Consider the following 70,777-nt stretch of genomic DNA (forward strand, 5'->3'; position numbering starts at 1 on the left):
TGGGGCTGTTGGAAGCTTTCCCTACCCTGAGTATGAAGGATTATTCCCATCTCTCACCCCCCGGGGGCTGGTGTGGTGAAGATGCTATACCCTCACTGCTATGCTCGCAGTACAGTGTGAAAGGAACTCTCCGACTTCTGTGCAAAGACTTCATTGCCAGGATAAATGTATTTATTTTAAGAAGTGATGAGACTTCCACGTCTTCACTAATTTCTGAGTATTCTTACACGGTTTGATCCTCGCCGCTGTGCGCTCTGCTGGGGGCATGCAGGTCAGACCCATCTTGCAGCAGTGCCAGGCTCGGGGGTGTGCGGCACCGGTGGCCCCGCCCCCGCTGACGGCGAGGAAAGCGGCGCTGCCCAATCAGCGCTGCTGGGCCGTGCGCGCGGGGTGCCGGGGGCGGGGCCTGCAGGGTCGGGATGGCGGCAGCGATGGCGAGCCAGGGGGAGCGGGCGGTGCTGGTGAGTCGAGCGGGAGCTCGGCGGGGCCAGGGCGAGTGGCAGCGGCCTCTCCCTGTGCATGACAGCACTGCTGGGCCTCTGCAGGCTCTTTCTGTCTGGTCAGTCTCGGGCGGGGAGCCGCGGGATGGTGGCAAGGCCCTCCCGTGCGCCCGGGTCCGGACCGAGCGTTGTGCGGGGGCTGCCCAGGCCGAGCCCTAGAACAGATGCCGTGACTGTAGGCTCTTCCCAAGTTCCGGCTGTCCTGTCGGCCCGGGCTTTCGGGCTGGTGCCTGGGCTCCGTCGCCGCGTGGCTCGGAGGCCGCGGCCTCCTTCCGCCTCGCCCACCAGCGGCGCCTGGGTCTCTGCCACCGGCGCCGCTCCTCCGATGGGCCGGGTGGGGGTGGGGTGGTAAGGCCGGGGCCGCCCTGCTCCTGGCACGCTGTGAATGTGCCCTTTGGCCTTGGTGTCCCGCTGAACCGCCCCGCACGTGGCGGGTGCCCGAGCCGCCCTAATGTTATAAATGAGAGACAAAAGTCTCGATATTCAGCAAAATTTAGATTGCTTTATTTGATATAGACAGAGCAAGCAGCGCGCTGGGGAACGTGAGGGGTCACCGCCCACTCTACGCTTCACTGAACCCCGGCCCATAGCCTGTTCTTATACTATGGTTTCTCTCCGTAATCAATAATTTTTGGTTCTTTAGCTGTCACAATTTTGACAGGTAAGCTGTGGTGGTCAATAAACATCCTTATCTCAATTTACAAAATCTCCAGCGATAGTCAGTTTCACAGATAACCATCTAGTCTTTGTAGATAACTACCAGCAAAATTCTGGAAGTCTGGTCCTTGAGATAGGCAGCATTGATCAGACAGAGGCAGAAAAGGCTATCGGAAAGTCTGATTTTGCAAGCTGGTAGTAGATGCAACTTATTTGGAAAACATAACATAATATAACAAGGTGATTTTAAACAGAATTCTATCTATAGTCCATGCTTCGCTTCAGAGCTTAGTATTCTGCTTTATACAAACCCCAGTGCTTTTGTGATTAACATGAATCTTTTATCAATTATCACACTAGTGGTCTGGTAGCAGTGGGGACAGGGTGGAGCCGTTGTCATTGCTGCCTCCCCAGGACAGGATCTCCGAGGAGGAATGAAATCTCCTGTCTGGAGAAGGGGTTCAGAGATCCATCGGTCTGGGTGGAAAGCCACATAGGAAAACGGATTTTTCTAATGCCGTATGTTTTAGAGGAGTATGACCAGCATTCTCCAAAAATACAACTGTGCAGTGCACAGATATGCATGAACTTGACTTAGTCCAAAATTAATGGGCAGAGGAAGGGAGATTTCTTTCTGTAATTAAAGGGAAGAAAGACACCAATGGGCATTTTGAATAGCAACAACTGCATGGTGCTGGTTGGTGTTGGAGGTACTAAAGACATCTGCTGCACCCATGGGATCACTGTTCCTTTGGTAACCTGGAGGAGGGCAAACATTACAGAGTGAAAGAACTGCAGATCCATCTTCTCTCTGGTGATCAGTGACAGGATCTGAGGGAGCAGCATGGAGCTCTGTCAGGGGAGGTTTAGGCTTGATATTTGAAAAAGTTTCTTCACCCAGAGGGTGGCCAGGCACTGGAATAGGCTCTCCAGGGCAGTGGTCACAACATCCTGCCTGACAAATTTCAGGAGGGTTTTGACAACACTCTCAAGCTCATGGTAGAATTCTTGGGGCTGTCCTGTGCAGAGCCCACACTTGGACTTCATGATCCATGTGGGTCCCTTCCAATTAAGAACATTCTGTGATCAGTATAATTCCCAGAAACCCAAAATAGTGGTAAAGGGTTGAATTCAGTGGTCTTGCACCCAAACTGCTTTGAAGGATAACTGGGAGTTCTGCCTGGCTTTGTTGTGTGTACCTGCCTTGGATAAATGTTTGCTGAAACAAACTTGACTTTGTCCTACTCGTTGGGATAACTCTTGCATAAGGTGATGACACATCAGTGGGGGGTTGTGTTTTCATGGTGAACAGGAACCATCTAGCAGAGGAACCGCAAGCTTAAAGTTCTGAGTTGACCATAGCTTGCCTATTTTTCTGTGGGCAACCTGCTCAGAACTCTCCCTACGGAAAATTTTTCTTACAGGACAACAATCGGCAATCTTTGTCCCATGCTTGCTTCTGTTCCCCACTTCTTTGATGATCTGCATGGGCATTTATGGTTTAACAGGGACATTAGATGTGCTTTGAGGGTCTGTTTTATACAGGCCTCTCTGTGGCAGCAGCCAATGGAGGCTCAAGGCACTGAGTCATCAGATCCAAACTTGTTCATTACTGAATTCGCCCCAATGATTGGAAGTCCCCAGCCCGTGTCCCCCTTCACCCCTTTTTCAGTTTAATTTGTTTTGGTTTTGGACTGCTATTGCTTGGGGAAATGCTGGGTATGGGGGTAGGGAATGCTCATTTTAGTTTTTGTCTTTGTTTCTGACCACCTGATTCGCAACAAATTTGTCTGCAAGTTGATTCAGTTTTGCCTGTACCAGGAGTTGGTAGTGAATCTCTCTAGCTTTACCTTGGCCCATGATCTTATTTCCTCCCATGACTCACTGAGGAAGGCACAGTGAGGGAGGCTGGGTATATGTCTGGCAGCCAGGCGAATCCATCCCAACAGCTTAAAAAGATGCCCCAGCTTTTGAAGCAGTAGCATTTTTACTTTGTTCTGAAAGTTGCATTCAGTTGTAGGTTTTTTGGTACAGTGATTGGTGTGAATGTTGCTTTCTTAAACAAAGTCAGGGCAAGAATGAGGATAGTTCATTGGACTGGGGTGGAGAAGTGGAGATGTAGAGACTGAAGTGTTTCAACAAATCAGGAAGAAATCTTTTGTTCTCCTTTATTTAAACATTATGGAAACAGCAGTACACTTAGAACTTACATAGTTTTCCCACGTGTCTGAGAGATTTGCTTCCAGTGTTTGATGTCTAATGATTCCACTGCTATCTTTCCATGACATAGGAAGAAGAATTTAAATGGCTTTTACAAGAAGAGGTCCATGCTGTTTTGAAACAGCTGCAGGACATTTTGAAGGTAGGTTACTTTTGTCTGAGTTTTGTGTTGTTGCTTTGTTTGACATTCTGTGTAAGGAATGGTGATAGGTTTCCCTTGCAGGAAAAATCTTGGTAGAGGCTGCGCAGAAAGGTCATCCATGCACGTCCAGTTCTGTCCCTAGTGCTTGCTTGCCCTCTGCTCCTGAGGACTCACAGTAAAGCTGATTTCCCCAAGATTGCTCTGGTCTTGACTCTGCTGGGAGCTGCCTTGAAAAGGCACATGGAGGCAGCCAGACCTATCTGCCAGACATTTGCCTGAGATATCAATATTATCTGGAACAGAGAATCTGGATCTGCCTGTTGCTCTGACATGTGTTGTGCAAGCAACATGGCCTTTAGCTGACAGCTGCTACTTGTGCAGTAATTACTAGCATGCACTCACCTTCTTCAAAACCGTCCTTTCCTCAACATGCCCATTCCTCTGCTGGTACCTGCCCCTTTCAGAGGCCTGACGGGTTCAGCTAAAGCAGATGGGCAGCATTTTTCTCACCTTTCTCCAGCCTGAGCATGCACTGCGGGGCCGAATCTTTCCAACCAGCCATGGTGAACAGGCCAAAGGGACTTGTGTGCACTGAGACTGCACCGTGTGTCTGCTGGGTCAGTGTTCAACAGGCCCAGCCCCTTAACACTCTCTGGTTTTTGGAGGTTATGGAGTGATGGAAGAGCAGGGCCAAAAATGTGGAGGTGAGGGGCAAGTGGCAGAGCAGGTGTGAGTGCCATAGTGCTTACTCAAAACCCCAGGACTGGAGTCAGTAGTAGGTGACAGTAGACTGCAATACCTGTATATATGCTACCCATTTTGAAGAATTTACTATAGTTTTGAGGGTGAAGTGTGTAAAGGGCATCACCAGCCAGTGTAACCAGGTGGAGGGCTAGGGAGGGTTAATTTTCTCTCCAGACTTCCTTCATGTGTAAAGACCAGCTGTGATAAGACACCATGGTGCCTGAGGGTGTGCAGAGCTGAGCTTTTGAGTGCTGCTTCTTCTGTGGGCAGCTTGGGGATCCTGCTGGCACTGCCCAGCTCTGGAGTGTGGGATTTCCAAATGCCTTTCGCTATGGGTTGCATGCACTGAGCCTTCTCCTGGGCTTCACCAGTCCTGCAGTAGGATGAAATCCAAGTGCTCTGCTTGGTGGACTTCAGGAGGCTGGCAGAGGTGACTGCTACATATTCAGCCACTTGCTGGTGTCCACATTATCTTTGTTCCTGGCTCATGGTGTGCTGTGCCTAGGCAGATGCTCCAGCACTCACTGTGTTTTCTCTTGGGCAGGAGGCCTCCCACCGCTTTGCCTTGCCCACCAGTGGCTCAGGAGGAGCTGTCAAGCAGGAGAACTTTGTACTAAGCACATCAGGGTAAGTGGTGGTGGTCAGCAGGTCACCTTCCTCTTCAGCGAAGGGTGCAGATCCTGGAGGATCTGTGGTGAAGGGCTTTGCAGAAGCCCTGGAGCAATGGGTTTTCTTTAATAGATTTTGCCTTAAGGAAAACAAACTCTCATGGCAGGTGAAGGTAACAGTCTGTAGCTGTGCTCTAGGGCTGCCTGAGCCAGCCTTGTGTCATTTCCTGCTGACACCCAGAAGGTAGTCACTGATTCCTGACCACATGCTTGTGTGTTGCCTCAGTGCTGTGTGCAGTTTGCCAAAGGGCATTTTTCTGGTTATGATACAGGGAGTTGCAGTTACAAGATCCGAATTCTGGTCTTGGCTCAGTTTCTGACCCTGACTATAAAGAAATCTTAACCTTTGTTGTCATCTCCCTAAAATAGCAATAGTAAATCTCCTTCCCACAAAGCAAACTGAGGCTTGTGCAAAAGATGCTATAGCTGTGCAGTTCTTCTGAAATTGATATCCATTTTTTGTTCCTCACTGTAGCCCTTGGTCCCAGTAGATGCTCTGGCAGAGTTCACAAGCTTGTCACAAAACAGTTAACCGTAGTCATTAGGAATGTTAGAGCATTGCAAGGAGTCATGCAGTAATTCTGTACTAAATTTGAAGGTTGTCTTCTTCAGATCTTAGTTAAACTTCATTTAGTTTTCATTTGTTGTTGTTGTTGTATGGTGGATCTTGCAGTGTTGATCTGAGGAATCTCTCATATTGTGAAATGTAAAGTATGGCCCAACCAGGTGTTTCAGTCTTCTCCTCACACTGTTCGTTGTAGGTGTGAGTCATCTTGCAGGACCTTTCAAAGGGTTTGGGGCGTGGGTTTTTTATTTATTTAAGATTGTGGGGTATTACTTATTTAGGGTCTTTTTTATTGGAATGGGGTGTGGTTTGTAGCTTTCAACTCCTGTAAGAATCACCTAACACTCCAATGTCAGTAATTAATTTACTGTCTTGTGCTTGTGCCTGCTAGAGCTGTTTGTAACAGCAACCAAATTGTTGACAGATGATAAATGGAATAAGAATGGGATCAGAAATTAAGGTAATATTTTAGACAGAGCAGTTAGGGTGAAGTGGCCCGTAAGGAATATGACAGGAGTTTACCACAGGCCAGGAACTGGGGACTTGAAAGTGTGTATGGTGGTCAGCTACTGGGTAGGAGTAGTGTTCAGACCCTGGGCAGGAGGAGCCATGCTGGCTACACAGGACAAGGAGTGGAGGTGTTAGGCTGGCAGTCGATAGGTGCCTCTTGTGACACGTGTTACCCAGATGTTTCCTCTCATTCCAGCACAGACCAGGTGAAAGGTGTGATGACACTGCAGGGAGATGCACTGTGTCAAGCTGTGAGTACTTGCCACGCTTCTTGCTTTGTACTACAAGGGGTGTATCACCCTTTGATCACTTCAGGGAGGGAGGGAGGGAGGTCACCCTGGTTATATTACCAGTGATCAGTGTTCTTTGTCAGTTCTCCCTAATTGGCCTAGATGTTTCAGCAAGCGTTGAAATTTGTCAAGATCCAGCATCTGGCATCCCCTTCTACCACCACCATGTGGTGATGAATGCTGTAGTCAACTTCTATGGGGATTCCTTGCCTTTATCACCCTTTTTGTATAATAACAAGTTTCCTTGGGGAGCTTCTGGGCTGAGGTCACGATTCACTCAATGCCTTTCAACCTATTCTTTGTATTAATATCATCCTGTGGAAGCACTGAGGTTCTGGCTGTGCCGGGACTGCAGAAGGCAGTTTGCTAGGATGGTCTGGAAGAAGGGAATGCGACTGCCAGCCCCCATCTTCTGCATACAGGCATTTCTTGCTCTCATGTGTTTGTTTCTTTTTTCAAGGATGTTAATCTGAAAATGCCCAGAAACAATCAGCTTCTGCATTTTGCATTCCGGGAAGACAAGCAGTGGAAATTGCAGCAGGTACCTGTTAGCTCTAGATGCCCATCTGTCCTTAACCTCAGTGCTCTCTGAACAGTAACTTTTGTCTTTCCAGAGAGACTGTTATGTCCATTCCACATGAGCTATGGTGGTAAAAGCTAAGGGAGGAAGCGGGTGCAATTAAAACAGTTAAATTCAGTTGTGGTGCCTGGATGGGCTTATTCCAGACACACTAGTTGGTCTGAAGGCTGTCTGCATGGCAGTCATGCCTTTAAAGAAGTGCCTGAGGTGCCTGTTCAGGACTGTCCCATGTCACCCCAGGCTAGCAGGGCAAAGAGCAGCTTCAGGGGCCTTGAGTAGCTTGCTCTCATTCTCTTACAGATGCATTTGTTTACGCTGAGAACAAATTATTGTGTTCCAGTAGCATGTCTGAGTTCCCTCAGGTAAGGAGTTAAAAGAATGCAGCTATCCAGAACCAGAATCTCTTTTCCATCATTTTGCTGGGACATACATGATTTCAGGACCTGACCTAGTGTCTGAAGATATGGTTTTCCTCAATTACTTTGTCAGAGCTGAGTAGGTTGGAGGAATATTGATTCAATGTGCTTCCTTCTGCCAGAAAAAACTCAGGTTTTTCTAGGTGATGAGTGCATTTGGCATTGAGTGCAGTTCCCAATGTCTGCTTTAGCAGTGAAAGCTCTACCTAGTAACTTCATAGAAATCTAGAAAATTGTTTACGTGGGATGTTAATACCAAACTTGGTTGAGTTTGTTTATGCCTTGCAACAAAACAAGGAAGTTTTTGTGACAACAGTCAGCAGTGCCTCCTCTTTTGTTGCTCTTTTGTACTGCTGCCTGGTTGATAGTTTTCTACCAGTTTTTATGGAAAACAGCTTCCTTTATGTACTTAAACTATGTGTTCTAACGTTGTTCAGGTACGGAGTGGAGTGCCTAAAGGACTGGGTTCAGAAGCATTTGTAGTGGTTGTATGGTGATCTTTGGTCTGTCTGAATTAAAAATTAGTATCTCAAAGGAGTGTCTTCCTTTAATGGGTGATGTCAGTTGGAGTTTTGTTTCTCTGTACAAAGTAAAGTCATAGGTAAGAAGTTGTAGTGTAGGCACGTTTTTGAGGAACCCAAGTGTGGGTCCCTAAATTTTGAGGAAGTTGATTAGAAAACAAAGCAAAATCAAGGGGGAATATGAATGAAGTAAATCATAACAACAGGGTTTGCATTGCTTGGTTGGATAGTGCTTCTAGGAACAGTTTAGCTTGCTCAGAAGCCTCTGGGCTTCTGTAAAGGCTGGAGGTGGTGATATTTAAGATGCCCAAGTACCTGCAGTCTCGCAGTCTGACAGTGGACTTACTTTTCTCACTTTTTTCTCTCCAGTGGAGAGCTGGAGAGTGCAAGAGCCTCCAGTGCAAGAGCTTTCTAAGAGCAGGGCTGTTCTGTGTTCCCTGAGTTCTGCATTAGAAGGAGCCAGAGCCAGGTCTATGCCAGGGAGGCTTCTACAAGGATGCAGAGCTGGGAGCTGCGACTGCTGGAGGGCATTGTATATATATCCAATTACAAATACCCAAGTTATGTTGCCCATCTCCCAACAGACACTTAAGTTTCTCTGCTTAGCTGTTTCATTTGCACCCTCTAATTTACTCCTTGGGCTTGTTTTCCAATTTTCATGCTGCTGCCTGAAATAGAGCACAAGTCAGCTTCTCCCAGGGCCATTGTCTTCCTCTGGTTTGTCCTTGCTTCCATGAAAGCAAGGATACACCTATCAATTTTGCTTTTATAACTATGTTCCTCTTACTTGAGAAGAACTTGAGCCAGTTGTGTCCTGAGTCTGGTCCAGTCCCACACAATGGCATAGCTTCTTGATGCTGGAGATAACTCTCAATCCCAACAATTTTACTTTAGAAAGACTCTGGGATACTGTCAGAGACACTGTATTAGAAATCAGTGCTTGCTGCTCATTGATGTCGTTTGTTTTAGCTCTGATAGGACGAAATCATTGTTCATGGTGCTAGAGCTGACTGTTGTATGCCATTAGCAGTGAGAATTCCCACCAAGCGGTTGTGGTCAGAGTGCTCCCAGGATGAGTGCCTGATGTCACTTCAGGACAGGAGCAATATCTGTACTGACAATCCAGGATGTCAGACTGTTCTGCATCTCCAGTTAGTGAGCAGAGAACCCAGTAATGCTTCTGGGCAGCAGTGGTAGATTTGTGTTAGAGAGTGTCTGATGTTTAGACATGGCATTACATTTGAGAAGACACCATTCTTAAGGTCAGTGAGATAACTGGGGAAAACTTTACTTCCCAGCCTGTGTTCCTATGGAGTGTTTCTTTCATAAGGCTGCATGTACCTTTCATAAGGCTGTACCTTTGCAGATCCAGGATGCTAGAAACCATGTGAACCAAGCCATTTACCTGCTTATGAACAGAGATGTGAATTACCAGTTCAGAACAGGCTTGGAGGTGCTCAAGGTGAGGAGAAAGCCCCTACTGCTTGGGTAGGAACATTCATTTTTCTTCTTTCCATTTTTTGTTTTAAACACAGTTAATGCATATTACTCTCTGTGTCTCTTAGTGAAAACAGACTTCACAGTTTTACCCATATGTACCCATGTCAAGAATTGTCCATGTGACCTCATATTTTATATGAATCTGTACTAGTTTAGCATTAGTAAGAGGGCTGTACATCCTGGTGAACAGTAATTTGAGTAGTCAGTGCCCTGTTACGCACCAGCGATAATCTGGGAGGATATTCCTTGATCTTCTGTGGATGCTGTTACCTAACATACACTCTTTATTGGTCAGTGCTGCTATGAGAGCAGCAGTGAGGTAGCCATCAGTAAACAGAAGATGACAGTACTTGTGATTTACTGAAAATCTGAAAGTGACCTCTCTTGCCAGTAGTATTTTCTGGGATCTAATACAGAGCAGCTGCTGCATGACAGTGAAGCCCAACCTGCTGCTTGGAAATGCTCTCTGAAGGCAGCAGAATTTCGGCTTGCTTATTAGAATCCATCACATCAAACGTAAGAAAACTAAACCTTTTTAGTTTCCATATGGGCAAAGGCTGCTCATAGGAAAAAGCTAACTATTTCCTTTTACTTTCAAGTGGAAGTAAGGGGAAGTATTAGTCATAATACAAAGTGCCTTCATCTTAGCAGTCATGAGCTCTATAACAGACATGTTGCTTCCCCCTTTTTTTCTGGAAGAGGAAGTCTGCCTGAATAGAGCCTTTGAAGTGTGTTTTCTGGCAGGATTGGCCTCACAATGAGCTGGTTCTTTATTCTACTGCGTCACTCATAGCTGGTTATTAACAGAGGGAGCCCATGCAGCAGTTGTACCTGTGATGTGGGAATGGGGAGACCGAGAATGCAGCTTGTTTTTTCCTTAATGCCTCTTCTTCTGAAGAGCTGATGATGAGTTTGTTGATGCCTCTGTGGCATCAGTAATTGGTCTTATGTTGCCTTGGTATTCTTACCATGAATACCTGTTCTCTCATCAGTTGCTGGTACTGAACACTACTGACCTGTCTCATAAGTCTCTGACGGTGGTAACAGTTAAACTGCATTTATGTGGGAGCCACCCCTTCCCAATAAGTTCCTGAATTCCTGGAAGGGTGAGGGGTAGTGGCAGTTGTTTTAACACTTGCAGAAGGCTGTAGGATTCTGCAGCACACTGTCCAGAGCTGTCCAGGAATAACACTCAGCAGTGATTCTGTATGTTATCTTGTAGCTTATGGATGCTGTGATGTTGCAGCTCTCCAGAGCCCGAAATCGGCTGACCACTCCTGCCACTCTGACGCTACCAGAAATTGCCTCCAGTGGTCTCACAGTAAGTGTGTGGTGGTCTAGATCTCTATACAGGTCTGGCAGCATTGCAATAGTGTGGATACCGGGGTGCATCCTGGTGGAAGTGGGTTCCTGAGGCAGAACTGAAGCAAGTGCAAATTCTGAGTGGTTTTGGATGCTCTGTAGCTTCCTGTGGGAATGCATTAGGACATTAGGGCATTAGGACTCTTGTTCTCTGAAAATAAGTTGTGTTCTCTGCCCAAGAGTCTTGTCGAGGGATGATTTGCCCTTGTGAACACTGCTCCTTTCTCTCTTGTCACTCTCATGCACATCCGATTTGATCAAGGGTAGCGAGAGCAGCAATGGTTGCCTGCCTCAGTCTTTGTTTCTCTCCTAATGATTTTTTTGCCATGGGGCAGTTGTAGCTTGGGAAAAGGGAATAATTTCCCAGCATTAGAAATCATGATCTTTTCACTGACAAAGAAACTCATTTTCTTGCCAGAAAATGTTCACCCCTGCGCTGCCTCCAGACATCCTTGTGAATTTCTATATTAACTTGAACAAGCTGTGCCTCACTGTCTACCAGCTCCACGTGATGCAGCCCAGCACAACCAAGGTGATGCTTGCTATCTTGTGAGCCTTGTTTAGTTTCCTCTTTTTGCGTTCCACTGTGAGGAGGAGATCATACTGCTACCTGGTGCAATGTTATGTTCATAAGATAGTGCAGAAGTTAGTTCAGCTGGTGCTAAATGTCTGTGTTTAGGTCTGCTGCACACAGAACACTGGCTCTAAATCTAGTTTGGGGCATGGCTGCTGAGCCCAGAAGAACATACCAGTGATCTGGAGTAAGCCATTTTTTACCAAATACTTAAAATATAGATTGATAATTTTGTGTAATTTTGGGAGGGCATAGTTATATTAATCCAGTTTACATTAGAGTAGCATCTTGGGTTTCCTAATGGAGTTTTGATGGATACTTTTCTGCTTTACCTGTTATGTAGGTCAACTTGATGTCCTGTAAAAACAGCGTGTCCTGGTTTGAAAGACAGGTGTCTGCTAAGGAAGGCAGGAGCCTCTCTTGAAATGGAAAATATAAACCCCTTCTGTCTTGGTTTGAAAGACAGATATTTGCTAAGAAAAGGCAAGAGCCCCTTCCCTGAGAGGGAGAATGCAACCCCCTCCCTTCCAATTATTATAATTTTGGAATCAGAGGCTTTCAGGCAAAAGATATTGGAGGTAGGAATAACAGTTCTTTACTAATATATCTAACAAGGCAAACAAAAGAAACAACAGCTATAAAAATTGTCAACAAAACAGAACAGTATAGCTCAGTTCCAGTCCCTTTTGGCCACAGGCCATCTCCCTGCGCTCAGTTACCGGTGCTGGGGGCAGGGCAGGTCCCGCGCAGTTGAAGAGGGCTGGGTGATGGCGGCAGCGGCCCAGGGGTGAGAGGGATGGGGGAGTGACTCCCCCCTCACGGTGTTGGTCGTGGTGCTTGACGGAGTGTCCAGAGATAATAGGATGAAGTGGGAAAGCAGCAGAGCAATGTCTGATGACAGGGAACGTGACTCCTGGTGCTGGGATGGTGGGGAGGGTGGTAGGTAGCAGCATCAGCCATCTTCCTCCGACTCCACAAGCGAGCAAGAGACCGAGCCAGACAGCTGCCCCCCCTCTCCTTTTGCGGTGTTCCCTCTCTCCACTCCCCTGCAAGAGAAACTGTTGCCCTAGCTACCTGAGTTAGGGTCTAGCCCCAAATCCTTAGCATAACAATGGGAAAAATTCCACAGAAAGAAAAGAAAACTTCAACCCTCCAAATGATTATAATTTTGAAATTAAGAGGGCTCTCAGGCAAAGATATAGGAATAGGAATAGCAGTCCTTTACTAGGAAAATTAAAATAGAAATACAGTATTACAGAGAACAAACCCAAAAACACTGACACAGTCAGAATATAACCTGACAGGTCAGCCAAGGTGTTGGTAGCAGTCCAATTAAATGGTGGCTGCAGTCCTCCTGGATGACAGATGTGGTTCACTTGAAGCAGTGGTCCTGTACCAAGGGTGCAGTTTTCCTCCAAAGGTTCAGTGATGAAATGGAAAAGTCTGTTTTTTCTGTGGAATCCAGTGGAAAAAGGCTGCTCTGATGTTACAAATCTCAGATTTTATCTAGGTAGGAAATGCTTGGCTCCTCCCCCTGGCTGGAGCATCTCCTAATGGGATGATGAAATTTTATCAGTCATTCAGTGGGACCCAATGGGATGATGTAATTTTATTAGTCATGTAGTGGGACTCAATGGCCCATTAACAGACGATATCTTCCTGGAGGAAGGATGGGTTGTGGAAAAGAGAAAGAACACTGCCCCACCTGTTTTTTAACAGATGGCCCATTAGCAGAGGGTATCCCCCACAGAGATAAGGAACACTGCCCCACCTGGTTTCAGCAGATGGTGATAGAATACACACCCCTGGTCACATCCTGTATTGCAACTCAAGACACAGCGTTAAACTCTTAAGCTTTATGAAATGCATTCCTTCCATAAGGAAGATTTTCCTAAAAATCTGTATTTTGTTTTTCTTCTGGATCTGATAATTTCTGTAGTGATAAAATTTGTAGCTACATTGAGCTCAGCCAATGTGTAGAATTTCTTTCATGAAGGAGCAGGAAGAGTTCTAACAGAAGAGATTCCATATTGATGGAGTGTCCAGGCAAATAGAGCATGGGTGTTTCTTGATGTCAGGCTACTGAAAGCATAAACCTTAAACGTCTTTCTTCTAAGTGGTTTGTTTACCACATCAAAATCCTAATGACCTTTTCCTTCTCTAGAACTTCAAGCCTGCTGGAGGGTCTGTTTTGCACAACGCTGGGGCCATGTTGTAAGTATAGTCACTACAAGGGTAGTGTACCTGGATAACAGGTGTTGGTATACCTTGAGGGTGAAATCCAAATAGCTGTGTAGTTTTCATTGTAGCATCTCTGAAGTGGAGAAGCTGGATTGAGTCACTTGCTGTGCCTGTGAATGCTCGGTTGTGTCTCTTACCTAGACAGTGTCACGAGTTTATGTAGAGATGAGAGTTTACAATGAAAATGAGTGTTTGGTCATTGGCACTGCCATCTGCATTCCCTCTGTGCGTGTCTGGAATGAAGTTCCTACCTTCACCTTTTAGCTTAACTATAAATCTGGTCAGAGATGGACTTGAGTGTTTGCATTCTCTAACTTTGCCAGATGCTGATTTAAATGTGATAGAACTCATCATCATCTCTCCTATGGAAATGTTGAGTTGAGTTCTATGCTGTTGTGTGTGAAGCTGTGCTCTTTCCCCCCCTCTAGTGAGTTTGGCAGCCAGCGATATGAAGTCAGCCATGTGCATAAAGTGGAATGTGTTGTCCCGTGGTTAAATGATGCCCTTGTGTTCTTCACAGTTTCACTGCAGCTTTGCCAGCAACTGAAGGACAAGGTAATGGCCTTGAAAAAGGGGCTTTGTTTTTAACTGTGGATTTTGAGAGGACCTCATATCTGAAGTGATGTTATTCTGTTCAGCTTGCTGAAAATAAGGGATGCGTCAGTGTTCTGGAGCCAGGGTGTTGGCTGGTACTGCCTAGCAAACACAGCCATAGGATAAGTATAGTGGTGTGGCAGATGTCTGTTGAGCTGGTGACTAGATGGAAAGGAGCAAGCAGACATTTCTGTGTTCTCAGTCAGAAGGTGGATGAGAGGAAACAAGCAACCTAGATTCCAGTAGATCAGTGCTCAGTTCCAGTTCTGCAACTGCCACCTTGAGCAAGTAACTTTCTACTCCTTCAGTGACAGCAGCAGCAAACCTGCCCTTCAGTAGTGTGCTCAAGTGTGTAATGCTGTGAAGCTAAGTCCTCCCTCACACATTATGTGCTCTTTTTTTTTGTGGTACAAGGGGTATAGAAACTTACCTGCTTTTGTTCTTGCTTTCCAGATCTCCGTTTTCTCCAGTTACTGGAACTACAGGCCATATTAATTCTCTGTGGGATGGTCTAAGCCTGTACAGTACTTCAGTGTCTCTCTCTGTTTTCTCATGCCAGCTGAGTCCAGGTCAGCCTGAGGAGTGCTGGAGTTCACTGCCAGATGCCCTGGACAGGGCAGGGTCAGTGTACCCAGAGACACAGCTTTAGTAGCTTAGTCTGGGATTGCTGCATAAGCAGGGCACCAAGTAGTGCTGGGTGGTTGGCAGGAGCTTCCATTGGTCCCTCTTGTGCATTGTGTGGCTCACATTTTCCAAGCCCCTTATGAGTTACACAGGTCTGTTAAAACAGATAGGTGCTCTGGACCACCCCCACCAACAAGATCTGTGCATTATGCTGTAACTAACTCCTTGAATGTGAAGTGGCTGGGAAGGGGGGAAACAGACTAACTTAACACACCTCTTAAAAGGTAGGGCATGTTGCTCCATGTAGTGAAGTAAGTTTCTCTTATCTGATCAAGCTGTGCTTATAATTAACCCTGAGTGGCTCCTTCCCCTGCCTATTCTGCCCATCCCCATGTTACCAATTCCTCTTTGGGGATGCTCTTGCTGCTGTTTGAATTCTTTTCCCCCTTATCCAGCATCAGTGTGATAATTATTTTTTCCTAAGCCCTAGGTGGGCCAACTGGTCTTTTCCAGGTTTAATATCTTGTTTTCACTGCCAGCCTTTGGAGTTGCCTTGGTGTACCTTGTGCAGTCTTTCATCTTGTCATTAAATGCAAAGTGAGTACCACATTGCTACTATGATTTGCTGCATATGGATGCTACAATGTGTAACTAATCCCTTTAGCCACTGCTAACTGTGAAATAAAGACCCTCATACCTGCAGTGCTCATGTGGGCTGTGAAAGAGTGAGTATCTGAGATTCTGTGCTCTCTCACAAGTGAGTGACTGTTCTTGGTTATGTTATCATGTTGGTTTGTCTTTTGCTTAACTGGGGAGGACAGTAGTGGAGGCACTACTAGCTGGGCAAGTCTTCAAAGGCTGAGCCTGTTTGCATAGCCTCAGCCCAGTGCTATCTGATACCTGAATACTACCTGAAGTATTTTTCCAAACATGGCATGTTTGGAAGAGGCTGTAGGCACTCAGACTGGGGTGGGTTGGCTCATATAGTCATTCAGAACATCTCTGGCAGAGTGGGAAGTCTCCAGGTCCCTGTTCAGGATCTTCTCAGGAAGCTGCCACCTACCCACATAACTGTTGCCCGTGGAAGTCTTTTGCAACCTTCTCTACACCTTTTTGTGAACAGTTGTTTGTAAATGCTCCCGGAGTTTGATTTGGTTCTGAATAGCCTCGTGAAACAGTGAAAGAGACAGCGGCTCTGACAGATGTATGATGGAGAGCATTGCTCATTTTATTACAAGACAAATCAATACAGAGTCTCAAGGCAGATTAAAATACAGTGACAAAATAAAGCTAAAAATAAAAAAGCCATCAAAAAACATAAAAAATGAGATAAAACCAAATTATGATAAAACATTTAGGAATATAAAACTCATTATTATGCAACATAGAGAATCGGCTTGTCAATGAGATATCACGTACTCAAAATAGGGTTGTTAAGAACCAAAGAAATAAAATGTTGTTGGAAGCAATTATAAGGAAATTTAGTGGACTTGAAAATGTACATGCATAATGAAATGTAATCAAATATGTAAAATTCTCTCAGCTGATGAAGAGAAGATTTCTTTTTCTTTTCTCATTTAAATCAGAAGCCTCTCCATTAGCAAACAGGGAAACAGAACAGTTGCTTCTTCACATTCCACAAATAAATGGCTCACACAATATCAAGTCTGCCACCTTTCTAACACAGTAGTTATCACAACGGATTTACTTACAGAGGACGGCCACAGCTCCAGACTCAGGCATGAGACATTCTTCTCTGTTCTTGGTTTCCATGATCACACTGAAGGAAAGTGGGTCCAGCTTGCGACAGACACTGTATGCTTTTCTGAAAGCCATTTTGCCTACATCACAGGCAGCTCTGTCCAACACAAGATGATGTTAGTGAAACCTCCCTGTGCTTCCAGACACCTCATGGCAAGTGGGTTTGACAAAAGTCCTTTCCTAGGGATTTTACATGTCTGACAAAAACAACAAAACACCCTACTCCCTCGTTCTACCTCATGAGACTTAGCTTATCTGTATTCCCAATCAAATACAGGGATTATCTAAAGATGACATAACAATGTTTCAAAACCAGAACTACCCAGAGAAACGCCTTTCAAAATGCAGATTTTTTTAAAAAAGCTTCTTGGAGACAAGTAGGATTTTACAAAATCCCAGACTGGTTTGTGTTGAAAGGGACCTTAAAATTCATCGCGTTCCACCCCCTGCCATGGGCTGGGACACCTTCCGCTATTCCATGTTACTCCAAGCCTTGTCCAGCCTGGCCTTGGACACTTCCAGGGGTCCAGGGGCAGCCACATCTTCTCTGGGCACTTGTACCAGGGCCTCATCACCTTCTCAGGGAACAGATCTAAATCTAATCCTACTCTCTTTTAGTTTAAAGCAGTTTATTTCCCAATAGCTTAATTAGTAGGATTTCTTCTTAGGGAAAAAAGAAAAGAAAGTTTTCCAGCTACCAGTAACATGGAAGAGTAGCAGCCACTTCAATCGTAAACTAGTGCCAAAAGCACAGAAGCAGCCTTCAATTTTTAGATCCATTATACTGATTCTTACCTTGTACAAAAGCGACAGTATATTTTAAACACTGAAGCCGTTAAGATATTTTAAAGGATCGTACAAAAATGTCAACCTATTTTTGGTTCCCCCCTCCCCCCTTTTTTAAAATGAAAGCAGCTGTCCTGTGGCTGCTGAAACATCTGAGCGTTGTACCGGTGACGCTGCCGGCCAGCCACACACGAGTGAGATCTTTAAAAAGCCCCACAAAACCCTCACACTGCAACAAACCATAAACAAGTGCGAGAGCAACCAAGTTTTTCGTGCTGAGGCTCGGGAACACGCAGCGAAGGAGGACTGCTCCGGAGCGGGGCTTTCCGTGCTCCTTTCCCGGCAGCTCCCCCAGCTCCGGTGCAGAGCCGGCACTGCCCGCCCCCTCCGCGCCCGGGCGGGCTCAAAGTACGGCCAAGCCGCGAGGCCGCCGCCGCCGCCACATTCCTGTACAGCTCAGCGGGACCCGCCCGGCAGCGCCCGCCCTGCCCCGAGCCCGTCCGAGCCGCCCGGGCTCCGGCCTGACCCCGCGGGACTGCCGCGCTCACCGTCCGCCGCCGCGGAGCCCGCGGCAGCCGCCGGGATCCACCTCCTCCCGGCCCCGCATCCTTCCGCACTGCCCTGCCCGCCCCGGAAGGGAAGGCAAGGAGGGGGCGGGTGCTGGAGCCGCGGCGAGACGGAGTTGTGCTTTAAACGAACCGAGCCGTGTGTTGAACACAGCCAGCCCCAAGCCCCGCTGCGGGATTATTACGAGGGGCAAAACCCAAGGGACAGGCTCGAGAACAGACGTGTGGACCGAGCCACCTCTGAGTCACCGCGCTGGGCGAAGGGCTGCGATACTCACAGAGCCTCGGGTCGACTGGGAGCCGGCTAAAGCCGGCGTCTTCCCCACAGCAGCCGCGGAATAGAATCGTGCAATATTCTGAGCTGGAAGTGACCCACAAGGATCATCGGGTCCGACTCTTGGTCCTCCACGAATACCCCAATAATCCCGCCCCATGCATCCCTGGCAGCGCTTTCCAAACACTCCTGGAACTCTGGCAGCCTCGGGGCCGTGTTCATTCCCTGGGGAGCCTGGGCAGTGCCCAGCACCCTCTGGGGAAGAACTTTTCCCTGATATCCGACCTAAACCGCCCCTGGCACAGCTCCAGCCATTCCCTTGGGTCCTATCACTGGTCACAGAGAGCAGAGATCAGAGCTGCCCCTCGAGAGGAAGCTGCAGACACCTCAAGAGTTCTCAGCTCAATCTCTTCTCCAGCTGAACAAGCCCAGTACCCTCAGCCGCTCGTGTGGCTCAACGCGGTCTTTGCCTCCGGAACTCCGTGCTCTTCACTGACTCCACAGCTGCCCGAGCCAAGCGGATTTTCCCCGTCCCTGGCGCAGGTACCGCTGGTACAGCAGGAGCAGGGCGGCCGAAGGAGAACGACCCCCGCGTTCTGCGCTGCGGGGCGCGCTCAGGAACCGCAGCCCCCGGAGCCGCGCCTGTCCCGGGCCCCGCCCCTGCGGTACCACCCGCAGCTCCCGCTCCATCATCCCCACAGCTGTTAAAAGTATTAATTGACAAGAAATTCCTATTTTCCATTATTTTCCTGTTTAAATGGAAGGGGGAAACCTTGACGATGCTTTTTAATGGGTTTTAATTAAAGATAACTCCCTCCTTTTCCTCACTCTAAGGCTTAAATTGGGAAGGAAGCCCAGTTGTCCCACCTTCTTAAGGGTTTGAACAGAGGGAAAAATCCCCACTTTTCCATCACTGGAGAGATTTAAAGTGAGGAAAACCCCTATTTTCCCAATATTTTAGGGGATTGAATTATAGGTGAGAAGGCATTTATTTACCATTATATCGGTTTAAGTGGAAGTATCTGTCCCATTTCCTCATTCTAAGGTGTTCAGTTGAAGGAAGCTCTGTCTTTTTCAGCGTTTTAAGACTTTAAAATTGCATTTTGGGGTACTTCTACCTGTGCCCCAGTACCTCAGACAGGAGCACACATATATAACCCCACCACCACCCAGGAACATATTCTTTTTCTTATTTATTTATGATGTAGAGAGCCCAAGTTAGAGGTCCTAATGAGACTTAAATCATTCTTCTCCACTGTGCTTAGACACATGTGGAGTACTACATAGTAGTCACAAAGGAATAATTACATAAGTCAACAATAAGTTATCCAATTTATCTAGCTATGCTGCTGTGTTGGTTTGAAAGTAAAACCAGTGCGAGACTCCAAGTCAGTAATACAATTTAATAGGAGAAAAGAGAAAAAATAAAATACATGCAATAATATAAAAGAAACAACCACCAACACAGTCAGAAATACAACCTGACACCCTGTCAGTCAGGGTGTTGGTAGCAGTCCCTATAAATAGTGGCTGCAGTCCTCCTAGATGACGGATGTGGTTCTGTTGAAGCAGTGCTCCTGTAGAAGGTGCAGTTTTCCTCCGAAGATCCAGCAATGATGTGGAAAAGGTCCGACTTTCCTCTGGGATCCAGTAGAAAGGTCTGCCCTCGGGTCCCAAACCCCAGTTTTTTATCTAGGTAGGAAAGGCTTGGCTCCTGCCCCTGGTTGGGGCATCTCCAATGGGATGATGTAATCTTATCAGTCACACAATAGGACTTAATGGCCCATTAACAGAATATATCTTCTGGAGGAAGGATGGGTTGTGAAAAGATAACGATGATCATCCCTCGATCTTATCAGATGGCACATCAGGAGAGGATATCTCCCACAGAGATAAGGATCACCATCCCTCCTGCATTTTAACAGATGGTGATAGAATACACATTTTTGCATTGTACCCCAGCTGCTGAAATACAAAGTCTTATTTCTTACCAGCTTTCTACTCTGTTGCTCAAAATAGTTGTAGCACAAAATAAAGTGTTGTCATTTCCCTGAAGAGTTTTCTTCTGGAGCTTTTTACTCACCTCGAATTTGAGTCAAGAGTAGCCAAACAGCTGCAGCTCCTCTGAGGGCTTTTATACGTCATGGGATTTGCCTCCTCCCTTTTCCCAAGCACCTGGGAATGAGAGGTGGGCCCGAACAGGGGTATATTAACCCCAGCCTTTGCTGAGGGGCTTAATTCCTTGTCTGGCATCAACTGGGGTAAAAGCTTGCTTCTCATTTCAGTAGCGAGTATATTCATCTTGTCTCATCTTGTTTTTAAGCAGGGTACTTTTGGGCATCTAAAGCAACAGAAGCTTTGAAAACAGCATGAATAAAATAGCGTTGAACACAGGGGGTATTTAAGTTCACGATTTTAAGTTGTGTGCTAAGGTGCTTTTGTAATTTCTGGTTTTGTTCTTGTTTTTTTTTCTTAGGAGGAGTACAGCTTCCTGAAATTCCAGGTTGTGTTGAATATGATCTTTCAGACCTAATGAGTTGCAGTGAGTTGGCAATGCTGGAAGAAGGAGTGAGGGTCCTCTCAAGTTTTATCAATGTTATCAATGCCTTGTCTCCTCGTAACCCAGGTGTATCCTGTGATGATGGCATTGGCCTCTGAGCGTGAGTCCCAGCTACAGGCCCCTGGATATGAACAGAGAGTCTTTTCCATGAGAAACAAATCTCGCCATCCCAGTTTCCTGATGTCAATTTAGAGGAGGCCTTTGGCAAAGCAAAGGCAGCCACGGTCCTAGGAGCTGATAGCTTTGGTCTGGGACAAATCCTGTGCCGTATGGAATTTTACCAGGTAAAAACCTACTCTCTACCATAGGCCCTTGGATACAAATGGTGGCTCTTTTCTACAGGAAACAAAAATCAACATCCTAGGTTCCAGATGTTAGTTAGTAGGAGGCATTTGGTGCACCAAAAGCAGCCATGGTTCTAGGAGGTGGCACCTTTGGTCTGGGAGAAATCCTGAGCCATATGGAATTTCAGCAGGCAGAAGCCCAGTCCCAGCTACAGCATGTGGTGATCTTTCTCATCAGAGCCCCCATGTCAGACTGCCCTGCTCTAGCAGCACAGACCTCGCACTGTGGGACCCTGAATACATCCCTGGGGTACTGGAGACTGGCTCAGCTGCATCTGGGGAGCAGGGATGTGGCATGGCAGAACATAGCATAGAGTGCTATTATCTTGGCTGTCTTGCAAGCAGTGTAAGAAAGAAACTGGCTGAACTCCAGATAAAATATATTTTTTTCCTATTTCTGCGCCTTTATCTGCACACCAGAACAATGGCATTTCTTACCCGAAAGGCAAAAAAAGGCATTAGTGTAGCCTCAGGAATGGCAACTGCCTAGGCATTGAGAGGAATGTTGAATTTGTCTTTACAAATGAGCTGTGGATCTGCTTGTAGATAAGGCTAGCACTGAGAGATAAAAGAAACAATGGGATGGATTCCACTGATTGATGAATAGAAAAAGATACATGCTTTTACAAACAAACTGTAGGGCTGCTGAAAAATTAAACTGGATACTAAAAGATGAAAGAAGCAACGGGGAAAATTATGAATTCTATAAGAATTAAAAATTAAAAGGGAGGGTTATAGATTAGAGGGGAATTTCAGGTGTCAGGCCTTCCAGGAAGTCTGTGCCACTCAAGTATCTCAGCCAATGGGGAAAGGGAGAGGGAAATGCGGCCGGGAAAACAGGATAAAAAGGAGGATGTGTCCTCCAAAAATGTGAGCGATCCCAGGGGAATGTCCCATGGCCTCTCCCTTTATTCGAATAAAGCAAAAAGGACATCTGTCTCCTTTTTGGACACAAATCTCTGGTGTTTGTGGATTAATTTTCCTGACAACTTCAGGGGCTTGTCCAGGATGTTTCTACCGTCCGGGGAGGCAGGCAGCGAGTGGAGCTGAAGGCGCCTCACCCAGTTTGGGTGATCAGCTCCCCTTGCTGCTGGCCAGTACCGGGCGATTGATTGGGTTCCCGAGACTGTCCAGAAGAGAGACCAGTGGCAGACCAGGGGGGTCCATGAGGAGTCCGCAGGGAAGGACCACTGAAAATCTCACAGGAATAACAGGGAAAATGAAACTAAGGAAGGAAATCAATCTCAGCTAATCATTTCAGAAGCTAACAAGTTGTCATTGCAATGATGCATAAAGTGAGAAATTATAAATATGTCTGCGCCAAAATCTGAATTATGAACTTTATTGCATTCTGTCTTTCACGGAATCATACAACAGTCTGTGATTAAAGATCACCTAGTCCAACTTCCTTGCCAGGTCGATCTTACAGTAGATCAAATTGCTCAAGACTAGCCAAACTGATAAGGAGCACTCTCAATGATGGGGCATCCACAACTTCTCTGGAACAGCCGTTTGAGTGTCTCACCAGCTTCATTGTAGAAAAGCTTTTCCTTTTAGCCAATCTAAACCTAGTCTCAGTTTGAAAGCATGTCCCCTTGTCCTTTCTCTGCAAACCTTCCTAAAAAGTCTTTCTCCATTTGTCTTATACCCTCTTTACATATTCAAAGGCCACAATACTGTCTCTCCAGAAACCTCTCTTCTCCAGGCTAAAAGATCCTATTTTTCACAAGAACCAGGTCATAAACTGAGTTGGAAGACATCTCAGGAGATCAGATCATCCAAGAGCTCAGCGTAAGAGTAGCTCTGAAGTCAGATCAACTAGCTTAGGGCTGTGTCTGTTTGAATTTTGAAAATTAGCAGGACTTGAAATGCTTCAAGGAAGAGAACTCGGGGTGGCTCCAGAAACAGCCTGAGAAACTCGAGCAAACTCGAAACCTCAGAAACTACCACTGCTTTCTCTCCCTCAGCCCAAGCAGTCCCAAAGAAGAAGTGTTCCCAGCAGGCTGGGATAGCACGCATATACACTACATATACATGACAGGCATCGCCAGCAGCCACATCCTGCTCCTTTCTGTGGCTGGCAAGAGTGAGACTGGATGTTTACATGTGGGCAACCTGGGTCCCTCCAGCACCTCAGACACTCAGCCTGCCCAGTGACCCCACTGAATTCCAGTATTCGCAGTGTGCCAAGGCCACAGCACTACTCCGCTTGCTGGCACAGACCATCACACGCCTCCTAAATCAGTCAGGACTCCCCTGGTCCCACAGCCAGCACCCCACTTGCTCTCCCCCAGGCCACTGCCATTGTTCACCAACTTCTCCACTTTGATCTTTGCTGGTGCTCTCAACACTGGCACACCCAGATGTTCTGCAGCTGTTGTCTCCTGGTGGAAAGGACTTGTAAAGCCGTGTTTCCACACAGGACTTCCACAACCTTTCAAAGCAACCTTTTCTGGGGTATGAACAATCTCATTCAAATGTCAACATTTCTTTTCCCGTATGTGAAATCAGAATTTCCTTCTTCCGGGCATGCCCAAAACAAGGCACAAACTACATTGTGCCTTCTGTTTCACATGCTGAGTCGTTTGTAAACAATGCTAGGAGAATACCTGTTTTGATCCAAGCTAATCTCTGGCCCTTATAGTGCTTTCGGTAGTTAGTTTTGCTTTGCTATTTACTTGATGTCCCATTGAATTGTTGAATCATAAACAGACTATCTGTCTGTATAGCAGCATAGCAGTGATGAATAAATGCAAGAGAAGGAGCAAGGTGATTGTTTGCTAGACTCTTCCTAGAAACTGAGAAATCTGTTACTTAATACTGACCACAGCAGATGGAGGAAGCATCCTCCATGATGTCAAAGAAATGAAGCTGTAATCACTTTTATGATTACAGTCAAGGCATTGCTTTTGCCACCATAAGTGGAGTGCAGGGAATCTTAAAAGACGACACTCTAACTGTTGTCCATGCTCACTGAGAAAATAATGCTTTTACAGCAGAGCAGGTCTCACCGCAGCTAAATCATGGCTTCAACTGTACACCGCCTTCAAAAAAGCCCACAAAAACACAAATGAAAGGATTTGGAACCCAAGGGAATATCGGATTGTGACATCAGCTCACTTTGGATTCTTTCCAAATTCTCAATTCCATTTTCTTCCGAGCCAATTATCCCACCTAACCTGAGATGTAATTTATGGATATCCACCACATCTAGTTACCTTAGAATTAGATTGCCACTAGGCAAAAAGACAGAAACAAGCAGTTAAGTTCAGACTGAAACCAAGGGTGTTTAGAAGAGCAATACTTGGACGTAACTATTCTTGATAAAACAAAAACTTTTAGGACTTACCCATGTATTTTTGGAGGTGGAAAAAGTCCCTAGGGAGCTCACACTCAGTGCCTGGAGAGGCGCTCTCGCTGGTCTTTCAAGGACCGATTCCTCAGAGCAGAGGCAGCAGAGGACAAGATGGCCGACGAGAAGGGGCAGTGTAGAATTCTCTGTCTGTCTCTGTCTCCACTCAGTGTAGAACGTCCCTGTCCTGGCACATTTTCGTGTGCGCTATGTCCCTCCGGGTCTTCGGTCCTTGTGAAGCTCTACGTACTGCGAGCGCTGCTACTTGCACCTGAGAAGGACCGCGGAGCTATCAGCGATTTCGGAGAGCCCTAAGCACGAAGTCAAGAAGCGAGACGTGTCCCTGCAATGCGATGCTAAGAGCAGCTTCCTCGCGGCGGGGGCGAGCTCCGGCCACAAGACGTTCTCGTCCTGGCAACGGATCTCTGTGAAGGGCGTAGGCGAAAAGCTTTCGTTTTCCATTCGAAGTGCGAGAGAGGCAGACTGTTACACGGAGCTCTGAGAACAAAGGTGCATGCCCTAGGCGGGCTTGGGCAGAAGCAGCGTTCTCGAGCTCTTGGCTGCCGGCACACTGCTGGCTATGTGGCGCCTCTGCAGCGGCTTCTGGCCGCCTGCAAGTGAAAGCGGAGCCAGGCGTGGGCGAGGGCGAGGGCGGTGAACGAAGCGGCACAAGTGCCGTGCTTGTGTGCACCACGTTAGAGGCTACTAGGAGAGGAAGGTGGTTGACGGTCGCTTGCCTTCCCAAGTGCCCTTAGCAGTCGGAAGGAGCAAGCTGAAGCACTGCTGCTGGTGCTGCTCCTTGGTTCCCTTGCAGCCCGCTGGGAAAGCATTGGCGGTCACTTCTAGGCGCCGAGTTGCACACACATAGCACCACGCTAAGTGCCGCGGAGAAGGGAAATCCGGAGTGCAGCGAGGAGCTGGATGTGGCTTACGTGCAGTAAGGAGAAGGTGAACCTAAGCACTGCCTCTTCAATCTGGCCGCCTCTGCTCTTGTAGCAACTTTTGCGATTCGGCAAAGGGAGCCGCGAGTATGTAGAACGGAGGGCAGCGAGACGCCGTGTGTTATGCGCCCTTTCAGGGCTGCTGACAGGGGGCTACTTTAAGAACGCCTTCTTCTTCCTCGCGTCCTTCTCGCTTCGCTCTAGCTGCATGGAGTACAGCACAGCGAAGGAGTGAGGACGGGCACTGCCCCAGCATTTGTCCTGGCGCGCAACGGCTCTGTGCTGCTTTTCCAAGCAGCAAGAGCACTGAGAAGTGCAAGCGATTGTGAAGGAGCTCTTTGGCTGCTCGTGTGCTCTTCGCTGCACTGCGCCGCTCGCCAGCAGCTTCGTTCTTCGGCGGCTGCCGTCCGGAGAGAGCTGAACTCCAGCGGTCAGTTTCAGCTCTGCCCAACAGCGTGCTCTCAGTTCTGCGGACAAGCACGCCCTGTTGCCTTGGCTCCGAGTGCAAAGTCCCTAGCGGGCACTCACTCAGTGCAATGCACCCAGAAAGACGTTCTCGCTCGTCTTTCAAGGAGCGATTCCTAACAGCAGAAGCAGCAGAGGCACAAACTGGATGACGAGAAGGGACAATGTAGAACCCGTCTCTGTCCTGGCACATTGTCGTGTGCGATATGTCCCTCCGGGTCTTCGGTCCTTGCGAAGCTCTATGTACTGCGAGCGCTGCTACTTGCAGCTAAGAAGGACCGCGGAGCTATCAGCGATTTCGGAGAGCGCTAAGCACTAAGTCAAGAAGCGAGACGTGTCCCTGCAATGCGATGCTAAGAGCAGCTTCCTCGCGGCGGGGGCGAGCTCCGGCCACAAGACGTTCTCGTCCTGGCAACGGATCTCTGTGAAGGGCGTAGGCGAAAAGCTTTCGTTTTCCATTCGAAGTGCGAGAGAGGCAGACTGTTGCACGGAGCTCTGAGAACAAAGGTGCACGCCCTAGGCGGGCTTGGGCAGAAGCAGCGTTCTCGAGCTCTTGGCTGCCGGCACACTGCTGGCTATGTGGCGCCTCTGCAGCGGCTTCTGGCCGCCGGCAAGTGAAAGCGGAGCCAGGCGTGGGCGAGGGCGAGGGCGGTGAACGAAGCGGCACAAGCGCCGTGCTTGTGTGCACCACGTTACAGGCTACTAGGAGAGGAAGGTGGTTGACGGTCGCTTGCCTTCCCAAGTGCCCTTAGCAGTCGGAAGGAGCAAGCTGAAGCACTTCTGCTGGTGCTGCTCCTTGGTTCCCTTGCAGCCCGCTGTGAAAGCATTGGCGGTCCCTTCTAGGCGCCGAGTTGCACACACACAGCACCACGGTAAGTGCCGTGGAGAAGGGAAATCCAGAGTGCATCGAGGAGCTGGATGTGGCTTACGTGCAGTAAGGAGAAGGTGAACCTAGGCACTGCCTCTTCAATCTGGCCCCCTCTGCTCTGGTAGCAACCTTTGCGAGTCGGCAAAGGGAGCCGCGAGTATGTAGAACGGAGGGCAGCGAGACGCCGTCTGTTATGCGCCCTTTCAGGGCTGCTGACAGGGAGCTACTTTAAGAACGCTTTTTTCTTCCTCGCGTCCTTCTCGCTTCGGTCTAGCTGCATGGAGTACAGCACAGCGAAGGAGTTTGGAGGGGCGCTGCACCAGCTTTTGCCCTGGCGTGCAACGGCTGTGTACTGCTTTTCCAAGCAGCAAGAGCACTGAGAAGTGAAAGCGATTGTGAAGGAGCCGCTTTACAGTCTACTAGGAGAGGAAGGTATTTGTCCCATTCTTGCATTCACAAGAGCCCTTTGCATTCGGAAGGAGGTGAACTCCGGCGGTCAGTTTCAGCTCTGCCCAACAGCGTGCTCTAAGTTCTGCGGACAAGCGCGCCCTGTTGCCTTGGCTCCGAGTGCAAAGTCCCTAGCGAGCACTCACTCAGTGCAATGCACCCAGAAAGACGCTCTCGCTCGTCTTTCAAGGAGCGATTCCTAACAGCAGAAGCAGCAGAGGCACAAACTGGATGACGAGAAGGGACAATGTAGAACACGTCTCTATCCTGGCACATTATCGTGTGCGATACGTCCCTCCGGGTCTTCGGTCCTTGCGAAGCTCTATGTACTGTGAGCGCTGCTACTTGCAGCTGAGAAGCACCGTGGAGCTAGCAGCCAATTCGGAGAGCGCTAAGCACGAAGTCAAGAAGCGAGACATGTCCCTGCAATGCGGTGCAAAGAGCAGCTTCCTCGCGGCGAAGCCGTGCTCCGGCCACGAGACATACTCGTCCTGGCAACGCATCTCTGTGAAGGGCGTAGGCGAAAAGCTTTCGTTTTCCATTCGAAGTGCGAGAGAGGCAGACTGTTACACGGAGCTCTGAGAACAAAGGTGCACGCCCTAGGCGGGCTTGGGCAGAAGCAGCGTTCTCGAGCTCTTGGCTGCCGGCACACTGCTGGCTATGTGGCGCCTCTGCAGCGGCTTCTGGCCGCCGGCAAGAGAAAGCGGAGCCAGTCGTGGGCGAGGGCGAGGGCGGTGAACGAAGCGGCACAAGCGCCGTGCTTGTGTGCACCACGTTAGAGGCTACTAGGAGAGGAAGGTGGTTGACTCTCGCTTGCCATCCCAAGTGCCCTTAGCAGTCGGAAGGAGCAAGCTGAAGCACTGCTGCTGGTGCTGCTCCTTGGTTCCCTTGCAGCCCGCTGGGAAAGCATTGGCGGTCCCTTCTAGGCGTCGAGTTGCACACACATAGCACCACGGGAAGTGCCGCGGAGAAGGGAAATCCAGAGTGCAGCGAGGAGCTGGACGTGGCTTACGTGCAGTAAGTAGAAGGTGAACCAAGGTGCTGCCTCTTCAATCTGCCCGCCTCTGCACTGGTAGCAACTTCTGCAACCCGGCAAAGGGAGCCGCGAGTATGTAGAACGGAGGGCAGCGAGACGCCGTGTGTTATGCGCCCTTTCAGGGCTGCTGACAGGGGGCTACTTTAAGAACGCTTTCTTCTTCCTCGCGTCCTTATCGCTTCGTTCTAGCTGCATGGAGTACAGCACAGCGAAGGAGTGAGGACGGGCGCTGCACCAGCTTTGGCCCTGGCGTGTACCGGCTGTGTGCTGCTTTTCCAAGCAGCAAGAGCACTGAGAAGTGAAAGCGATTGTGAAGGAGCCGCTTTACAGTCTACTAGGAGAGGAAGGTATTTGTCCCATTCTTACCTTCACAAGAGCCCTTTGCACTCGGAAGGAGGTGAACTCCAGAGGTCAGTTTCAGCTCTGCCCAACAGCGTGCTCTAAGTTCTGCGGACAAGTGCGCCCTGTTGCCTTGGCTCCGAGTGCAAAGTCCCTAGCGAGCACTCACTCAGTGCAATGCACCCAGAAAGACGCTCTCGCTCGTCTTTCAAGGAGCGATTCCTAACAGCAGAAGCAGCAGAGGCACAAACTGGATGACGAGAAGGGACAATGTAGAACACGTCTCTGTCCTGGCACATTGTCGTGTACGATACGTCCCTCCGGGTCTTCGGTCCTTGCGAAGCTCTATGTACTGCGAGCGCAGCAACCTGCAGCTGAGAAGGACCGTGGAACTAGCAGCCAATTCGGAGAGCCCTAAGCACGAAGTCAAGAAGCGAGACGTGTCCCTGCAATGCGGTGTTTAGAGCAGCTTCCTCGCAGCGAAGCCGTGCTCCGGCCACGAGACATACTCGTCCTGGCAACGGATCTCTGTGAAGGGCGTAGGCGAAAAGCTTTCGTTTTCCATTCGAAGTGCGAGAGAGGCAGACTGTTACACGGAGCTCTGAGAACAAAGGTGCACGCCCTAGGCGGGCTTGGGCAGAAGCAGCGTTCTCGAGCTCTTGGCTGCCGGCACACTGCTTGCTATGTGGCGCCTCTGCAGCGGCTTCTGGCCGCCGGCAAGTGAAAGCGGAGCCAGTCGTGGGCGAGGGCGAGGGCGGTGAACGAAGCGGCACAAGCGCCGTGCTTGTGTGCACCACGTTAGAGGCTACTAGGAGAGGAAGGTGGTTGACGGTCGCTTGCCTTCCCAAGTGCCCTTAGCAGTCGGAAGGAGCAAGATGAAGCACTGCTGCTGGTGCTGCTCCTTGGTTCCCTTGCAGCCCGCTGGGAAAGCATTGGCGGTCACTTCTAGGCGCCGAGTTGCACACACACAGCACCACGGTGAGTGCCTCGGAGAAGGGAAATCCAGAGTGCATCGAGGAGCTGGATGTGGCTTTCGTGCAGTAAGGAGAAGGTGAACCTAGGCACTGCCTCTTCAATCTGGCCCCCTCTGCTCTGGTAGCAACTTTTGCGAGTCGGCAGAGGGAGCCGCGAGTATGTAGAACGGAGGGCAGCGAGACGCCGAGTGTTATGCGCCGTTTCAGGGCTGCTGACAGGGAGCTACTTGAAGAACGCTTTCTTCTTCCTCGCGTCCTTCTCGCTTCGCTCTAGCTGCATGGAGTACAGCACAGCGAAGGAGTTTGGAGGGGCGCTGCACCAGCTTTTGCCCTGGCGTGCAACGGCTGTGTGCTGCTTTTCCAAGCAGCAAGAGCACTGAGAAGTGAAAGCGATTGTGAAGGAGCCGCTTTACAGTCTACTAGGAGAGGAAGGTATTTGTCCCATTCTTGCCTTCACAAGAGCCCTTTGCACTTGGAAGGAGGAGAACTCCAGAGGTCAGTTTCAGCTCTGCCCAACAGCGTGCTCTAAGTTCTGCGGACAAGCGCGCCCTGTTGCCTTGGCTCCGAGTGCAAAGTCCCTAGCGAGCACTCACTCAGTGCAATGCACCCAGAAAGACGCTCTCGCTCGTCTTTCAAGGAGCGATTCCTAACAGCAGAAGCAGCAGAGGCACAAACTGGATGACGAGAAGGCAAAACGTAGAACACGTCTCTGTCCTTGCACATTGTCGTGTACGATACGTCCCTCCGGGTCTTCGGTCCTTGCGAAGCTCTATGTACTGCGAGCGCAGCAACTTGCAGCTGAGAAGGACCGTGGAGCTAGCAGCCAATTCGGAGAGCCCTAAGCACGAAGTCAAGAAGCGAGACGTGTCCCTGCAATGCTGTGCTAAGAGCAGCTTCATCGCGGGGAAGGAGTGCTCCGGCCACAAGACATACTCGTCCTGGCAACGGATCTCTGTGAAGGGCGTAGGCGAAAAGCTTTCGTTTTCCATTCGAACTGCGAGAGAGGCAGACTGTTGCACGGAGCTCTGTGAACAAAGGTGCACGCCCTAGGCGGGCTTGGGCAGAAGCAGCGTTCTCGAGCTCTTGGCTACCGGCACACTGCTGGCTATGTGGCGCCCCTGCAGCGGCTTCTGGCCGCCGGCAAGTGAAAGAGGAGCCAGTCGTGGGCGAGGGCGAGGGCGGTGAACGAAGCGGCACAAGCGCCGTGCTTGTGTGCACCACGTTAGAGGCTACTAGGAGAGGAAGGTGGTTGACTCTCGCTTGCCATCCCACGTGCCCTTAGCATTCGGAAGGAGCAAGCTGAAGCACTGCTGCTGGTGCTGCTCCTTGGTTCCCTTGCAGCTCGCTGGGAAAGCATTGGCGGTCACTTCTAGGCGCCGAGTTGCACACACATAGCACCACGGGAAGTGCCGCGGAGAAGGGAAATCCGGAGTGCAGCGAGGAGCTGGATGTGGCTTACGTGCAGTAAGTAGAAGGTGAACCAAGGTGCTGCCTCTTCAATCTGCCCGCCTCTGCACTGGTAGCAACTTCTGCAACCCGGCAAAGGGAGCCGCGAGTATGTAGAACGGAGGGCAGCGAGACGCCGAGTGTTATGCGCCCTTTCAGGGCTGCTGACAGGGGGCTACTTTAAGAACGCTTTCTTCTTCCTCGCGTCCTTCTCGCTTCGTTCTAGCTGCATGGAGTACAGCACAGCGAAGGAGTGAGGACGGGCGCTGCACCAGCTTTGGCCCTGGCGTGTAATGGCTGTGTGCTGCTTTTCCAAGCAGCAAGAGCACTGAGAAGTGAAAGCGATTCTGAAGGACCTCTTTGGCTGCTCGTGTGCTCTTCGCTGCACTGCGCCGCTCGCAAGCGGCTTCGTTCTTCGGCGTCTGCCGTCCGGAGAAAGCTGAACTCCAGCGGTCAGTTGCAGCTCTGCCCAACAGCGTGCTCTCAGTTCTGCGGACAAGCACGCCCTCTTGCCTTGGCTCCGAGTGCAAAGTCCCTAGCGAGCACTCACTCATTGCAATGCACCCAGAAAGACGCTCTCACTCGTCTTTCAAGGAGCGATTCCTAACAGCAGAAGCAGCAGAGGCACAAACTGGATGACGAGAAAGGACAATGTAGAACACGTCTCTATCCTGGCACATTGTTGTGTGCGATATGTCCCTCCGGGTCTTCGGTCCTTGCGAAGCTCTATGTACTGCGAGCGCTGCTACATTCAGCTGAGAAGGACCGTGGACCTAGCAGCCAATTCGGAGATCCCTAGGCACGAAGTCAGAAAGCGAGACGTGTCCCTGCAATGCGGTGCTAAGAGCAGATTCCTCGCGGCCGGGGGGAGCTCGGAACAAAAGACATTCTCGTCCTGGCAACGGATCTCTGTGAAGGGCGTAAGCGAAAAGCTTTCGTTTTCCATTCGAAGTGCGAGAGAGGCAGACTGTTGCACGGAGCTCTGAGAACAAAGGTGCACGCCCTAGGAGGGCTTGGGCAGAAGCAGCGTTCTCGAGTTCTTGGCTGCCGGCACACTGCTGGCTATGTGGCGCCCCTGCAGCGGATTCTGGCCGCCTGCAAGTGATAGCGGCTCCAGTCTTGGGCGAGGACGTTGAACGAAGCGGCACTAGTCCCGTGCTTGTGTGCACCACATTAGAGGCTACTAGGAGAGGAAGGTGGTTGATTCTCGCTTGCCTTCCCAAGTGCCCTTAGCATTCGGAAGGAGCAAGCTGAAGCCCTGCTGCTTGTGCTGCTCCTTGGTTCCCTTGCAGCCCGCTGTGGAAGCATTGGCGGTCACTTCTAGGCGCCGAGTTGCACACAGCACCACGGGAAGTGCCGCGGAGAAGGGAAATCCAGAGTGCAGCGTGGAGCTGGACGTGGCTTACGTGCAGAAAGGACAAGGTGAACCAAGGCGCTGCCTCTTCAATCTGCCCGCCTCTGCTTTGGTAGTAACTTTTGTGAGTCGGCAGAGGGAGCCGCGAGTATGTAGAAGGGAGGGCAGCGAGACGCCATGTGTTATGCGGCCTTTCAGGGCTGCTGCCAGGGGGCTACTTTAAGAACGCCTTCTTCTTCTTCCTCGCGTCCTTCTCGCTTCGCTCTAGCTGCATGGAGTACAGCACAGCCAAGGTGTGAGGAAGGGCACTGCCCCAGCATTTTCCCAGGCTTGCCTGTGCTGCGCCTTTAGCTGCACACCAGAACAATGGCATTTCTTACCCGCAAGGTAACAAAGGCTTTAGCGTAGCCTTAGGATTGGTAAGTGCCTTAGCATGAAGTTGAGCGACCACGTATGAAGGAGTCTTTAGAGGTTTCCTCCCCCATGGCGCAGGGTGTATTCTCATTCTCGTGCTGAACTGAAAAGTCCGTGCATGGCAAGTTTGGCCTGCCTTGTGCAGAGACGAACACAAATGTGGGGCTATGATCCTCTGTGTTTGGAGCTCTGCTTCCGGGTGTGTGGGCCGCCATGAGCCCGCAGCAGCCGCCGAGGACAGTGTGGATTGTGGATGAGGCTGGGCTGGCCCCCCGCCCCCTGTTGGTCTGACAGCGGCAGGAGTGGCGTCGGAGCAGCATCGCCTGAGGACCCCATGGGGGGCGGGGAGAGAGCCGGGAGTGACTCCGAGCGACACCGGAAGCGATATCCGTAGGGCCCGGAAGGCCAGCGTTGCCATCGAGTTTGGCCGGTAGGAGGCTTCTAAGGTGCTTTGAAAGGTGGAGCTTCTTTGCTCTAAGACAGTCTGGGAGAGCTGAGGGTGTCCAATCTGGAGAACAGAAGGCTCCAGGGAGACCTTCGAGCCCCTTGCAGTGCCTGCTGGGGCTCCAAGATAGCTGGGGGGGGACTTTGGAAAAGGGTCTGGACTCGCAGGACAAGGGGGAATAGCTTCAAACTGCCATAGGGCTGGGGTAGCTGGGATATTGGAAAGGAATTCTCCTTGTGTGGTTGCTGAGGCCTGGCACATGTTGCTCAAAGAGGCTGTGTGGGAGCCCTATGGCAGGAAGTGTCCAGGATCAGGCTGGAGCGGACATGGAGCAACCTGGACTAGTGGAAAAGTGTCCCTGCCCATGTCAGGATGTGGGAAGAAGAGAATCTGTCTCTAAGGTCGCTTCCAGTCCAAACCATTCTGGGATTCTAGGATTCATGGAAGGCCCTTTTCCAAGTGAAGTGTTGTATCTCTTGACTCCCAGCTTGTAGTTGCCAGTTCTTCTGGAAGCAGGCGTGGCGAAGCAGCTGTGATGAGCCATGGGTTCTCAATAGGACGAGTGTGATATATTTGCAGAGAGGAAGGCTGCAGACAGATCTTCAAGGCCCAGGTAAAACAAGCAAAGGATTGAATAAAAGCCAAAGGTTGGTTGTGTTAGTCAGTTTGCTGGATATTGAAGTGGCCCCAGGTCATTTTCAACATTTCTAATTTCGATTTGTTGGAGTAAAAAACGAATGTGTTACCTCCAGCTAGGCTCTCCAATGCATCTCCATGTGCTCCCATCTCTTTGTTGTATATCAGGTTCTATTAAATGAAGACAGAATCATAACACAGTAGTAAAACATTTAGAGGTGTAGTTAGCCAGCTTCAAGAGTTTTCAACCCTGCTGTTGACTTTGGTAACTGTAGGCAAGGCAACACAATCCAGTTACTCCACTTTTCCTCTCTGAGGAAAAGATGATTTTTTTTTTTTCTCATTTTGAAAATAGCCTTGAATGAAGAGAGTTATGCATGTGGCATGTAGGATTCATAATTTTACCTTTCTCTTCTGCTGTCTCTCGCGTACAAGTCTTTATAAAAATTTTTTGTCGCTGTTCTCCATTCAGTAGGTTTGAAAGAATTCTAATTGTTGAGATGATGGTTCTTTGAAGGCTCACTTAGCCCACCTTTGGGTGGGTGAAGGAAAGAAGAAGACAAGGTCCTCTAGGAAGAGTAAAAACCATATATACTTTCAAGAGACATTCCAAGATGTCTGCTGATGCCATGCAATTACCTTGGTTCCATGAGGTTCCGCAGTGTCCCCATGGTCGCTGTCAGAGGCTGGATGACATCAATGTCCCCAGATACCTCGGGATGCTCGGAATGGCCGAGTGGGGCTGGGGCTGGGATAGACCTTGGAATGAGGTGGGACAGTGCCCCACCCCCAGCCATGGCCTGGCAGATCTGCCAATCACACAGCAGGGGCAGAGCAGACCCAGCTGTGAGTGGCTGAGCCATCAATCAATCACACAGCAGGGGCCACGCACACCCAGCTCTGATTGGCTGAGCCATCAATTAGTCACAAAGCAGGGGCATCGCCCAGCCAGCTCTGATTGGCCGAGCTGTCAATCAATCCCACACAAAGGCAATGAAACACAGCAGTGAGTGGGAAGAAAGCAGATGTCCCTGAAAAGAGGAGAGCTTACAAAACGCTAGGGAATTTAAAAAATCGGGCATGACGTCAAGCCCTGGTCTGAATCCTGAAATCTCCTGGGTCTGTGTCTCACCCACACTGGAAGCCTAGCAGCTGGTAGCTCTCTGCATATCTATCTGGGGTTCTTCTGTCTTTCCATCTCTTTTTTCTCTTTTAACCTTCTTATCCTCTTTTACTGGAATGTTTTTGGGTAGTTTAACATTTTTATGCCTAAAGGTTTCCATCTTAAATGGGCTGAGTTAATGATGTTCCTGCTACGCTAAGTGTTGCACGTTGAATTGGATGTTGTATGAAATCATTTGCCAAAGGAGCTCGGTTTTCTGTATTTTTCCAGTACACTTTTGTGTCGTTTTGAGCTCTTGAGAATATCTGGCTGGGGTTTCTACTCTGCACCAAACTCGAGGAAAGGAACCTTTGCTCACCCTCAGCATTTCAGTGTTGTGCGGTGTTACAGGCGCGCAGGCTCAGCATGGCCTCTTGTTTCCATCAGGCCCTGCTGTGTCACACTGGCCCTTGGTTCCATGAGCATCTGGAGTGTCACACAGCCTGATGACATTTGTCCTTGCTGCCCCTCCCATCCCAGTGCCCCAGGAACAGCCCCGAGCCACCTGTGAGGGACAGGCCCTGCTGGCCCAGGCCTGGGCTCAGGCCTTGGCCTTTCTGCTTCCTCCAACCAGCCCAGGCCTTGCTCAGCATTGCAGTTCCCTGCTCACAGCCTCGGGCTCCTGCAACCCTGGCCTCAAGGATCTGCTCTCACCACTCCCTGGGGAGCCTTTGGCAGTCCCTGCCCTCAGTGGGGCCAGTGATGCTCCAAGGGACTTGCAGTTTTGCTTCTGACTCCTTGAGCAGCTTCTTCAACCTTCTCTCAGTGCCTGGGGCTCCTGGACTCAGCCCCAAATCCACCGTTGGGGATCATTAAAATACAGAAAACCCTCAGGAGCTCTTTGTCTTCTTTCCAATGTCTTCCAGTCTCCAGGCCTTGTGCAGCTGCTTGGAGTCACTTTGGAGTTCTCTTAAGGAGGAAGATTTCAAGGTACAGCTCACGATTTTCAGTGTTATAAAAGGGAGTAATTTTTCTTTTTCAGTTCAAAGAAGAAGCAACTTAGGCATTCCCCAGGTGATCTTGATGCTGAACGTCTCCTTAGGAGGTGTGGGCCCACAGAAGAATGAGCCCCTTGCAGGCTGACCCTGTTTGGACAAGCTGCTCCCCAAGCCCAGCCTCACCGTGTCTGACATGGCCCAGCTGGGACTGACATCCCTGGCCCTGCACCGGAAGCCCTTCCCCCTGAACCCTGCAGCTGGCTGTCCCTGCCCACTGCACCATGTCCCACGTGCTCTCCTCAGGGCTCTGCCTGCATCCAGGCCCAGGACAAGTATTCCTGTTTGCGAGGAAAGAAGGGAAAAGCCTGAGCAGGTTTCCTAAACGACAAACCCCCACTGTAGAAGCACATGCTGAGTACAGGCTGCCTGGAATGATGACACCTTTCTACTAGGGACAGTGGGACCAGAAATGATGTCTGGATGCAGAATTCTCGGAGTCTTCCAGCTGAATTCTCTGTCCTTGTCCTTTCCCTGCATCTCTGTTGCAGATGGAAGCTGCTGGTGCCTTTCTCAGCTGTGACCTCTCTTTTGAATGCAGACAGATGTTCCCAGGTGTGTTAAGCAGGTGCTGCTCAATGTTTATGCAAAGCTTTGGTGTGCTCATGGAACCAAGGGGACCCTTGTGACACAGCGGGGGCTGATGGAACCAAGGAGACAATTGTGACAGTTGAGAGCCTCACAGAAACAAGGCTCCATTGTGACGCTGAAGGCAATTACGGAATCCACATCACTGTGACACAGCCGGGCCACATGGAACCAATGGTCCCTGATGACAATGCAGATCCACGGAGACCATGGTGACACTATGGGACCGCATGGATCCAAGGGGCCACTGTGACACTGAAGAACTTCATGGAAGCCAGGGTGCAGTGCGACACAGCGGTGTCTGATTGGAAGAAAAGGAACCACTGTTGACAGCCCAGAAACTCCTGGAACCAAGGGGCTGTGGTGACACAGCAGGGCCACATGGAACCAAGGAGACCTGTGACATTTAGGAACCTAATGGAACCAAGAGTCCACTATGACACTGCAGAAACAAGGAGACCATTGGGACGTTGTGGAAGCTCACAGAACCAAGCAGCCCTTGTGACACTCCAGGGCCTCGTTGAAGCAGGGAGACCACTGTGACAGTCCAGAACGTCATGGAACTAAGGCTCTCTTGTGACACAGCAGGCTCCCATGCAACCAATTGTCCATTGTGACAATGCAGATCCCAGGAGACCATGGTTACACTACGGAAGCTCATGGAACCAAGGGTCCATTGTGACAAAGCAAGGCCTTGTGGAACCAAGGAGAGCATTGTGACGTAATGGAACCTCGTGGAATCAAGGGTCCGTTGTTAGAGTCCAGAACCAAGGACACCATTGTGACAGTCCAGAACCTCATGGGACCAAGATTCCCTTGTTACACAGTGGCACTTGATGGAACCAAGGAGCCACTGTAGCACAGTAAAGCTGCATGAAACGTATGGTCCATAGTGCTACTGCGGATCCAGGGAAACCATGGCGATACCACGGAACCTCACGGAGCCAAGGGTCCAGTGTGACCCAGCAGAACCTCTTGGAATCAAGGCAACCATGTCACACTATGGAACCTCATGGAGCCAAGGGTCCAGTGTGCCATTGCGGGGCCTCACTGGAGCAAAGGACATGGTTGATGGGACAGAAGCTCATGGAAACGATGGGCTATTGGGACATTGCAGAGCCTCATGGAGCCAAGGAGACCACTGTGACACTGAGGAACCTTATGGAAGCAAGCAGCCACTGTAGAACCAAGGAGAGCACTGTTGACAGTACAAAACCTCCTGGAACTGAGAGGCCATTGTTCTGCAGCGAGGCCTCGTGGAACCAAGGGGCCATGGTGACACTGTGGGGGCCTCCTGAAGCAAATAGTCGTTGTGACACAGCAGGGCTGCTTGTAACCAATTGTCCATCGTGATACTGCAGATCCAAGAGACCGTGCTGACACTATGGCAGTTCATGGAACCGAGAGGCTGTTGTGACACACCAAGGCCTCGAGGCACCAAGGAGAGCATTGTGGCAGTGCAGAACCATGGAGGCCATTTTGACAGTACAGACCCAAATGGAACCAAGGGTCCATTGTTATCCAGCAGGGCCTCGTGGAACCAAGGGGCCCTCGTGAAAGTGTGCAAGGGGCATAATGGAGTCAGGGACACCACTGATACTGAAATCTGCTGGATAGCAACTTTTGAAGACAGTTTTGAAGATCTGAGAGCAGGTATTCTTTATTACACCATGGTGGCCACTTGGGCAATCCTTCATCTACTCGAGTGCACTGGCCACCAGGCAATCGGAGCTTTTATCACTCACGCTGATGATGTATTCATTAGTTAACCCCACCTGGAATTTATTTGCCATAATTGCACCCCTTCTCACAAGTCCTTCTATGGTTCTTTGGAGTCTGCCTTCAACATGCACTGTCCTTTTTAGGTGACTGCTCTTTGATCCCCGCTTTTGAGGAAGGGCAATATTATTGTTGTGTATAACTTCTGCTTTTGTCAGCCTTGCAGAGCTGAGCTGACATTCTCCTTGCATTTTGTGCACGCTCTGTTTGCCTCAGCTACATCCTTTGTGCGTTTCTCCAAGGCTGTGCTCTTCTGTTCTCTGCCCTTGATAAGTGTAAATGTTGTTCTGTTCTCCTGTCCTTGTCACAATGCTCCCCCCACGAGGCGTGTCTGCAAGCCCCTCCAACCCATGGACTTGGGGTGGGCAAGTGTTCCTGAGGGAACAGGGATGGGACAGCTGGGCTGGACTGGCCCAAGGGATGTTCCATTCCATGTCACAGCACGATCAGCAATCAACTGGGAGAAGCAGTGGGATGGGGGATAGGGGGTGGGGGTGTCACCATCTGCCAACACAGGCCGGGGATTGTTTGATCTCAGAGGTAATAGCAGGCAAATAGCAGGGGACAAATCACTTTATTCAACAACAGCAATGCATTTTTATTGAATGCCAAACAATTCAGTTGCGATAGAGGGGAGAGATATAGGAAATGGAGTATAGAGAGAGAAAAAGAGGGGAAGGGGGAAATAGCTACCAACAGACGAGACCAACGTCATGGTGGGCCAGGAAATGGAAGGGTGGTCATCCGTGGGGAGTACTCAGGGTCTTCTCCAGAGGATCGCTCTTTTATAGTCCTTTTCCAAAGCGAGTGGCTTGTGGCCAAGAGGTGGGGAGATTTATGGAGCATTGTGTGGTGCTCCAAGAGACAGGTGCGGTCATGCAGTACATGCAGGCTTCAGCTGGTACCATGACAGCACAGTCCAGTGAGCACAACACACCTGCAAAGAGTCCCTTTGCAAGCACCCACCTCAAACAGGCCAGAAAACCGTTGTCCAGAGTCAACCTGGGCGGGGGTCCTTGAGGTCTTCTTGAGAGGGTCATGAGGCAAAAATGAGGGAAACTTCACACCGACCCTTAGAGTGGTACATGAGAGGCAGCCCTCAGGAAACGGTGGCCACCCAGAGCTGTTACTCCTAGCAGATTTTGGCTGGGAGCAAGCCTTGTATGTAGAGTGCTTTTTCAGGGGGAATATCAGTTTCAGCCGTGGGAACCTGCAAAAGCGGATGGTACTTTTCCATAGGAAGGAAAGCACAGAGCCTCAGTGCTCCAGGAGCTAATGAGAGGCAGCCCTCAACATTCCAGGATCAGCCAGCCTTGCCAGGTGGCCCCCGGGAGGCCAAGTCAGCCAGATCTGTTCCATGTCCCCTTGGTTCCATGGGGCCCCACGGTGTCACAATGTTGTCTTTGCTTCTGCAGGCTCACAATGGCCCCTTGCTTCCATGAGACCCTGCAGGGTCACAATCGCCCTTTGGTTCTCAGGAGCCCCACAATGGTTTCCATGATTCCATGGGGCCTTGCAATGCTACAATGGTCTCCATGGATCCACGGTGCCCTGCAGGATCACAAGGGCCCTTGGTCTGCACGAGGCCCTGGAATGCAACAGTGGCCTCTTGCTTCCACAAAGCCCTGCTACTTCACACAGGACCCTTGGCACGATGCAGCCCAGCAGGGCCACAGTGATGTCCTTGGGGCCACAGAGTCCCCACAGTGTCACAATGGTCTCCATAGGAAGGAAACATCCGAGCCCCAGTGTCGCAGGGGCAGATGAGGGGCAGTCACCAGAGGCCAACGACAGTCAGATTAGACAGTGCTGGCAAATTTTCTCTGGGAGTAATCCTCGGATAGATGTCATTTTAGAGACAGAATAGCAATTCCAGACATGGACATCCAGACGAGAAGGACGGTTGTTTTCCATAGGAAGGAAAGCATGGAAGCGTGTCGTTACAGGGGCAGATGAAAGGTGTCTCTCAGAAGCCAAGGCCAGGCAGACCTCTCTCGTCTGGTAGCTTTTGTCTGAAAGCAACCCTTGGATATAGGCAATTTCAGAGCTAGAATCCTAATCTTGGCCATTTCTGCATTGAGAAGAGAGACTTTTTTCCATAGGAAGGAAAGCACAGAGCCCGAGTGTTTGAAAGGCAGAACAGTAGACAGGGGGCTCCTGGGAGACCCTGCCAGCCAGATGTGTTTGTCGTGGCAGCTTTTGTCACAGAGAAGTTCTTGGATCTCCAGTATTTTGGTGGCTGCGTCTCGATTTGGGCCACAGACACCTTGAGAATAAGGAGGGTTCTTTTCCATTGGAAGGAAAGCACTGAGCCCCAGTGTTCCAAAAGCAGGAGAGAGGCAGCCCCCAAGTTGCCATGGGCAGCCAGACCTGTCTGTCCTGGCAGCTTTCATCTGGGGGAAACACTTGGACATAGGGATTTTTGGAGAAGAAATCCCAGTTTTGGCCATGGACACCTGGAGAACAAGGACAGTTCTTTCCCACCGGAAGGAAAGCACAGAGCCCCAGTGCTTTAGGGGCTGATGAGCAGCAGCCCTCGACATGCCAAGGTCATCCATACATGCCTGGTGGCCCCTGGGAGGCCCAGCCAGCCAGACCTGTTCCATGTTGCCTTGGTTCCATGGGGCCTCACAGTGTCGCAATGTTCTCCTTGATTCCAGGAGTCCCTGTAGTGTCCCGATATTCTCCTTGTCACAATATTCTCCCTGCTTCTGTAGTGTTAACAATGGCCCCTTGCTTCCCTAAGGTCCTGCAGAGTCACCATGGCCCCTGGGCTCCATGTGGCCCTGCTGTGTAACAAAGGCTCCTTGGTTCTCGGGGCCGCACAGCTTCATCACTGACCCTTGGTTCCATTGGGGTCCTGAGTCTCACAAAAGTGCCCCTGATTGCATGAGGCACCAGAGTGTCAAAATGGTCTCTTTGGTTCCATGAGGTTCCGCAGTGTCCCCATGGTCGCTGTCAGAGGCTGGATGACATCGATGTCCCCAGACCCCTCGGGATGCTCGGAATGGCCGAGTGGGGCCGGGGCTGGGACAGACCTTGGAATGTGGTGGGACGGAGCCCCGCCCCCAGCCATGGCCTGGCAGATCTGCCAATCACACAGCAGGGGCAGAGCAAACCCAGCTGTGACTGGCTGAGCCATCAATCAATCAAAGAGCAGGGACAGCGCCCACCCAGCTCTGATTGGCTGAGCCGTCAAACAATCACACAGCAGGGGCATCGCCCACCCAGCTCTGATTGGCTGAGCCGTTAATCATTCACACAGCAGGGGCAGCGCCCTGCCTGCTCTGATTGGTTGAGCTGTCAATCAATCACACAGCATGGGACGAGCCCAGCCAGCTCTGATTGGCCGAGCTGTCAATCAATCCCACACAAAGGCAATGAAACACAGCAGTGAGTGGGAAGAAAGCAGATGTCCCTGAAAAGAGGAGAGCTTACAAAACGCTAGGGAATTTAAAAAATCGGGCATGACGTCAAGCCCTGGTCTGAATCCTGAAATCTCCTGGGTCTGTGTCTCACCCACACTGGAAGCCTAGCAGCTGGTAGCTCTCTGCATATCTATCTGGGGTTCTTCTGTCTTTCCATCTCTTTTTTCTCTTTTAACCTTCTTATCCTCTTTTACTGGAATGTTTTTGGGTAGTTTAACATTTTTATGCCTAAAGGTTTCCATCTTAAATGGGCTGAGTTAATGATGTTCCTGCTACGCTAAGTGTTGCACGTTGAATTGGATGTTGTATGAAATCATTTGCCAAAGGAGCTCGGTTTTCTGTATTTTTCCAGTACACTTTTGTGTCGTTTTGAGCTCTTGAGAATATCTGGCTGGGGTTTCTACTCTGCACCAAACTCGAGGAAAGGAACCTTTGCTCACCCTCAGCATTTCAGTGTTGTGCGGTGTTACAGGCGCGCAGGCTCAGCATGGCCTCTTGTTTCCATCAGGCCCTGCTGTGTCACACTGGCCCTTGGTTCCATGAGCATCTGGAGTGTCACACAGCCTGATGACATTTGTCCTTGCTGCCTCTCCCATCCCAGTGCCCCAGGAACAGCCCCGAGCCACCTGTGAGGGACAGGCCCTGCTGGCCCAGGCCTGGGCTCAGGCCTTGGCCTTTCTGCTTCCTCCAACCAGCCCAGGCCTTGCTCAGCAATGCAGTTCCCTGCTCACAGCCTCGGGCTCCTGCAACCCTGGCCTCAAGGATCTGCTCTCACCACTCCCTGGGGAGCCTTTGGCAGTCCCTGCCCTCAGTGGGGCCAGTGATGCTCCAAGGGACTTGCAGTTTTGCTTCTGACTCCTTGAGCAGCTTCTTCAACCTTCTCTCAGTGCCTGGGGCTCCTGGACTCAGCCCCAAATCCACCGTTGGGGATCATTAAAATACAGAAAACCCTCAGGAGCTCTTTGTCTTCTTTCCAATGTCTTCCAGTCTCCAGGCCTTCTGCAGCTGCTTGGAGTCACTTTGGAGTTCTCTTAAGGAGGAAGATTTCAAGGTACAGCTCACGATTTTCAGTGTTATAAAAGGGAGTAATTTTTCTTTTTCAGTTCAAAGAAGAAGCAACTTAGGCATTCCCCAGGTGATCTTGATGCTGAACGTCTCCTTAGGAGGTGTGGGCCCACAGAAGAATGAGCCCCTTGCAGGCTGACCCTGTTTGGACAAGCTGCTCCCCAAGCCCAGCCTCACCGTGTCTGACATGGCCCAGCTGGGACTGACATCCCTGGCCCTGCACCGGAAGCCCTTCCCCCTGAACTCTGCAGCTGGCTGTCCCTGCCCACTGCACCATGTCCCACGTGCTCTCCTCAGGGCTCTGCCTGCATCCAGGCCCAGGACAAGTATTCCTGTTTGCGAGGAAAGAAGGGAAAAGCCTGAGCAGGTTTCCTAAACGACAAACCCCCACTGTAGAAGCACATGCTGAGTACAGGCTGCCTGGAATGATGACACCTTTCTACTAGGGACAGTGGGACCAGAAATGATGTCTGGATGCAGAATTCTCGGAGTCTTCCAGCTGAATTCTCTGTCCTTGTCCTTTCCCTGCATCTCTGTTGCAGATGGAAGCTGCTGGTGCCTTTCTCAGCTGTGACCTCTCTTTTGAATGCAGACAGATGTTCCCAGGTGTGTTAAGCAGGTGCTGCTCAATGTTTATGCAAAGCTTTGGTGTGCTCATGGAACCAAGGGGACCCTTGTGACACAGCGGGGGCTGATGGAACCAAGGAGACAATTGTGACAGTTGAGAGCCTCACAGAAACAAGGCTCCATTGTGACGCTGAAGGCAATTACGGAATCCACATCACTGTGACACAGCCGGGCCACATGGAACCAATGGTCCCTGATGACAATGCAGATCCACGGAGACCATGGTGACACTATGGGACCGCATGGATCCAAGGGGCCACTGTGACACTGAAGAACTTCATGGAAGCCAGGGTGCAGTGCGACACAGCGGTGCCTGATTGGAAGAAAAGGAACCACTGCTGACAGCCCAGAAACTCCTGGAACCAAGGGGCTGTGGTGACACAGCAGGGCCACATGGAACCAAGGAGACCTGTGACATTTAGAGAACCTAATGGAACCAGGAGTCCACTATGACACTGCAGAAACAAGGAGACCATTGGGACGTTGTGGAAGCTCACAGAACCAAGCAGCCCTTGTGACACTCCAGGGCCTCGTTGAAGCAGGGAGACCACTGTGACAGTCCAGAACGTCATGGAACTAAGGCTCTCTTGTGACACAGCAGGCTCCCATGCAACCAATTGTCCATTGTGACAATGCAGATCCCAGGAGACCATGGTTACACTACGGAAGCTCATGGAACCAAGGGTCCATTGTGACAAAGCAAGGCCTTGTGGAACCAAGGAGAGCATTGTGACGTAATGAACCTCGTGGAACCAAGGGTCCGTTGTTAGAGTCCAGAACCAAGGACACCATTGTGACAGTCCAGAACCTCATGGGACCAAGATTCCCTTGTTACACAGTGGCACTTGATGGAACCAAGGAGCCACCGTAGCACAGCAAAACTGCATGAAACGTATGGTCCATAGTGCTACTGCGGATCCAGGGAAACCATGGCGATACCACGGAACCTCACGGAGCCAAGGGTCCAGTGTGACCCAGCAGAACCTCTTGGAATCAAGGCAACCATGTCACACTATGGAACCTCATGGAGCCAAGGGTCCAGTGTGCCATTGCGGGGCCTCACTGGAGCAAAGGACATGGTTGATGGGACAGAAGCTCATGGAAACGATGGGCTATTGGGACATTGCAGAGCCTCATGGAGCCAAGGAGACCACTGTGACACTGAGGAACCTTATGGAAGCAAGCAGCCACTGTAGAACCAAGGAGAGCACTGTTGACAGTACAAAACCTCCTGGAACTGAGAGGCCATTGTTCTGCAGCGAGGCCTCGTGGAACCAAGGGGCCATGGTGACACTGTGGGGGCCTCCTGAAGCAAATAGTCGTTGTGACACAGCAGGGCTGCTTGTAACCAATTGTCCATCGTGATACTGCAGATCCAAGAGACCGTGCTGACACTATGGCAGTTCATGGAACCGAGAGGCTGTTGTGACACACCAAGGCCTCGAGGCACCAAGGAGAGCATTGTGGCAGTGCAGAACCATGGAGGCCATTTTGACAGTACAGACCCAAATGGAACCAAGGGTCCATTGTTATCCAGCAGGGCCTCGTGGAACCAAGGGGCCCTCGTGAAAGTGTGCAAGGGGCATAATGGAGTCAGGGACACCACTGATACTGAAATCTGCTGGATAGCAACTTTTGAAGACAGTTTTGAAGATCTGAGAGCAGGTATTCTTTATTACACCATGGTGGCCACTTGGGCAATCCTTCATCTACTCGAGTGCACTGGCCACCAGGCAATCGGAGCTTTTATCACTCACGCTGATGATGTATTCATTAGTTAACCCCACCTGGAATTTATTTGCCATAATTGCACCCCTTCTCACAAGTCCTTCTATGGTTCTTTGGAGTCTGCCTTCAACATGCACTGTCCTTTTTAGGTGACTGCTCTTTGATCCCCGCTTTTGAGGAAGGGCAATATTATTGTTGTGTATAACTTCTGCTTTTGTCAGCCTTGCAGAGCTGAGCTGACATTCTCCTTGCATTTTGTGCACGCTCTGTTTGCCTCAGCTACATCCTTTGTGCGTTTCTCCAAGGCTGTGCTCTTCTGTTCTCTGCCCTTGATAAGTGTAAATGTTGTTCTGTTCTCCTGTCCTTGTCACAATGCTCCCCCCACGAGGCGTGTCTGCAAGCCCCTCCAACCCATGGACTTGGGGTGGGCAAGTGTTCCTGAGGGAACAGGGATGGGACAGCTGGGCTGGACTGGCCCAAGGGATGTTCCATTCCATGTCACAGCACGATCAGCAATCAACTGGGAGAAGCAGTGGGATGGGAGATAGGGGGTGGGGGTGTCACCATCTGCCAACACAGGCCGGGGATTGTTTGATCTCAGAGGTAATAGCAGGCAAATAGCAGGGGACAAATCACTTTATTCAACAACAGCAATGCATTTTTATTGAATGCCAAACAATTCAGTTGCGATAGAGGGGAGAGATATAGGAAATGGAGTATAGAGAGAGAAAAAGAGGGGAAGGGGGAAATAGCTACCAACAGACGAGACCAACGTCATGGTGGGCCAGGAAATGGAAGGGTGGTCATCCGTGGGGAGTACTCAGGGTCTTCTCCAGAGGATCGCTCTTTTATAGTCCTTTTCCAAAGCGAGTGGCTTGTGGCCAAGAGGTGGGGAGATTTATGGAGCATTGTGTGGTGCTCCAAGAGACAGGTGTGGTCATGCAGTACATGCAGGCTTCAGCTGGTACCATGACAGCACAGTCCAGTGAGCACAACACACCTGCAAAGAGTCCCTTTGCAAGCACCCACCTCAAACAGGCCAGAAAACCATTGTCCAGAGTCAACCTGGGCGGGGGTCCTTGAGGTCTTCTTGAGAGGGTCATGAGGCAAAAATGAGGGAAACTTCACACCGACCCTTAGAGTGGTACATGAGAGGCAGCCCTCAGGAAACGGTGGCCACCCAGAGCTGTTACTCCTAGCAGATTTTGGCTGGGAGCAAGCCTTGTATGTAGAGTGCTTTTTCAGGGGGAATATCAGTTTCAGCCGTGGGAACCTGCAAAAGCGGATGGTACTTTTCCATAGGAAGGAAAGCACAGAGCCTCAGTGCTCCAGGAGCTAATGAGAGGCAGCCCTCAACATTCCAGGATCAGCCAGCCTTGCCAGGTGGCCCCCGGGAGGCCAAGTCAGCCAGATCTGTTCCATGTCCCCTTGGTTCCATGGGGCCCCACGGTGTCACAATGTTGTCTTTGCTTCTGCAGGCTCACAATGGCCCCTTGCTTCCATGAGACCCTGCAGGGTCACAATCGCCCTTTGGTTCTCAGGAGCCCCACAATGGTTTCCATGATTCCATGGGGCCTTGCAATGCTACAATGGTCTCCATGGATCCACGGTGCCCTGCAGGATCACAAGGGCCCTTGGTCTGCACGAGGCCCTGGAATGCAACAGTGGCCTCTTGCTTCCACAAAGCCCTGCTACTTCACACAGGACCCTTGGCACGATGCAGCCCAGCAGGGCCACAGTGATGTCCTTGGGGCCACAGAGTCCCCACAGTGTCACAATGGTCTCCATAGGAAGGAAACATCCGAGCCCCAGTGTCGCAGGGGCAGATGAGGGGCAGTCACCAGAGGCCAACGACAGTCAGATTAGACAGTGCTGGCAAATTTTCTCTGGGAGTAATCCTCGGATAGATGTCATTTTAGAGACAGAATAGCAATTCCAGACATGGACATCCAGACGAGAAGGACGGTTGTTTTCCATAGGAAGGAAAGCATGGAAGCGTGTCGTTACAGGGGCAGATGAAAGGTGTCTCTCAGAAGCCAAGGCCAGGCAGACCTCTCTCGTCTGGTAGCTTTTGTCTGAAAGCAACCCTTGGATATAGGCAATTTCAGAGCTAGAATCCTAATCTTGGCCATTTCTGCATTGAGAAGAGAGACTTTTTTCCATAGGAAGGAAAGCACAGAGCCCGAGTGTTTGAAAGGCAGAACAGTAGACAGGGGGCTCCTGGGAGACCCTGCCAGCCAGATGTGTTTGTCGTGGCAGCTTTTGTCACAGAGAAGTTCTTGGATCTCCAGTATTTTGGTGGCTGCGTCTCGATTTGGGCCACAGACACCTTGAGAATAAGGAGGGTTCTTTTCCATTGGAAGGAAAGCACTGAGCCCCAGTGTTCCAAAAGCAGGAGAGAGGCAGCCCCCAAGTTGCCATGGGCAGCCAGACCTGTCTGTCCTGGCAGCTTTCATCTGGGGGAAACACTTGGACATAGGGATTTTTGGAGAAGAAATCCCAGTTTTGGCCATGGACACCTGGAGAACAAGGACAGTTCTTTCCCACCGGAAGGAAAGCACAGAGCCCCAGTGCTTTAGGGGCTGATGAGCAGCAGCCCTCGACATGCCAAGGTCATCCATACATGCCTGGTGGCCCCTGGGAGGCCCAGCCAGCCAGACCTGTTCCATGTTGCCTTGGTTCCATGGGGCCTCACAGTGTCGCAATGTTCTCCTTGATTCCAGGAGTCCCTGTAGTGTCCCGATATTCTCCTTGTCACAATATTCTCCCTGCTTCTGTAGTGTTAACAATGGCCCCTTGCTTCCCTAAGGTCCTGCAGAGTCACCATGGCCCCTGGGCTCCATGTGGCCCTGCTGTGTAACAAAGGCTCCTTGGTTCTCGGGGCCGCACAGCTTCATCACTGACCCTTGGTTCCATTGGGGTCCTGAGTCTCACAAAAGTGCCCCTGATTGCATGAGGCACCAGAGTGTCAAAATGGTCTCTTTGGTTCCATGAAGTTCCGCAGTGTCCCCATGGTCGCTGTCAGAGGCTGGATGACATCGATGTCCCCAGACCCCTCGGGATGCTCGGAATGGCCGAGTGGGGCCGGGGCTGGGACAGACCTTGGAATGTGGTGGGACGGAGCCCCGCCCCCAGCCATGGCCTGGCAGATCTGCCAATCACACAGCAGGGGCAGAGCAAACCCAGCTGTGACTGGCTGAGCCATTGTAGAGAGCCTGATGCAGGAATAGCTGGAAGAAAAAGGCCATAGTCAGATCAACTTAGTAAAGCTAGCAAAGTGGGCCTCAGTCTCACGGATACAGTGTCCTTGAGATAGGGAAGGCACGCAGAATTGAGAAAAACATGAATGCCGAAGTGCTTAGCTAAGCCGCACAGCTAGACCAATGATGAGCTCAGATTTTGCACTATGCATGAGCTAATTAAGCACTGTATTTAATCGCCACTCTGCGTATCAATAAACGAGACTTTGCTGATGACCGAATTGGTGTCCGCGTCTCCCTTCTCTGACAAATGGTGAACCCCGACGTGCCTCCGTCGCTGAAAAGAAAACGGGGGAGGACGCGCCACGGTCGGTGAAGTAGAGTTGGGGCCTGCTGCAACCGGGTCGGTGTCAAACGACGTAGGGAAGACACCCCCAGGAGCCATAAAGGTGGTCCTGGGCCATACGTGCTGCCGAAGCCGGAGAGTTGCAACAGCGCTGACGACAAAAAATGGACAGGCAAGCAGCATATGATTTATTTATAGCACATATAGATAAGTTAGGGTTAAAAGAGATTAATCCCAGGAAGGACATACCGGGGTTGTTAGTCTGGGGTTATGCTAAAGGTTTATTCTCTAATCCTCACACCGTGCATGATTTAAATGAGTGGCGTAAGTTAGGGGATGCACTGTGGGAGGCGGTATTAGAGGATGATAAAACAGCAAAAAAGCTGGGAAAGATCTGGCGGGTAGTTCATAACGCACTACTGAAGCAGCAGGCAGAGAGAAGGGCGGCTCGGGAGGCAGTAGAGGCATATAAAAGAAATGCTCAGTATGGCGATAATGAGCCCCGAGCACCCAGCACGACCAGAGTAGAAATACCTATCTCTGGGGAGACGGCAGGAATGACAGACATGGCTAGCTGTGCTTGGCCCTCGGCACCCCCCTTAAAAGAGCTTGAGGAGGATTCCGCCGCGGCGGCGGAGACAATTGCAGAAGGTGGAGTAACCCCGCCTTCCGACAGCGAAGGGCCCCAGACCGGCGGCGAAAAATCCCCTTGCCAGTCTGAGCCTACCGCCCCTAAGCCCACCGTGGAGCCAGCTCCGGTCCCTAGGGCGGAAAGCGACCTGTGGGAGGAGATGGCAAGACGGCGGGGGGAGGCGTGGAGTATGCTAGCCAGACACGGCTTGGAGATTGGGGACGAAAGCGCTGTTGACGCAGCGAAAACCTGGGTTTTCCCCGTCACGTATACACAGGGAATAAATCAACAAAAACAAGCCGTCCAAGTGGGAGCGTACTCGCCTCCCGATTGGAAGTTGCTAGCCCAGCTGAGACAGACAGTGAGTCAGTTTAGTTTCCGGAGTGAGCCAGCTAAGCAAATGCTAGATTTCTTGTTTAATACATACCTGCTGTTGCCAAATAATATGAGAAGTATAGTGAAACTGATTTTCACGCAACATCAGCAGTTGCTATTTAACGCGCATTGGCAGGCTCTTGTTCAGGAGTCAGTTGCAACACAGAGGGGCCCGGGAAATCCGTTAGCTGGAATTACCATAGACAAACTAATGGGGTTAAGACAATACCGCAGGACAGAGGCTCAAATGATTTCGGGACCCGACAAAGTTAGGGAAGCCATGCGTCTAGTAAGGAATGCCATCAATCAAGTCAAAGATAGCTCAGGCATACCCATGTATATGGGGATAAAACAGGGAAGAAATAAATCCTTTAGGGACTTTGTAGATAAGGCTGCTGCTGCTATTGAAAAGGCAGGAGTCCCAGAGTATATGAGAGGGGCGCAGGTTTTCTTAGTTAATGCACTAAAAGAATTAGGCTTAGGGCTGCAGAAACAAGCCGAGTCCACACAGTCACAGGTGTTAGCCGCTCTTGCTCCGCTCCGTGCTCCTACGGCGGCCCCGGCCACATTGAACGACCACCGGCCTCCCTCGGCGCGCTGCTACAGATGCGGGTGGATGCGGCGCGGCCCGACGGGCGCCGCCGATCAGCCCCCGGCAGCCGCCACCATATTGGCCCCGGTCACAAGTAGCCGCCGTGACACCAGCGCCATCTCCTGTCTACAACCAGCCACAACAGGGAGCCTGAGACTCGACCTAACAGCCGCAGTAAAAACATCTTTGATGACAGCTCGCTCCGTCAAAGTCCCAACTGGAGTTTATGGCCCGATAAATATCAAAGGACAAGCTTATGGAGGACTAATAGTGGGACGCTCGTCGAGCTCCATTGTAGGACTGTTTGTGCTACCAGGTGTCATCGATGCAGACTACACGGGAGAAATACAAATAATGGTTTATACTCCTTTTCCTCCTCTGACAATTGAGGCAGGTCAGCGTATTGCTCAATTTATTCCACTTCCACAGTTGAGCCGGGGTGTTCAACCACAAAGACAAACCCCACGTGGAGACCAAGGATTCAGATCATCAGGTATTGCTATGCTCACAATGGATCTCCATACCAGACCCAAAAAGGAGGTGAAACTAACCTATGCAGGAGAGACAATAGAAATGATGGGACTCCTAGACACTGGGGCAGATACCAGCATTGTCTCACCAGAAAAATGGCCCCACAACTGGCCATCAATGCAAACTACGGATACCGTGACAGGCGTCGGAGGATTCACCCTTGCCAGAAAAACTCCTCCAATAAGGGTCACTATAGATGGGCAAGATTTGGTGACTGTGTTGTCCGTAGTTGCGTTACCACCATCGGTACATTGCTTGATTGGAAGGGACATTTTGGCTCAGATGGGGGTCGTTTTATCCAACGAGCACCCTTTGGGGTAATTGCCATTGCTTGGACTTTCCCAATCCCAATCACCTGGACTACCAATGAACCGGTAATGGTTAAGCAATGGCCTCTAAAAAGGGAAAGTCTAATACAAGCACATCAACTCGTAAAGGAACAATTCCAACAAGGACATTTAAAACTCTCAACAAGCCCATGGAACACGCCAATTTTTGTGATCAAAAAGAAGTCAGGAAAATATCGTCTTCTACATGATTTAAGAGCAGTAAATAATCAGATGGAGGCAATGGGGGCATTACAGCCAGGCCTCCCCAACCCAGCAATGCTCCCACAGCATTGGCCTCTTCTAATCATTAATCTAAAGGACTGCTTCTTCACTATTGCCTTACACCCTCAAGATACTAAAAGATTTGCGTTCACCCTACCAGCAATAAACAGAGAAGAACCTGATAAACGGTATGAATGGACTGTTCTTCCACAAGGAATGAAAAACTCGCCTACCCTGTGCCAACTGTATGTGGATGCCGCACTACAACCATTGAGGATACAGTGGCCCAACACAATTATTTATCATTATATGGATGATATCCTCTTTGCTCAAGAATCAGCATTTACAGACACTCAAATGCAGGAAATTCAAAGCACCCTAGCAAAGGCATCCCTCATAATAGCTCAAGAAAAAATACAGCGATCCACACCATGGAAGTACTTGGGGTGGTCTATCACAGGCCAAATCGTACGGCCACAGAAGCTCCAGCTTGCAACAAAGATCACCACTCTAAATGAGGCACAGCGACTGCTAGGAGATCTGCAATGGCTCAAGCCGATTGTTGGGATACCCAACTCCTTGCTAGACTCCCTCAGGCCACTACTTAAAGGAACTGACCCAACCGCACCTGTAACCGTGACCCCACAACAACATGAAGCCCTCAAGGGTATTATACGCTACATCGATGAGGGGTTTGTCTCCCGCCGAAATATCTCCTCGCCCATCGATCTTACCATCTGGAGTACTGCCAACCACCTACTCGGTGCACTCACACAGCTACAAAAGAAAACACGGGAGACACGGGTACTAGAAAGAACAGCCTCTCAGCAGCCGTCCTTGTTGTGCGTGTGGGGGGTCATGGTGTGAAGCCTGGGTAGCCCTAAAGTGCGGGGGCTGTGGGGACTGCTCGTGGGTGGAACAGAGAACAGTGTTTAGTTTGTGGTGCTAGAGGTGTCAAAGTGACGACCTAAGAGATTCAAATTGGGGTCGGGCCCTAGAAAAAGAAGCAGAAGTGCCATATGCCCAAGTACGAAACCTATACGAGACACCAGAACAGCTCCTGTTAGCTTGGGCCCAGTGGGAACTTACCAACTGGATTAAGAGGCAGCACATCTATGCAAATTCACACATTATCGCTGCAAGATGCAGACATAGAGTCCCACACCTGCCTTGGCCTCAGGTAGGACCAATTAAGCCCGGTACAGACCCAGAGGAGGTATTAAATCAAAGTATAGAAGAGGTAAAACAACTGCAGATAACAGGGAGCAATACAGGGCGTAAAAAGAATAGGCCGCCAAAGAAATCAAAATGATGATCATTACACTGCTTATGCTTGCTAACTTTGCTCACACAAAATCTTTTCCAATGCAGCATGCGCCTCGGGAAAACGTATAGGTAACATTCACTAACATAACAAGACAAGAATCAATCTGCTTAAGTCTAGGAGGAGTACAAAATCCTTTTAAAACCTGCCTAGTAAGGTTGCCAGTATGGTTGCAAGGAGTTCAAGGGAATGTGCTGCATGAATTTATCTAACCACTCTGAGTCCATCCACAAAAAGATACAAAACATGCAGCAGAAATTACACAACCTAAAAGAAGAAGATGGTTAAGGCATTGACGAGTGGTTAAAAAGCCTAGGTCTTGGGGGATGGATTCGAACCGTTATTAAGTATGCTATTATGGTGTTAGATATATTCTTGTGCTTAGCTTTATTGCTACCTTGCTTGATAACATGCTTACAAAATTTTATTCAAAAGACTGTCAGCAAAGCTTGGCATGCCACTCTTCTAGCTCAAAAAGAAAACGGGGGAAGTGTAGAGAGCCTGATGCAGGAATAGCTGGAAGAAAAAGGCCATAGTCAGATCAACTTAGTAAAGCTAGCAAAGTGGGCCTCAGTCTCACGGATACAGTGTCCTTGAGATAGGGAAGGCACGCAGAATTGAGAAAAACATGAATGCCGAAGTGCTTAGCTAAGCCGCACAGCTAGACCAATGATGAGCTCAGATTTTGCACTATGCATGAGCTAATTAAGCACTGTATTTAATCGCCACTCTGCGTATCAATAAACGAGACTTTGCTGATGACCGAATTGGTGTCCGCGTCTCCCTTCTCTGACAAGCCATCAATCAATCAAAGAGCAGGGACAGCGCCCACCCAGCTCTGATTGGCTGAGCCGTCAAACAATCACACAGCAGGGGCATCGCCCACCCAGCTCTGATTGGCTGAGCCGTTAATCATTCACACAGCAGGGGCAGCGCCCTGCCTGCTCTGATTGGTTGAGCTGTCAATCAATCACACAGCATGGGACGAGCCCAGCCAGCTCTGATTGGCCGAGCTGTCAATCAATCCCACACAAAGGCAATGAAACACAGCAGTGAGTGGGAAGAAAGCAGATGTCCCTGAAAAGAGGAGAGCTTACAAAACGCTAGGGAATTTAAAAAATCGGGCATGACGTCAAGCCCTGGTCTGAATCCTGAAATCTCCTGGGTCTGTGTCTCACCCACACTGGAAGCCTAGCAGCTGGTAGCTCTCTGCATATCTATCTGGGGTTCTTCTGTCTTTCCATCTCTTTTTTCTCTTTTAACCTTCTTATCCTCTTTTACTGGAATGTTTTTGGGTAGTTTAACATTTTTATGCCTAAAGGTTTCCATCTTAAATGGGCTGAGTTAATGATGTTCCTGCTACGCTAAGTGTTGCACGTTGAATTGGATGTTGTATGAAATCATTTGCCAAAGGAGCTCGGTTTTCTGTATTTTTCCAGTACACTTTTGTGTCGTTTTGAGCTCTTGAGAATATCTGGCTGGGGTTTCTACTCTGCACCAAACTCGAGGAAAGGAACCTTTGCTCACCCTCAGCATTTCAGTGTTGTGCGGTGTTACAGGCGCGCAGGCTCAGCATGGCCTCTTGTTTCCATCAGGCCCTGCTGTGTCACACTGGCCCTTGGTTCCATGAGCATCTGGAGTGTCACACAGCCTGATGACATTTGTCCTTGCTGCCTCTCCCATCCCAGTGCCCCAGGAACAGCCCCGAGCCACCTGTGAGGGACAGGCCCTGCTGGCCCAGGCCTGGGCTCAGGCCTTGGCCTTTCTGCTTCCTCCAACCAGCCCAGGCCTTGCTCAGCAATGCAGTTCCCTGCTCACAGCCTCGGGCTCCTGCAACCCTGGCCTCAAGGATCTGCTCTCACCACTCCCTGGGGAGCCTTTGGCAGTCCCTGCCCTCAGTGGGGCCAGTGATGCTCCAAGGGACTTGCAGTTTTGCTTCTGACTCCTTGAGCAGCTTCTTCAACCTTCTCTCAGTGCCTGGGGCTCCTGGACTCAGCCCCAAATCCACCGTTGGGGATCATTAAAATACAGAAAACCCTCAGGAGCTCTTTGTCTTCTTTCCAATGTCTTCCAGTCTCCAGGCCTTGTGCAGCTGCTTGGAGTCACTTTGGAGTTCTCTTAAGGAGGAAGATTTCAAGGTACAGCTCACGATTTTCAGTGTTATAAAAGGGAGTAATTTTTCTTTTTCAGTTCAAAGAAGAAGCAACTTAGGCATTCCCCAGGTGATCTTGATGCTGAACGTCTCCTTAGGAGGTGTGGGCCCACAGAAGAATGAGCCCCTTGCAGGCTGACCCTGTTTGGACAAGCTGCTCCCCAAGCCCAGCCTCACCGTGTCTGACATGGCCCAGCTGGGACTGACATCCCTGGCCCTGCACCGGAAGCCCTTCCCCCTGAACTCTGCAGCTGGCTGTCCCTGCCCACTGCACCATGTCCCACGTGCTCTCCTCAGGGCTCTGCCTGCATCCAGGCCCAGGACAAGTATTCCTGTTTGCGAGGAAAGAAGGGAAAAGCCTGAGCAGGTTTCCTAAACGACAAACCCCCACTGTAGAAGCACATGCTGAGTACAGGCTGCCTGGAATGATGACACCTTTCTACTAGGGACAGTGGGACCAGAAATGATGTCTGGATGCAGAATTCTCGGAGTCTTCCAGCTGAATTCTCTGTCCTTGTCCTTTCCCTGCATCTCTGTTGCAGATGGAAGCTGCTGGTGCCTTTCTCAGCTGTGACCTCTCTTTTGAATGCAGACAGATGTTCCCAGGTGTGTTAAGCAGGTGCTGCTCAATGTTTATGCAAAGCTTTGGTGTGCTCATGGAACCAAGGGGACCCTTGTGACACAGCGGGGGCTGATGGAACCAAGGAGACAATTGTGACAGTTGAGAGCCTCACAGAAACAAGGCTCCATTGTGACGCTGAAGGCAATTACGGAATCCACATCACTGTGACACAGCCGGGCCACATGGAACCAATGGTCCCTGATGACAATGCAGATCCACGGAGACCATGGTGACACTATGGGACCGCATGGATCCAAGGGGCCACTGTGACACTGAAGAACTTCATGGAAGCCAGGGTGCAGTGCGACACAGCGGTGCCTGATTGGAAGAAAAGGAACCACTGCTGACAGCCCAGAAACTCCTGGAACCAAGGGGCTGTGGTGACACAGCAGGGCCACATGGAACCAAGGAGACCTGTGACATTTAGAGAACCTAATGGAACCAGGAGTCCACTATGACACTGCAGAAACAAGGAGACCATTGGGACGTTGTGGAAGCTCACAGAACCAAGCAGCCCTTGTGACACTCCAGGGCCTCGTTGAAGCAGGGAGACCACTGTGACAGTCCAGAACGTCATGGAACTAAGGCTCTCTTGTGACACAGCAGGCTCCCATGCAACCAATTGTCCATTGTGACAATGCAGATCCCAGGAGACCATGGTTACACTACGGAAGCTCATGGAACCAAGGGTCCATTGTGACAAAGCAAGGCCTTGTGGAACCAAGGAGAGCATTGTGACGTAATGAACCTCGTGGAACCAAGGGTCCGTTGTTAGAGTCCAGAACCAAGGACACCATTGTGACAGTCCAGAACCTCATGGGACCAAGATTCCCTTGTTACACAGTGGCACTTGATGGAACCAAGGAGCCACCGTAGCACAGCAAAACTGCATGAAACGTATGGTCCATAGTGCTACTGCGGATCCAGGGAAACCATGGTGATACCACGGAACCTCACGGAGCCAAGGGTCCAGTGTGACCCAGCAGAACCTCTTGGAATCAAGGCAACCATGTCACACTATGGAACCTCATGGAGCCAAGGGTCCAGTGTGCCATTGCGGGGCCTCACTGGAGCAAAGGACATGGTTGATGGGACAGAAGCTCATGGAAACGATGGGCTATTGGGACATTGCAGAGCCTCATGGAGCCAAGGAGACCACTGTGACACTGAGGAACCTTATGGAAGCAAGCAGCCACTGTAGAACCAAGGAGAGCACTGTTGACAGTACAAAACCTCCTGGAACTGAGAGGCCATTGTTCTGCAGCGAGGCCTCGTGGAACCAAGGGGCCATGGTGACACTGTGGGGGCCTCCTGAAGCAAATAGTCGTTGTGACACAGCAGGGCTGCTTGTAACCAATTGTCCATCGTGATACTGCAGATCCAAGAGACCGTGCTGACACTATGGCAGTTCATGGAACCGAGAGGCTGTTGTGACACACCAAGGCCTCGAGGCACCAAGGAGAGCATTGTGGCAGTGCAGAACCATGGAGGCCATTTTGACAGTACAGACCCAAATGGAACCAAGGGTCCATTGTTATCCAGCAGGGCCTCGTGGAACCAAGGGGCCCTCGTGAAAGTGTGCAAGGGGCATAATGGAGTCAGGGACACCACTGATACTGAAATCTGCTGGATAGCAACTTTTGAAGACAGTTTTGAAGATCTGAGAGCAGGTATTCTTTATTACACCATGGTGGCCACTTGGGCAATCCTTCATCTACTCGAGTGCACTGGCCACCAGGCAATCGGAGCTTTTATCACTCACGCTGATGATGTATTCATTAGTTAACCCCACCTGGAATTTATTTGCCATAATTGCACCCCTTCTCACAAGTCCTTCTATGGTTCTTTGGAGTCTGCCTTCAACATGCACTGTCCTTTTTAGGTGACTGCTCTTTGATCCCCGCTTTTGAGGAAGGGCAATATTATTGTTGTGTATAACTTCTGCTTTTGTCAGCCTTGCAGAGCTGAGCTGACATTCTCCTTGCATTTTGTGCACGCTCTGTTTGCCTCAGCTACATCCTTTGTGCGTTTCTCCAAGGCTGTGCTCTTCTGTTCTCTGCCCTTGATAAGTGTAAATGTTGTTCTGTTCTCCTGTCCTTGTCACAATGCTCCCCCCACGAGGCGTGTCTGCAAGCCCCTCCAACCCATGGACTTGGGGTGGGCAAGTGTTCCTGAGGGAACAGGGATGGGACAGCTGGGCTGGACTGGCCCAAGGGATGTTCCATTCCATGTCACAGCACGATCAGCAATCAACTGGGAGAAGCAGTGGGATGGGGGATAGGGGGTGGGGGTGTCACCATCTGCCAACACAGGCCGGGGATTGTTTGATCTCAGAGGTAATAGCAGGCAAATAGCAGGGGACAAATCACTTTATTCAACAACAGCAATGCATTTTTATTGAATGCCAAACAATTCAGTTGCGATAGAGGGGAGAGATATAGGAAATGGAGTATAGAGAGAGAAAAAGAGGGGAAGGGGGAAATAGCTACCAACAGACGAGACCAACGTCATGGTGGGCCAGGAAATGGAAGGGTGGTCATCCGTGGGGAGTACTCAGGGTCTTCTCCAGAGGATCGCTCTTTTATAGTCCTTTTCCAAAGCGAGTGGCTTGTGGCCAAGAGGTGGGGAGATTTATGGAGCATTGTGTGGTGCTCCAAGAGACAGGTGCGGTCATGCAGTACATGCAGGCTTCAGCTGGTACCATGACAGCACAGTCCAGTGAGCACAACACACCTGCAAAGAGTCCCTTTGCAAGCACCCACCTCAAACAGGCCAGAAAACCGTTGTCCAGAGTCAACCTGGGCGGGGGTCCTTGAGGTCTTCTTGAGAGGGTCATGAGGCAAAAATGAGGGAAACTTCACACCGACCCTTAGAGTGGTACATGAGAGGCAGCCCTCAGGAAACGGTGGCCACCCAGAGCTGTTACTCCTAGCAGATTTTGGCTGGGAGCAAGCCTTGTATGTAGAGTGCTTTTTCAGGGGGAATATCAGTTTCAGCCGTGGGAACCTGCAAAAGCGGATGGTACTTTTCCATAGGAAGGAAAGCACAGAGCCTCAGTGCTCCAGGAGCTAATGAGAGGCAGCCCTCAACATTCCAGGATCAGCCAGCCTTGCCAGGTGGCCCCCGGGAGGCCAAGTCAGCCAGATCTGTTCCATGTCCCCTTGGTTCCATGGGGCCCCACGGTGTCACAATGTTGTCTTTGCTTCTGCAGGCTCACAATGGCCCCTTGCTTCCATGAGACCCTGCAGGGTCACAATCGCCCTTTGGTTCTCAGGAGCCCCACAATGGTTTCCATGATTCCATGGGGCCTTGCAATGCTACAATGGTCTCCATGGATCCACGGTGCCCTGCAGGATCACAAGGGCCCTTGGTCTGCACGAGGCCCTGGAATGCAACAGTGGCCTCTTGCTTCCACAAAGCCCTGCTACTTCACACAGGACCCTTGGCACGATGCAGCCCAGCAGGGCCACAGTGATGTCCTTGGGGCCACAGAGTCCCCACAGTGTCACAATGGTCTCCATAGGAAGGAAACATCTGAGCCCCAGTGTCGCAGGGGCAGATGAGGGGCAGTCACCAGAGGCCAACGACAGTCAGATTAGACAGTGCTGGCAAATTTTCTCTGGGAGTAATCCTCGGATAGATGTCATTTTAGAGACAGAATAGCAATTCCAGACATGGACATCCAGACGAGAAGGACGGTTGTTTTCCATAGGAAGGAAAGCATGGAAGCGTGTCGTTACAGGGGCAGATGAAAGGTGTCTCTCAGAAGCCAAGGCCAGGCAGACCTCTCTCGTCTGGTAGCTTTTGTCTGAAAGCAACCCTTGGATATAGGCAATTTCAGAGCTAGAATCCTAATCTTGGCCATTTCTGCATTGAGAAGAGAGACTTTTTTCCATAGGAAGGAAAGCACAGAGCCCGAGTGTTTGAAAGGCAGAACAGTAGACAGGGGGCTCCTGGGAGACCCTGCCAGCCAGATGTGTTTGTCGTGGCAGCTTTTGTCACAGAGAAGTTCTTGGATCTCCAGTATTTTGGTGGCTGCGTCTCGATTTGGGCCACAGACACCTTGAGAATAAGGAGGGTTCTTTTCCATTGGAAGGAAAGCACTGAGCCCCAGTGTTCCAAAAGCAGGAGAGAGGCAGCCCCCAAGTTGCCATGGGCAGCCAGACCTGTCTGTCCTGGCAGCTTTCATCTGGGGGAAACACTTGGACATAGGGATTTTTGGAGAAGAAATCCCAGTTTTGGCCATGGACACCTGGAGAACAAGGACAGTTCTTTCCCACCGGAAGGAAAGCACAGAGCCCCAGTGCTTTAGGGGCTGATGAGCAGCAGCCCTCGACATGCCAAGGTCATCCATACATGCCTGGTGGCCCCTGGGAGGCCCAGCCAGCCAGACCTGTTCCATGTTGCCTTGGTTCCATGGGGCCTCACAGTGTCGCAATGTTCTCCTTGATTCCAGGAGTCCCTGTAGTGTCCCGATATTCTCCTTGTCACAATATTCTCCCTGCTTCTGTAGTGTTAACAATGGCCCCTTGCTTCCCTAAGGTCCTGCAGAGTCACCATGGCCCCTGGGCTCCATGTGGCCCTGCTGTGTAACAATGGCTCCTTGGTTCTCGGGGCCGCACAGCTTCATCACTGACCCTTGGTTCCATTGGGGTCCTGAGTCTCACAAAAGTGCCCCTGATTGCATGAGGCACCAGAGTGTCAAAATGGTCTCTTTGGTTCCATGAAGTTCCGCAGTGTCCCCATGGTCGCTGTCAGAGGCTGGATGACATCGATGTCCCCAGACCCCTCGGGATGCTCGGAATGGCCGAGTGGGGCCGGGGCTGGGACAGACCTTGGAATGTGGTGGGACGGAGCCCCGCCCCCAGCCATGGCCTGGCAGATCTGCCAATCACACAGCAGGGGCAGAGCAAACCCAGCTGTGACTGGCTGAGCCATTGTAGAGAGCCTGATGCAGGAATAGCTGGAAGAAAAAGGCCATAGTCAGATCAACTTAGTAAAGCTAGCAAAGTGGGCCTCAGTCTCACGGATACAGTGTCCTTGAGATAGGGAAGGCACGCAGAATTGAGAAAAACATGAATGCCGAAGTGCTTAGCTAAGCCGCACAGCTAGACCAATGATGAGCTCAGATTTTGCACTATGCATGAGCTAATTAAGCACTGTATTTAATCGCCACTCTGCGTATCAATAAACGAGACTTTGCTGATGACCGAATTGGTGTCCGCGTCTCCCTTCTCTGACAAATGGTGAACCCCGACGTGCCTCCGTCGCTGAAAAGAAAACGGGGGAGGACGCGCCACGGTCGGTGAAGTAGAGTTGGGGCCTGCTGCAACCGGGTCGGTGTCAAACGACGTAGGGAAGACACCCCCAGGAGCCATAAAGGTGGTCCTGGGCCATACGTGCTGCCGAAGCCGGAGAGTTGCAACAGCGCTGACGACAAAAAATGGACAGGCAAGCAGCATATGATTTATTTATAGCACATATAGATAAGTTAGGGTTAAAAGAGATTAATCCCAGGAAGGACATACCGGGGTTGTTAGTCTGGGGTTATGCTAAAGGTTTATTCTCTAATCCTCACACCGTGCATGATTTAAATGAGTGGCGTAAGTTAGGGGATGCACTGTGGGAGGCGGTATTAGAGGATGATAAAACAGCAAAAAAGCTGGGAAAGATCTGGCGGGTAGTTCATAACGCACTACTGAAGCAGCAGGCAGAGAGAAGGGCGGCTCGGGAGGCAGTAGAGGCATATAAAAGAAATGCTCAGTATGGCGATAATGAGCCCCGAGCACCCAGCACGACCAGAGTAGAAATACCTATCTCTGGGGAGACGGCAGGAATGACAGACATGGCTAGCTGTGCTTGGCCCTCGGCACCCCCCTTAAAAGAGCTTGAGGAGGATTCCGCCGCGGCGGCGGAGACAATTGCAGAAGGTGGAGTAACCCCGCCTTCCGACAGCGAAGGGCCCCAGACCGGCGGCGAAAAATCCCCTTGCCAGTCTGAGCCTACCGCCCCTAAGCCCACCGTGGAGCCAGCTCCGGTCCCTAGGGCGGAAAGCGACCTGTGGGAGGAGATGGCAAGACGGCGGGGGGAGGCGTGGAGTATGCTAGCCAGACACGGCTTGGAGATTGGGGACGAAAGCGCTGTTGACGCAGCGAAAACCTGGGTTTTCCCCGTCACGTATACACAGGGAATAAATCAACAAAAACAAGCCGTCCAAGTGGGAGCGTACTCGCCTCCCGATTGGAAGTTGCTAGCCCAGCTGAGACAGACAGTGAGTCAGTTTAGTTTCCGGAGTGAGCCAGCTAAGCAAATGCTAGATTTCTTGTTTAATACATACCTGCTGTTGCCAAATAATATGAGAAGTATAGTGAAACTGATTTTCACGCAACATCAGCAGTTGCTATTTAACGCGCATTGGCAGGCTCTTGTTCAGGAGTCAGTTGCAACACAGAGGGGCCCGGGAAATCCGTTAGCTGGAATTACCATAGACAAACTAATGGGGTTAAGACAATACCGCAGGACAGAGGCTCAAATGATTTCGGGACCCGACAAAGTTAGGGAAGCCATGCGTCTAGTAAGGAATGCCATCAATCAAGTCAAAGATAGCTCAGGCATACCCATGTATATGGGGATAAAACAGGGAAGAAATAAATCCTTTAGGGACTTTGTAGATAAGGCTGCTGCTGCTATTGAAAAGGCAGGAGTCCCAGAGTATATGAGAGGGGCGCAGGTTTTCTTAGTTAATGCACTAAAAGAATTAGGCTTAGGGCTGCAGAAACAAGCCGAGTCCACACAGTCACAGGTGTTAGCCGCTCTTGCTCCGCTCCGTGCTCCTACGGCGGCCCCGGCCACATTGAACGACCACCGGCCTCCCTCGGCGCGCTGCTACAGATGCGGGTGGATGCGGCGCGGCCCGACGGGCGCCGCCGATCAGCCCCCGGCAGCCGCCACCATATTGGCCCCGGTCACAAGTAGCCGCCGTGACACCAGCGCCATCTCCTGTCTACAACCAGCCACAACAGGGAGCCTGAGACTCGACCTAACAGCCGCAGTAAAAACATCTTTGATGACAGCTCGCTCCGTCAAAGTCCCAACTGGAGTTTATGGCCCGATAAATATCAAAGGACAAGCTTATGGAGGACTAATAGTGGGACGCTCGTCGAGCTCCATTGTAGGACTGTTTGTGCTACCAGGTGTCATCGATGCAGACTACACGGGAGAAATACAAATAATGGTTTATACTCCTTTTCCTCCTCTGACAATTGAGGCAGGTCAGCGTATTGCTCAATTTATTCCACTTCCACAGTTGAGCCGGGGTGTTCAACCACAAAGACAAACCCCACGTGGAGACCAAGGATTCAGATCATCAGGTATTGCTATGCTCACAATGGATCTCCATACCAGACCCAAAAAGGAGGTGAAACTAACCTATGCAGGAGAGACAATAGAAATGATGGGACTCCTAGACACTGGGGCAGATACCAGCATTGTCTCACCAGAAAAATGGCCCCACAACTGGCCATCAATGCAAACTACGGATACCGTGACAGGCGTCGGAGGATTCACCCTTGCCAGAAAAACTCCTCCAATAAGGGTCACTATAGATGGGCAAGATTTGGTGACTGTGTTGTCCGTAGTTGCGTTACCACCATCGGTACATTGCTTGATTGGAAGGGACATTTTGGCTCAGATGGGGGTCGTTTTATCCAACGAGCACCCTTTGGGGTAATTGCCATTGCTTGGACTTTCCCAATCCCAATCACCTGGACTACCAATGAACCGGTAATGGTTAAGCAATGGCCTCTAAAAAGGGAAAGTCTAATACAAGCACATCAACTCGTAAAGGAACAATTCCAACAAGGACATTTAAAACTCTCAACAAGCCCATGGAACACGCCAATTTTTGTGATCAAAAAGAAGTCAGGAAAATATCGTCTTCTACATGATTTAAGAGCAGTAAATAATCAGATGGAGGCAATGGGGGCATTACAGCCAGGCCTCCCCAACCCAGCAATGCTCCCACAGCATTGGCCTCTTCTAATCATTAATCTAAAGGACTGCTTCTTCACTATTGCCTTACACCCTCAAGATACTAAAAGATTTGCGTTCACCCTACCAGCAATAAACAGAGAAGAACCTGATAAACGGTATGAATGGACTGTTCTTCCACAAGGAATGAAAAACTCGCCTACCCTGTGCCAACTGTATGTGGATGCCGCACTACAACCATTGAGGATACAGTGGCCCAACACAATTATTTATCATTATATGGATGATATCCTCTTTGCTCAAGAATCAGCATTTACAGACACTCAAATGCAGGAAATTCAAAGCACCCTAGCAAAGGCATCCCTCATAATAGCTCAAGAAAAAATACAGCGATCCACACCATGGAAGTACTTGGGGTGGTCTATCACAGGCCAAATCGTACGGCCACAGAAGCTCCAGCTTGCAACAAAGATCACCACTCTAAATGAGGCACAGCGACTGCTAGGAGATCTGCAATGGCTCAAGCCGATTGTTGGGATACCCAACTCCTTGCTAGACTCCCTCAGGCCACTACTTAAAGGAACTGACCCAACCGCACCTGTAACCGTGACCCCACAACAACATGAAGCCCTCAAGGGTATTATACGCTACATCGATGAGGGGTTTGTCTCCCGCCGAAATATCTCCTCGCCCATCGATCTTACCATCTGGAGTACTGCCAACCACCTACTCGGTGCACTCACACAGCTACAAAAGAAAACACGGGAGACACGGGTACTAGAAAGAACAGCCTCTCAGCAGCCGTCCTTGTTGTGCGTGTGGGGGGTCATGGTGTGAAGCCTGGGTAGCCCTAAAGTGCGGGGGCTGTGGGGACTGCTCGTGGGTGGAACAGAGAACAGTGTTTAGTTTGTGGTGCTAGAGGTGTCAAAGTGACGACCTAAGAGATTCAAATTGGGGTCGGGCCCTAGAAAAAGAAGCAGAAGTGCCATATGCCCAAGTACGAAACCTATACGAGACACCAGAACAGCTCCTGTTAGCTTGGGCCCAGTGGGAACTTACCAACTGGATTAAGAGGCAGCACATCTATGCAAATTCACACATTATCGCTGCAAGATGCAGACATAGAGTCCCACACCTGCCTTGGCCTCAGGTAGGACCAATTAAGCCCGGTACAGACCCAGAGGAGGTATTAAATCAAAGTATAGAAGAGGTAAAACAACTGCAGATAACAGGGAGCAATACAGGGCGTAAAAAGAATAGGCCGCCAAAGAAATCAAAATGATGATCATTACACTGCTTATGCTTGCTAACTTTGCTCACACAAAATCTTTTCCAATGCAGCATGCGCCTCGGGAAAACGTATAGGTAACATTCACTAACATAACAAGACAAGAATCAATCTGCTTAAGTCTAGGAGGAGTACAAAATCCTTTTAAAACCTGCCTAGTAAGGTTGCCAGTATGGTTGCAAGGAGTTCAAGGGAATGTGCTGCATGAATTTATCTAACCACTCTGAGTCCATCCACAAAAAGATACAAAACATGCAGCAGAAATTACACAACCTAAAAGAAGAAGATGGTTAAGGCATTGACGAGTGGTTAAAAAGCCTAGGTCTTGGGGGATGGATTCGAACCGTTATTAAGTATGCTATTATGGTGTTAGATATATTCTTGTGCTTAGCTTTATTGCTACCTTGCTTGATAACATGCTTACAAAATTTTATTCAAAAGACTGTCAGCAAAGCTTGGCATGCCACTCTTCTAGCTCAAAAAGAAAACGGGGGAAGTGTAGAGAGCCTGATGCAGGAATAGCTGGAAGAAAAAGGCCATAGTCAGATCAACTTAGTAAAGCTAGCAAAGTGGGCCTCAGTCTCACGGATACAGTGTCCTTGAGATAGGGAAGGCACGCAGAATTGAGAAAAACATGAATGCCGAAGTGCTTAGCTAAGCCGCACAGCTAGACCAATGATGAGCTCAGATTTTGCACTATGCATGAGCTAATTAAGCACTGTATTTAATCGCCACTCTGCGTATCAATAAACGAGACTTTGCTGATGACCGAATTGGTGTCCGCGTCTCCCTTCTCTGACAAGCCATCAATCAATCAAAGAGCAGGGACAGCGCCCACCCAGCTCTGATTGGCTGAGCCGTCAAACAATCACACAGCAGGGGCATCGCCCACCCAGCTCTGATTGGCTGAGCCGTTAATCATTCACACAGCAGGGGCAGCGCCCTGCCTGCTCTGATTGGTTGAGCTGTCAATCAATCACACAGCATGGGACGAGCCCAGCCAGCTCTGATTGGCCGAGCTGTCAATCAATCCCACACAAAGGCAATGAAACACAGCAGTGAGTGGGAAGAAAGCAGATGTCCCTGAAAAGAGGAGAGCTTACAAAACGCTAGGGAATTTAAAAAATCGGGCATGACGTCAAGCCCTGGTCTGAATCCTGAAATCTCCTGGGTCTGTGTCTCACCCACACTGGAAGCCTAGCAGCTGGTAGCTCTCTGCATATCTATCTGGGGTTCTTCTGTCTTTCCATCTCTTTTTTCTCTTTTAACCTTCTTATCCTCTTTTACTGGAATGTTTTTGGGTAGTTTAACATTTTTATGCCTAAAGGTTTCCATCTTAAATGGGCTGAGTTAATGATGTTCCTGCTACGCTAAGTGTTGCACGTTGAATTGGATGTTGTATGAAATCATTTGCCAAAGGAGCTCGGTTTTCTGTATTTTTCCAGTACACTTTTGTGTCGTTTTGAGCTCTTGAGAATATCTGGCTGGGGTTTCTACTCTGCACCAAACTCGAGGAAAGGAACCTTTGCTCACCCTCAGCATTTCAGTGTTGTGCGGTGTTACAGGCGCGCAGGCTCAGCATGGCCTCTTGTTTCCATCAGGCCCTGCTGTGTCACACTGGCCCTTGGTTCCATGAGCATCTGGAGTGTCACACAGCCTGATGACATTTGTCCTTGCTGCCTCTCCCATCCCAGTGCCCCAGGAACAGCCCCGAGCCACCTGTGAGGGACAGGCCCTGCTGGCCCAGGCCTGGGCTCAGGCCTTGGCCTTTCTGCTTCCTCCAACCAGCCCAGGCCTTGCTCAGCAATGCAGTTCCCTGCTCACAGCCTCAGGCTCCTGCAACCCTGGCCTCAAGGATCTGCTCTCACCACTCCCTGGGGAGCCTTTGGCAGTCCCTGCCCTCAGTGGGGCCAGTGATGCTCCAAGGGACTTGCAGTTTTGCTTCTGACTCCTTGAGCAGCTTCTTCAACCTTCTCTCAGTGCCTGGGGCTCCTGGACTCAGCCCCAAATCCACCGTTGGGGATCATTAAAATACAGAAAACCCTCAGGAGCTCTTTGTCTTCTTTCCAATGTCTTCCAGTCTCCAGGCCTTGTGCAGCTGCTTGGAGTCACTTTGGAGTTCTCTTAAGGAGGAAGATTTCAAGGTACAGCTCACGATTTTCAGTGTTATAAAAGGGAGTAATTTTTCTTTTTCAGTTCAAAGAAGAAGCAACTTAGGCATTCCCCAGGTGATCTTGATGCTGAACGTCTCCTTAGGAGGTGTGGGCCCACAGAAGAATGAGCCCCTTGCAGGCTGACCCTGTTTGGACAAGCTGCTCCCCAAGCCCAGCCTCACCGTGTCTGACATGGCCCAGCTGGGACTGACATCCCTGGCCCTGCACCGGAAGCCCTTCCCCCTGAACTCTGCAGCTGGCTGTCCCTGCCCACTGCACCATGTCCCACGTGCTCTCCTCAGGGCTCTGCCTGCATCCAGGCCCAGGACAAGTATTCCTGTTTGCGAGGAAAGAAGGGAAAAGCCTGAGCAGGTTTCCTAAACGACAAACCCCCACTGTAGAAGCACATGCTGAGTACAGGCTGCCTGGAATGATGACACCTTTCTACTAGGGACAGTGGGACCAGAAATGATGTCTGGATGCAGAATTCTCGGAGTCTTCCAGCTGAATTCTCTGTCCTTGTCCTTTCCCTGCATCTCTGTTGCAGATGGAAGCTGCTGGTGCCTTTCTCAGCTGTGACCTCTCTTTTGAATGCAGACAGATGTTCCCAGGTGTGTTAAGCAGGTGCTGCTCAATGTTTATGCAAAGCTTTGGTGTGCTCATGGAACCAAGGGGACCCTTGTGACACAGCGGGGGCTGATGGAACCAAGGAGACAATTGTGACAGTTGAGAGCCTCACAGAAACAAGGCTCCATTGTGACGCTGAAGGCAATTACGGAATCCACATCACTGTGACACAGCCGGGCCACATGGAACCAATGGTCCCTGATGACAATGCAGATCCACGGAGACCATGGTGACACTATGGGACCGCATGGATCCAAGGGGCCACTGTGACACTGAAGAACTTCATGGAAGCCAGGGTGCAGTGCGACACAGCGGTGCCTGATTGGAAGAAAAGGAACCACTGCTGACAGCCCAGAAACTCCTGGAACCAAGGGGCTGTGGTGACACAGCAGGGCCACATGGAACCAAGGAGACCTGTGACATTTAGAGAACCTAATGGAACCAGGAGTCCACTATGACACTGCAGAAACAAGGAGACCATTGGGACGTTGTGGAAGCTCACAGAACCAAGCAGCCCTTGTGACACTCCAGGGCCTCGTTGAAGCAGGGAGACCACTGTGACAGTCCAGAACGTCATGGAACTAAGGCTCTCTTGTGACACAGCAGGCTCCCATGCAACCAATTGTCCATTGTGACAATGCAGATCCCAGGAGACCATGGTTACACTACGGAAGCTCATGGAACCAAGGGTCCATTGTGACAAAGCAAGGCCTTGTGGAACCAAGGAGAGCATTGTGACGTAATGAACCTCGTGGAACCAAGGGTCCGTTGTTAGAGTCCAGAACCAAGGACACCATTGTGACAGTCCAGAACCTCATGGGACCAAGATTCCCTTGTTACACAGTGGCACTTGATGGAACCAAGGAGCCACCGTAGCACAGCAAAACTGCATGAAACGTATGGTCCATAGTGCTACTGCGGATCCAGGGAAACCATGGTGATACCACGGAACCTCACGGAGCCAAGGGTCCAGTGTGACCCAGCAGAACCTCTTGGAATCAAGGCAACCATGTCACACTATGGAACCTCATGGAGCCAAGGGTCCAGTGTGCCATTGCGGGGCCTCACTGGAGCAAAGGACATGGTTGATGGGACAGAAGCTCATGGAAACGATGGGCTATTGGGACATTGCAGAGCCTCATGGAGCCAAGGAGACCACTGTGACACTGAGGAACCTTATGGAAGCAAGCAGCCACTGTAGAACCAAGGAGAGCACTGTTGACAGTACAAAACCTCCTGGAACTGAGAGGCCATTGTTCTGCAGCGAGGCCTCGTGGAACCAAGGGGCCATGGTGACACTGTGGGGGCCTCCTGAAGCAAATAGTCGTTGTGACACAGCAGGGCTGCTTGTAACCAATTGTCCATCGTGATACTGCAGATCCAAGAGACCGTGCTGACACTATGGCAGTTCATGGAACCGAGAGGCTGTTGTGACACACCAAGGCCTCGAGGCACCAAGGAGAGCATTGTGGCAGTGCAGAACCATGGAGGCCATTTTGACAGTACAGACCCAAATGGAACCAAGGGTCCATTGTTATCCAGCAGGGCCTCGTGGAACCAAGGGGCCCTCGTGAAAGTGTGCAAGGGGCATAATGGAGTCAGGGACACCACTGATACTGAAATCTGCTGGATAGCAACTTTTGAAGACAGTTTTGAAGATCTGAGAGCAGGTATTCTTTATTACACCATGGTGGCCACTTGGGCAATCCTTCATCTACTCGAGTGCACTGGCCACCAGGCAATCGGAGCTTTTATCACTCACGCTGATGATGTATTCATTAGTTAACCCCACCTGGAATTTATTTGCCATAATTGCACCCCTTCTCACAAGTCCTTCTATGGTTCTTTGGAGTCTGCCTTCAACATGCACTGTCCTTTTTAGGTGACTGCTCTTTGATCCCCGCTTTTGAGGAAGGGCAATATTATTGTTGTGTATAACTTCTGCTTTTGTCAGCCTTGCAGAGCTGAGCTGACATTCTCCTTGCATTTTGTGCACGCTCTGTTTGCCTCAGCTACATCCTTTGTGCGTTTCTCCAAGGCTGTGCTCTTCTGTTCTCTGCCCTTGATAAGTGTAAATGTTGTTCTGTTCTCCTGTCCTTGTCACAATGCTCCCCCCACGAGGCGTGTCTGCAAGCCCCTCCAACCCATGGACTTGGGGTGGGCAAGTGTTCCTGAGGGAACAGGGATGGGACAGCTGGGCTGGACTGGCCCAAGGGATGTTCCATTCCATGTCACAGCACGATCAGCAATCAACTGGGAGAAGCAGGGGGATGGGGGATAGGGGGTGGGGGTGTCACCATCTGCCAACACAGGCCGGGGATTGTTTGATCTCAGAGGTGCAAAAGAGGCAAATAGCAGGGGACAAATCAGTTTATTCAACAACAGCAATGCATTGTTATTGAATGCCAAACAATTCAGTTGCGATAGAGGGGAGAGATATAGGAAATGGAGTATAGCGAGAGAAAAAGAGGGGAAGGGGGAAATAGCTACCAACGGACGAGACCAACGTCATGGTGGGCCAGCCAATGGAAGGGTGGTCATCCGTGGGGAGTACTCAGGGTCTTCTCCAGAGGATCGCTCTTTTATAGTCCTTTTCCAAAGCGAGTGGCTTGTGGCCAAGAGGTGGGGAGATTTATGGAGCATTGTGTGGTGCTCCAAGAGACAGGTGCGGTCGTGCAGTACATGCAGGCTTCAGCTGGTACCATGACAGCACAGTCCAGTGAGCACAACACACCTGCAAAGAGTCCCTTGGCAAGCACCCACCTCAAGCAGGCCAGAAAATCATTGTCCAGAGTCAACCTGGGCGGGGGTCTTTGAGGTCTTCTTGAGAGGGTCATGAGGCCAATATGAGGTCAAATTCACACCGACCCTTAGAGGGGTACATGAGAGGAAGCCCTCAGGAAACGTTGGCCACCCAGAGCTGTTACTCCTAGCAGATTTTGGCTGGGAGCAAGCCTTGTATGTAGTGCTTTTTCAGGGAGAATATCAGTTTCAGCCGTGGGAACCTGCAAAAGGGGATGGTACTTTTCCATAGGAAGGAAAGCACAGAGCCTCAGTGCTCCAGGAGCTGATGAGAGGCAGTCCTCAACATTCCAGGATCAGCCAGTCTTGCCAGGTGGCCCCCGGGAGGCCCAGCCAACTAGACCTGTTCCATGTCCCCTTGGTTCCATGGGGCATCACAGTGTCACAATATGCTGAAGCACTACTACTTGTGCTGCTCCTTGGTTCCCTTGCAGCCCGCTGGGAAAGCATTGGCGGTCACTTCTAGGCGCCGAGTTGCACACACACAGCACCACGCTAAGTGCCGC

The 70,777-nt window shown here is 50.3% G+C and overlaps 1 protein-coding gene and 1 long non-coding RNA gene across 2 annotated transcripts; one reads left to right on the top strand and one right to left on the bottom strand.

The window, feature by feature from the left end:
- Nucleotides 1-366: 366 nt before the first annotated feature.
- On the top strand, nt 367-15,410 carry ROGDI (rogdi atypical leucine zipper). Its single transcript, XM_014890260.2, has 11 exons — nt 367-461; nt 3,448-3,519; nt 4,808-4,890; nt 6,203-6,257; nt 6,757-6,837; nt 9,180-9,275; nt 10,536-10,634; nt 11,094-11,207; nt 13,414-13,463; nt 13,919-14,045; nt 14,538-15,410. The coding sequence occupies exons 1-11, from the start codon at nt 420-422 to the stop codon at nt 14,577-14,579; spliced, it is 861 nt and encodes a 286-aa protein (XP_014745746.1). The 5' UTR covers nt 367-419; the 3' UTR covers nt 14,580-15,410.
- On the bottom strand, nt 11,822-17,873 carry LOC106861693 (uncharacterized). Its single transcript, XR_015807288.1, has 3 exons — nt 17,804-17,873; nt 16,421-16,566; nt 11,822-12,799 (listed from the first exon to the last, which is right to left on the bottom strand). It is a non-coding gene; the product is annotated as an uncharacterized LOC106861693 (long non-coding RNA).
- Between the last annotated feature and the right edge of the window lie 52,904 nt (nt 17,874-70,777).

This window comes from Sturnus vulgaris, chromosome 16 (genome assembly GCF_052056855.1).
Source record: "Sturnus vulgaris isolate bStuVul1 chromosome 16, bStuVul1.hap1, whole genome shotgun sequence".
Classification (NCBI taxonomy): domain Eukaryota; kingdom Metazoa; phylum Chordata; class Aves; order Passeriformes; family Sturnidae; genus Sturnus; species Sturnus vulgaris.

Bases quoted from the DNA above. Each gene is read 5' to 3' on its own strand.
- ROGDI (XM_014890260.2), top strand. From the start codon at position 420: ATGGCGGCAGCGATGGCGAGCCAGGGGGAGCGGGCGGTGCTG. The intron at 6,838-9,179 runs GTACCTGTTAGC...GTACCTTTGCAG, and splicing joins AGCAGTGGAAATTGCAGCAG to ATCCAGGATGCTAGAAACCA. The intron at 10,635-11,093 runs GTAAGTGTGTGG...TTTTCTTGCCAG, and splicing joins TTGCCTCCAGTGGTCTCACA to AAAATGTTCACCCCTGCGCT.